The sequence below is a fragment of the Talpa occidentalis genome, unplaced genomic scaffold (assembly GCF_014898055.3).
Source record: "Talpa occidentalis isolate TD23 unplaced genomic scaffold, MPIMG_talOcc4v2.1 talOcc4.2, whole genome shotgun sequence".
Taxonomy (NCBI): domain Eukaryota; kingdom Metazoa; phylum Chordata; class Mammalia; order Eulipotyphla; family Talpidae; genus Talpa; species Talpa occidentalis.
The window spans coordinates 50,674,217-50,735,217 of NW_023602073.1; the positions used below are offsets into that span (position 1 = coordinate 50,674,217).

Consider the following 61,001-nt stretch of genomic DNA (forward strand, 5'->3'; position numbering starts at 1 on the left):
TTTCTTCGGGCAGTTTGCTGGAGTCACCCGTTTATCTTCCCTGTCCCAGTTCTCACTGGGACCTGCCGCTTTTCCTCCCTATTAAACTTTTTTTATGGTAGATTGTACTCGCAGTGTCTCCTCGCCGCCATGTTGCTCCGCCCCCTCGTAGTTTTACTTTTAAATGCGTGTTTGACAATGGTAGAAACTAGCCATAAACAAATAAGGAGAATCTAGCAGGAATCAGCTAAGGAGATACCTGACTTTTCAGGAATCTGCCCTATGTCTGGACCTTTGTCAGACTGTTTGGGGGAAAAGGATGTCCTAAAGCTATTTCCATACAGGCTTGTGGACTCCACCCCCCACTCCAAATCCCATCATCACCAAAGGGAAGGTGGCTGGTACCTGAGGGTGGGGTTAAGCAGCCAGGTTGATATAAAGCCAGACATGTGGGCTTTGGAGGAAATCCCCCATTTTTGGCGCTTGGCCAGCTGGCAGCATCCAGCCAGCTCTGAGAGTACCTTTGGGTTTCCAGGTTGGCGGATCGGGTAGGACACATTAAAGACTTTATTTCCCTATTTTCTCCCTGACTTGTACATTTCCTTATTTCCTTTTCCCTTGTAAATAAACCTTTTATTAACCTTTTGTGTATGCCTGTAGTGGAGTATTAATAAGTCCCTTTTAAGCACGCGGGTGAGGACCCACAGCCAGTTAACCCATTTTATATTGGGGCTGCTCTATAACAAGATGACATGAGTAGCATTGTAACAAGGTGGTCCCCAGGAAAGGGGGAGGTTCCCTGCCCCACCCAAGGGAGGGTGGAGCTGAGCAGGGAGAGAAGAAGCTGCAGAGGAGACTGAGGAAGGAAGGAAGCAGGATGGAGCCAGAAGGAGACCTGGAGGAGGTGCATAGAGCCTAGAGACACGTGAAGAAACTGTGCTTGTCTTTTGGTCATGGACTGGGTGACACAGATGTGGGTGAGACCCGTGGGGAGGTGACAATGGCAGCTTTTATCTTGATGTTGATTTTGCTCTTTTCCTTCTGGGCTTGTCTGGTTGTTTCTGATGCTTTTCTGTGGGTCCCCACTGGAAGATGCTTTAGACTTGTGGCAGGCTTTGGGGCCTTGCTCTGGGTCAATCCCATTTGGATGGAGTTTTACCCACGAGGAGACGGGTAACTTTGGGTGCTTAATTTAGAAACTAGATTCTTTGCCTTTCCTGTATTGTTTCCTAATTGTATTAAACTTCCTTCCCATTAAAGTCTCATGTTTTGTGTTAATGCGGTGGATGGCAGAACCCCATTTAGAGCAGGCAGGTTTTGGGGGGATTTCGGTTGCCCCTCTCCCTCCCCTATAACAGCATGGCTCCCCATAATTCCCCTTTTTTGTTTTTGGCTAGAAGTTGTAACACTTTTAATTCGATGTGGGTTTGTTTGATGGCTCTGCTGAGGAGTCAGACGATGACTGGAAGCAGAAACAAAACAGAAAGAATAATTAGTAGTGATATGCCAAGGTTGATAAGAGATGGGGACTGTTGTGCCCAACGTCGACCAGTGCAGCCCCCAAGGACACAGACAGCCGATGCAAGAACACAAAGGAGTTTATTACTGGCTCAAGTCCGGGCTCACGACACGCACCGATGCAACAGCAGAGGTCAAGAGCCCCGAACAGAGGAAGCAGGGGTCTATTATAGGGTCACGAGTGGCGCAAATTTTGAAAGAAGCTGGCAATTACTCATTGGCTACTACAAAGGCATTTTGGTACACACGGTTATAGTTTCAAACTGATTGGACAGTTAGTGATGCTGTCCCATTTATGGACAGGACTGCCCTCATTGGCGGCTGGGGTGGTCTGCTTTTTTGTCACCAAGTGGAATGAGGGTTGTGACTATTGAAACTATCTCCGGAATGCGGCTGTACAAGGACTAACATATCAAGGTAGAGGATATACAAAATGGCGAAAATTTGGCTAAGCTTGGTTCCACAGAACCAAGTGGCTTTGGTTGTAAAATGTTGTAAAGAGGCCAGAAATGAGTCTGCAACCTCAGAAGGAGTCGAAGAGGGAATGTAAGCTAAACTAATTGCCTTAATTGAATCCTGAAGGGAACCTAAATCAAAAGAAACATTATTATTATCCCAAACACCTAAAAAGTGGTGTTTTACATTATCCCAAGGAATGGAGGAGGAGTTGTAAGGGTGTGGAGTCACACAAATCCATCTATATTCAGAGTGGGACCTAGTGGTTAAGTGAGTTTTGATATGCTGAATTTGATTACCAATATATAGGAGTGTCTCCTCTAAAACATTAAAGTGATCCTCAAATTTTTTATCAATGTGTTCTTGAAGAACAAGGGCATGAGATATATTACGAGATAAATTATCAACATGAGAGGCTGTGTGAACTTGCTGAACTAAAGCAGTAGTGGAGATGGCAAAGGAGCTAATAACAGTGATGAGAGCAGTAATACCTAAAATTAATGCAGCAACAAACCTTTTTGGGTGACTTAAGCCTTGTTTGACCAATTGTATAGCATTCATACCTGAATCATCATACCAGGTCTTAATTAAATTTACAGGAAGGACAACATAAGGACGTTGATGAACAATATCGAAGGTGGAGGGGCCAATGGTAGGGTCAATATAATTAGTTAAAATACAGTACAATTGACATGGAAAGCTTGTCCAGTAGATCAAATATGCAAAACACCCCTGCCCTGAATAAGGAGAGCATGGGGAGGGCTCACACAGGTAGTAATGAGAGAGAGATTGTTGATACCTCTGGGTCTTTGAAAAAATACTTTGGTGGCTGCAAGCAATTTGAATAGCTCAGGATACATATGAATGCCTTTGACCGTCTTAACAAAGAAGGTGGGTGTGATCCAACCTCCTGGATACCATATAGTAATTATTTCAGGAGGAGGAATAAAACTATCAGACCAATTATAGAAGGTTGAGCGGTGAAAAATTGTTCAGTAGGGAATTTACCAGAATCAGGTGTAGCGCCACAAACAGAAAAATCATAAACAGTCATATCGGTAAAAACTGAAGACCTGCAGGAGGAAACATACATTTATGCCAGGGTGGGAATCCCTGGGAACGATCAATTTTTTCCCAGGGAGTATTTTGGGAAGAGATTGAAAAGGAGCATCCAGGTAAGCTGAATGGGGCAGGAGCACTAACAACAGGGTCTTGATAGTCAGTTTGTCCAATAAGCATGATTTTAAGTATCCAAAGATCTCTGCAATGAGTTTCAGGATTCCGAGAGTCAGTCACGAAACTTCGATAGTTGAGGGGAAGACAAACATCTGGGAGATAAGTAACATTAGAACTAAAACACATGGGAGCAGAGGTTAATCTACCATGAAAAGAAAAATTATGATTGGACTTATGAATAATAAATGAATTTGAGTTTCCTCCCAAAAGATCAGTGTAATTAGTGAAAATGCGAAATGAAGGAAAACCCCAAGGTGTGGGCTGCAAAATTGGAGGATCAGTGATAAATGCCCAATATTGGGATGCAGAAGCAGACATCACTTGGCATGAGATAATTTCTATCATAGCCAGGAGCAAGTTTTCAGGGGTCATAGCAAGATGTTGTCTTTCCAGGCTAAGGTGAGCTTGATAGGTGAGAGATTTAAGCTGTCCCCATGTAGGAGGGAGACTGTGACTGGTCGATGAAATTGCAGAAGGAGGCTGGTTGTCTTGGAGTGGAGGTGATGGAGTCGGAGATGGAGACCAGCTATCTCCCTGTTCATTGAGACACAGTTGCCACATAGGAGGCACCAGAACATTAGATGAAGGCTGTGGAGGGGGTTTTCGTTTGGGGTGAGAGGGTGGTGTGGTCGTGTTGGACATGGTGCTGGATGAGTCTGTCAGGAATCCAAATTGGGGCATCAGAGTCCTGTGGAAAGACACCAGCATAGCCTCGCCCGCAAGTTAACAGCACATCGGGTCCCTTCCAGAAACCCGTCAATAAATCCTTCCACATAACCAGTGCCTTTGGGTGAGAATTGTCAGGATTCCAATGTTTAATGGCTGGAGAAACATCTTGAGAATCGCAGTTCAGGTAATTAATAACAAACAGAGCATGGTTTAAAACATGATGTGCTGAGCTATATTTATATTCAGAATGCTGTAATTTGAAAATTTGGGCTTTTAAAGTTTGGTGGGCTCTTTCAACTATAGCTTGTCCTTGAGAATTATAAGGGATCCCCGTAGTATAGAAATTTTAAATGAGGTACAAATTTTTTAAAGACAGCTGAAGTATATGCAGGGGCATTGTCTGTTTTAACAGCCTTAGGTTTCACTGCATAGGCAAAGCAAAGCATTAAATGCTGAGACACATCCTTACAGGCTTCTCCTGTTCTAGCTGTAGCCATAATTAAATGGGAAAAAGTATCCACAGTCACATGAACAAAACTGAGTTTTCCAAAGCTGGGAACATGAGTAACATCCATTTGCCACAAGTCATTTGGCCTGAGGCCCCAGGGGGTTTACTCCCATAGGCAAGGAATTCTGAGTAGTGGGGCAGATGGAACATTTCCGAACAATGTCCCTAGCAGCCTCACGAGTTATATGAAATTGCCACTGTAAAGAGGCTGCATTCTGATGATGTAAGGCATGATCAGCAATAGCTTCTTGTACCGTGAACACAGTGTCTTTAGTCAATGCATCAGCCAAATCATTTCCTGCAGTTAAAGGCCAAGGTAATTTAGAATGTCCTCGAATGTGGCCTACATAAGCCTTGCAAAATCTACTTCTTATCAGGGTTTGTAGCTCTCGTAAACCAGGAGCAATGGTGGTTTTATTATCAGCAATGATAGCAATGATAGCAATATCAGGAAATAGACTGACCACATATTGGGAATCAGTAAAAAGATTAAAAGGCTGTTTATGCAAGATTTTAAAAACCTCTATAACAGCTATGAGTTCAGCGTTTTGCGCTGATGTTTCCGATGTTTGAATGACCTTCTGTTGGTCATTGATAATATAAACAGCCTTTCCATGAGATGACCCATCTGTAAACACAAGGGCAGCTGGCTGTGGTAATGGCGTAGTGCTAACAATTTTTGGAAAAATGAAAGTCTGCTCCCTTAAGAATTGAAGCAATGGGTCAGCAGGTAAATGATATTTTTATTTCTCAGCAAAAGACTGGATAGCAATCTGCCAATCATCACTGAGCTGTAGCAAGGTATCAAGCTGGTCCTTTTTATATGGGATAATGAGAGAATGAAACTCTCACCCAAAGAGCTCCACACTCCGCGTTCTACCCTTAATTATTGAAAGGGCAACGAGAGTAGCATAAGCACTGATAACATTTTTGCAGTCACTGGAAGGTGAATCCATTCCAAAGGACCATTTTGCCATAACACTCCAGTCGTAGTGTGAGAAGTGGGCAAAATTACATATTCCCACTGTTTGGTATAATCCAGTCTCTGTAAATGCTGCTTATTAATAGCTGCTTCAACTTTAGAGAGAGCCTCCTTTGCTTCAGGAGTTAGTTAGGGGTGGGGGGGATTTAGGATCTGAGCTGCCCTGCAAAATATTAAAAAGAGGTTGGAGATCAGCAGTAGTTAATTTCAAATACATACGGTCTGACCCAATTATTGTCTCCAAGGAGCTTTTGAAATTCATTTAAAGTACTTAAGGAATCAGTCCGCAGTTGTAACTGCTGAGGAGAAACAGTCATAGTTCGAATGACCCGTCCCAAATAGTTAAGCGGAGGGTCAGTTTGAATTTTTTCAGGCTCAATAACCAAGCCAAATTTTGCAAGAAGTTAGTTAGAACAGTCAAAGCTTGTTGCAGTAGGGACATTGAGAATGACTAATTAAAATATCATCCATATAATGAACACAATATATTTGAGGAAACATTTCTAAATTGTATTAAGGCAAAATCCACAAATTTTTGACACAAAGTTGGGCTATTTTTCATTCCCTGAGGTAAAACTGTCCATTGAAATCTTTGATAAGGACGTTTGAAATGAGGAGATGGAACACTGAAAGCAAATCTTTTACAGTCCTGGCTGCTAAGGGAATAGTAAAGAAGCAATCCTGCAAATCAATCACAATAACATGATTTCCCTTGGGAATAGCAACGGGGGATGGCAGTCCTTGCTGTAAACCTCCCATATCTTCCGTAGTGACATTTATTGCTCTCAAGTTTTGCAATAATCTCCACTTTCCAGATTTCTTTTTGATAACAAAAATAGGAGTATTCCATGGACTATTGGAGGGCTCTATGTGCCCCTTTGCCAATTGTTCCTCTATGAGGTTTGTTACAGCCTTAATTTTTTCTTCTGGGAGGGGCCATTGCTCAACCCACACTGGTTTGTCATCTTTCCAGGTAATGGGATCAGCTGTAATTTTAGCAATGGCCCTTTTCATAAACTTTGGTCATACCCTAGTCCTTGTCGTGGCTCTCTTGGAGCTACTTCAATGGGAAACACCCTTCCTTCCTGGTTTTTACCGAGACACTGGTCTGGGCTAAAACCCATTTGTAACATAGGACCGGTAACAACCTCGCTAGGACTTAAAAGAAGTACTCCCATTTGTGACAGAATATCTCGTCCCCACAAGGTCATAGGCAGAGATGGGATGATGTGCGGTTGAAAAGTACCTGAGGTTTCTCCATCAGACCAAGTCAGAATCTGAGAGCTTTTTGCCACATTAGAGGCAGAGCCTACACAGACAAGTGTCGAGGGTGTACTCTTAGTTGGCCACGCAGCAGGCCAGTCACGGCTAGCAATACCTGTAACATATGCCCCTGTATCAAGGAGGCCTTCAATGTCGGCTCCCTGAACCTTAATAGTCTTAGCAGGTCTAGTATCTTTGATCCGCTAAACCCAGAAAGCTGCATCGTTAGACCCCAAGCCATGGTTTCCCCACAGCATATTAGAAGCAACTTTATTACCCACGGATATTAAAGGCAAAAGGAGCAGTTGAACTATTCTTTGTCCTGGGTGAATTTGTACAGTTTTTATAGGGGGTTCCAACACGATTTTTATTTCTCCAGTAAAATCAGAATCAATGACCCCAGGTACAATTTTAATGCCCTGCATGGACATAGAGCTACAGCCAATGACAAGCCCAACAGTGTTAGGCGGGAGTGGCCCATACACTCCAGTGGGGATTACAACACATGATTGATCAGAAGTCAATATTGCTGAGGTGGTGGAACGCAAGTCCAGGCTTGCATTGCTTGAGGTGGCGCGGGCGAGATCTGAGATTGTTCGCTGCCTTGCTGAAGGGATTCCCCTGTTATTTGAGGGGCCTGGGTTGGGCCCTGCACCCAGTTTCCCGACTGCCAAGTCTCTTTTGGCGGAGCTGCTGGGGAAGAACCCGCTAATTGCTGGTCATTAGGTGGCAGTAAAGACCCATCCTGGTGAAATTTGGATCTACAATCTCTTCACAAATGAAAGCCCTTATTGCAATGCGGGCATGGAGTCCTTGGAAGCGTAAGTCTTGAAGGGACTCCAGCTAGTGATGAGGGGTTAATTTTGTTAGGGCAATTTTTGCTAAAATGCCTGGGCTCTCTACAGGAAAAACAGGAAGCATTAGAATTTAGACTATTGCCGTAATTTTGAGCCGATTTTAGCTGATTCAATGACGAAAACCATTGTGAGCTAGTCTGGCCTTTAAGTGCAGCTGCTATAGCCACCCCCTGTAGATATGCGTGGATAACATCCCAGCATACCCTAACATATTCATTAAGATCACCTGTCTTTTTTACAGGTCGGATTAGGGCCTGACATGGGGGAGCAGCATTATCAAAGGCTAGCTGTTGAGTTAAAATTTCAGCAGCTTCATTGTTAGAGACAGCCTTGCGGACAGCATCCATCAATCGGGAAGAAAGTCTTCATAGGGTTCCTCCGGCCTCTGCTTAATATTAACAAGGCCTGATGTCTTTAGGTCGGATGTTGGTAATTTATGCCAAGCTTTAGTGACGCATCACGTGTAAGGCGTAGTGCTGCAACAGGTAGGGCCACCTGATCTTGGGGAGTCTCCCACTCGTCTTCTCCCATCAACATCTCAATGTCAACCTGATTTCTTTCTGAACTACTCTTATTATGTTCTTCCACTAATTATCAGCCTCATACTCATAATTTGCTTTCCACAATAAGTACATACCACCAGGGAGAGCGGATTTTACAGTCTGGTTCCAATGAGACGGGGTCAGATAGAATTGAGCATCTGGGAGACATGAGAGGCAGGTTCGTAAGCGGACACGGAATGCTTTAATTCTTTTAAAAGTTTAAAAGGGATGGGCTCCCATTGAGCATTATCATATTTATCACTGGCATACTGGACAGGGTAACATTGGAGAGTGAAGTCTCCCTGCTTCTCTGCCCGCTTTACAGCTCTGGCAAATTTTGCCTCACTTAATCTCTTTTGTCTCATTCTATAAGCGGGAGCGAGTGCTGGAGGCCTCTCAATTGCTCCAGTTAGCTAAGGTTGTTTTGGTCAAGCCTCTTTTTTTGGCCACTTCCTGCATATATTTTTTAACAATATTGGTTAAGTCAAGAGCAATCATAGAGTCCCTACCCTTATGGGACAGGGATTCATAGGGCGGAGCAGTTGCCTTTTCAAATGTAACCTTTTCAGCTTTTTTAGATATTATTTCTTCTTCCTCGGACAAGTCCGAGGCATCTATTTGAACCTCATTAACTAATTTTTCCTGATCCTTGTATTTTAACTTTGGGTCATCTTCCTTTAACGTAATTTTTTCAACTTGGTCGTTCAACTATTTTATTTTAACTTCCTCTGCCTTTTCTGATGTCAAAAATCGTGTTTCTTGTAGCTTAGCACTTATTTTTTGGAGTTCAGACCCTTGATCTAGCATGTCTTTTAGCAGTCCTCATAGAGAAAAGGCATCCACAGGGACCTTTTCAGGCCCAAAGGTCGAATAATATGTGGACATTTCCTCTCCTGCCCTTGCCCATGTCTGCACATCAAGAGTGCCGTCCGTCCCTCGGGAACCACAGACAGCATGTTTCTACGAAGTTTAAAAAGGACGTCAATTGAGCATGGGAGGTTTTTATGCTTCTTTTACTAAATGTATACTTAATAATGTCTATAAAGAGTCTTCTTTCTTTAGACTCAATAAGGCCCATAACTTCTCAAAGTTCTGTATTTCTGCTCGTCCTTACTCCGCTTACCTCTACGGAGGGGTTCCGGTTACCCTTGAGCAGATCCTAGCTGATCCCTGAAAACTGAGCACAAAAATGACTTACCTGTCAAGTCCCTGTTCAGGAACCACCTGCTGCAAGCCCGCCGCAGCAGCCTGGGTGTCAGGGTTCCTTGAAGGACGATGCCTGCACCTGACCGAGTGTCTGCGTCTCCTCACTCCTTTTCCCTTCCCACTTTCCTCTTGATTTTGCCGACGCCGTCCCATCCTTCAAGGAACCCTGACACCCAGGCTGCTGTGGCGGGTTCGCAGCAAGACAGTATATAATAATTAATATTATTAATTAATCAGTGACAGCACTGGTATTATTGCAACATGCTAATAAGAGGATTTTGAGGAATAGATCCTTTATTTCCAGCATGAAAGCAACTTAAAATAAAATATTCTAAGAAAGAACAAAAGTGGTAATATCTATAGATAAAAAAATTATAGTCTTTGGAATTCTCTTTTTTGTTTTACAGACAGCATGTGACTCCACGGCAAACACATCCTTAATTAATGATAAAAACCCAAGTCAAACCTTGTGCATTTTCTAAATAGTTACATAAATTTGAATCTAATTACAAAATCTCTGTAATGTCCCATTAGATCAAAAGACATGACACACACAGCTTACTTATTTATCAGTTTTTAATAGTTTTTCAGAACAATAGAAGGAAAAATTTCATGGATAGTGGCTGAGGGTAATTCCTAAAAGTGACAAATATCCCATCACAGATTCAGAAGAAAAGCAGCTCAACCAGAAGAGATACATGTCCTTGGCTGTGACTGGAGTGTCCCCTCCAGGGCTCATCCTGACACTGTGCAGGGAGCAAAGAGACACGCTCCTGGGGTCCAGCTCCAGGTCACACAGGAGGGCACGTGGGGGGATGTGGGCCAGGAAGCGATATATGGGTGATGGACACAGTATATATCTGTGACTACTCAGCTCCTTACACTGAACAACCACACAGCACAATTGTATGTTTTTAAGTACCAAGAGAAGCTCCCTTTACACGTCTCCGAAACAGGCAACACCAATCTTTGTATCTATATTGCTTATTTCTCAACTTCAGTCACAATTCAATTGTTTATCTGTTACCCCCAAAATACATCATAAACATAAGGTAATCTTCAGCATCTGGATTCCTCAGCACAAGCTCAAGTTGGATAAACTCCAGCTACTTTAGGACCGGAATTCATAGCTCATCCCCTTCCTTGTCCAAACAGTATCTAAACCCCTCGAAATATTTTCTTTATGAAAAGAAAAATGATCTCCCATGGTAACATTCTTCCTACCCCAAACAGGTTCAGGTCAGTCAATTTCACCATCTCTGGCCTCAGCATAAGGCCTGGCCTGACTTTTCTCACAGCCACGGCAGTAAATGGGTGATGGGAGAGTCCATGCATTTGACTCCTCAGCCCCACACTCACAATGTATACATGGCTTATTTTTAAATATGAAGAGAAAGTTTCCTTTACAAGTGAAGAATTGCTCACCTTGTCCCAAAATGAGGGGACAGACAGTCCCAATTTTGTATCTAACATGCCATGTTAGGTTTTTTACAAATTTACTCACAATAACTTTATCTATTCTGGTTTTTTTTTTAAAAGATTTATTTATGTATGCATACAAGAACTGGAATACAGGCCAGAGGTGCAGATTCACCAGAGACAGAGTGGGGAACAGAACAGGCAGATTGACTGAAATACACTGCCTAGGGGAGCAGCAGGCAAAACAGGAGAGGTCTGCTGTGCCATGCAGGTAGCTCCCTGGTTTGGGACAGTAGTTGGCTGCAGTGGCTACACATAGCTTCATAGTGCTGAGCTTAAGTCCTGGCACCACGAGGAGGCCCCTTTATCTATTCTGTTACCCAAAACTATATTATAAACATAAACTACATCAACTTGTATAAAAGCACAAGGGAAGATGACAAATGAAGACAATGGGTAATAAATACAAATTAACACACACAAGAGAAAATTGTTAAAACTGTTACAATCTCTTTACAGTCACACAGGTTTATGACATCTGACTCCCCTACTCCCCCTTCTCTGTCTTCTCCTCCCACCAGAACCATGTCAGTGTCCCCCGAGGGAGGGATCACACCTTCCTCCCTGCAGGTCTGGGGCTCAGGATCCTGCTTCTTCTGGCAGCTGTGGTTCCCGTGACCGAGTCAGCACAGGGGTCTGTAGAACTCAAATTCCAGTTCCCCAAGTCACCCCGAGTCTGAAAGTCTCCTTTTTATTCTCATCTTAATTCAGGGAGCTGTTCTTTTCTTTACAAATGGTTTGACACAAAAGAGGAACCAGATCCTTCTCCTGAGGTCACCAAATTAACACACCCCAAGTTAACCACTGGTCATAGAAATTCATCAGGTTTGATAAAATTAAGTGTATTTCAACCATTCAAGTGTAGGAAGCAGATAACAGAATATTAGGCTCCTCTAAAGTCTATCATCTGCCTTTCCCCCAAATATTTTGGAGGCAGAATTTTCCTGGTCAGATAGTCCAGACCCCTAAAAATAGATCTGGGGACCCTCCATCAGGCTCTAGTTTCCTCCAAACAAAGCCAGGTTGGATTAAGTAAACTCCAGTTAATTTAGGAGAATCATTCAGAGCTCATCCCCTTTCTTGCCCTAACAGCATAAAATCCCTAGTAAATATTTTCTTTACCAAATAAATTTTTCCCATGGAAAAACTAGTTCTACCCTAAACAGGTTCAAAGTTATGTCTCAGCACAAGCCCTGACCTGACTGTTCTCTCAGCCACGGCCCAGGAATCTGCACCCAGAGCAGGAGGACAAGACTCCAGCATCTGGGACTCACTCACAGGTTTGTCCACAGGGAACCTGCAGCCCCAAGAAGAGCCCAGGGCAGGGCTGGGCAGCGAGGGGGCTCATGGGGACACAGTCTTTGGGGTGCAGGGGAAGAGGGGGCCTTCAGGCCCTGGGGGAGCCCCATCCACACCAGAGCCTAAGGGGATCCCCTCCCCTGGGGGACTTACAGGCTCCTTCAGAGAAGGAGGATTGTTCATGGGCACAGAGGGCTTCTGGGGCCCAGCCTCCAGGGGGCAAAAGGTGAGGGACACGTCTCCTAAATGGCAGACAAAATATGGAAAGAGGGTCCCAGAGAAGGACTCAGGAGGGAAGGAGAAGATGTGGGAGCCATCAGTCATGTCATAGAAGGAGACATCCCCATGATCATAGTCCAGGAAAACCCCCACCCTGTGGGGAACCCGCCTAAGGGGTAGTAGAATAGGAAGGTCAGTACTGGCTTTGAAAATATTATGGTTCCGGCCAATAACCCATTTCCTTTTCAGTGGGGACACAGCACCGTTTCTATTTTCCTCATCTTTTGTCCAGACCCCCAGTGCCCACACAGTTCTGTCTGAACTCCTGACCTCTACTTCCCAGTAACAGCGGCCTGATGTGATGCCCTCAATACCCCAAACTCTGTATCCTCCTTCTATTCCTTCATGATAACAGGTCAGACTCTTCTTGTCATGAGAGAGGACAATTCCATGACTGCAAAAACCTGGATCCAGAGTGACAGGCCCTGCAGAGAGAGAACCCATGTGCCAGCCTGACATAACAAGGGCACACACCTCCTCACCCCAGATACTCAGCTTTATGGGGAGAAGGATATGTTCCCTGAAATGAGAGCCTGGTGACCCCAGCCCACAGCCCCCAAGCAAGAGAAGGAGCCACAAGATAATTGGGGGTCAAATATGTCACAGGACCCCTGGGGACCTGCCTGGACCCCAAGGACAAAGGAGCCCCTTCAGCACTCATGAGCAGTCACCCCCTCCCAATACAGCTGTGTGACATCACAGCAGCACCCACCCCACCCCCACGGAGGGTGCAGAGTCTGTGCCCACACAGAGAACAGAAGGAAAGGCCAGAAGCTGAGCAGCCCCAGAGAGAACAGAGTCACTCACAGGCCCGGAACTTCTCCTTCCTCCAATCTGCAAGAGACACACATGTCATGTGAGGGACTCTAGATACTCACACATCAGGGTCAACTCCTAGTTTTCTACAAGACAGTGACACAGTTCACAGGGGAAAATATTTGGAAACATTTAGTTGATATTTCAACTTTTAGATTCATACACACACACACACAATTGTTATGTGGCAAATTCCCCATAATTCAGACATAAAGCTTAATACTCAGGGGTGCAGGCTGACCACCAATGGAACAGAAATGTCTTCACCCAGATATGACCATCAAATTATACTTTTCAGCCACCAGCCACACATGCATCCTGGAAACTAGGTTTTCTTGAACAGGTTCTATGGAGATGAAATGCCCAGGACTGCGTGTGCTTGTGAAGAACTAACAGACCTGGTCTTAGAGCTACAACCAGCCCAGGCCTGTGTGCGGCCTGATGCTCCCGCTTGCTGGGACAGGAAAGGCCTCTGGAGGCCTGGAGACATGGGGGCTGGTGGGCAGAGCTTTTCCCTCTGATTGTGAATAAATCTGTTTGTCCAACAAGGGGAGACAGACAGAGAGAGAGAGAGAATGAAAAAAGGTAATTGAGCTGCACATGGGGGTGACTGTGACATGAATGAGGAGACTCAGGGCACTCAGCAGAGGGTCCTGCCCACTCAGGAGGGGGTCGAGAGGGTTCTAGGAGGAGATAGACGTGCAGAGTAGGGGACATGGACACACACTGAGAGGATCAAACACTAGTGACAATTTTCCACATTTTCATGTGTGGTGGAGACAAAACCATCCCTGTAGACAGAGAAGAACACAAACACATTGGATTGACACACTGTTTCCTTCAAGAGGAGCCCAGAAAGATGGAAGCTTCAAAGTAAAACCTCCCTGTATAAGCAGAATAATGATTTCAAAGATGTCCATGTCCTCATCCCATGACTCTGTAAACATGTGTCCTTTACAGAGGAAAGAGAAACCTTCAGGTGGACAGAGACGGGACCTGGAAACAGGGATGTTACTGTGGATCACCACGTAGAACCAATCACATGAGCCTTAACAGCCATGACCCTGCACCTGTGCACAGAGACAGTCACATGGTGACGGCAGCAGGGCCACAAAGAGGCTGCAGGGCAGGCTGTGTAGACAGAGGATGGGGTTCCCCAGTCAGTGCAGGAGGCCCTAGATCCTGGGAGAGGAAGGGGCTCCTGGAAGGAAGGAGCTGCCAGACCCTGGAGTTAGTCCCAGGACGTATTCTCAGGTGTCTTCCCTGCAGGCGTGTGAGATGATAAACTGCGTGGGTGATGCTGCTCAGGGTGTGGTGACGTGTGTCAGCAGCAGCTGGAGCTTGATGCCCCATGTGGGGGCCCAGGCAGGTGAGCAGGGCCCTGGCAGGGGAGGGTCTGGAGGGAGCACCCGGACCCCATGATGCACGTGAAGAGATGAGGACCCAGGAGTGTCACCTGCTCTGGGGGGAGAAGGAGGGAGAGAGTGAGGCCTGGAGAGCAGGCAGGGAGGGAAGGACAGGTGAGGAAGACAAGGACATGGGACAGGAGGAAGGAGCCAGAAGGTTCATCAATTTGCTGACCAGAGACAGAACCAGACCCTGATTCTGCTGTAGAGGGAGGGTCACCCACAAGCCCTAATGACCAGACAGGATGCGCCCTGCCCCCCTCAGCATGTGCCACACAGGATCATAGACCAGTGGTCCCAGGGGAGCCCCTGAAATGACTGAAAGGGGAGAATAGGCCCCTCCCCCCCAGCACTCCAAGGCCATGTCATCCCCACCCCACACCTGCCTGGGAAGGAGGAAGCAGGTCATTCCCCAACACTCAGGTCAGACACAGTAAGACTCTGAGGCCGTGAGGGGAGAGCGTGAGTTTCCCAACCGTGTGAGGAGAGAGGGGGAGAGAGGAGAATCCGGGATCCACATCTATAGGAATAAGGAACAACATCTTCTTGTGCACATGGTGTATAAATGTGTGACACCAGCCACACCTGCACAAGCTCACATCTGAGAAACTGGCATTTCCATCTTTGCTTGATAAGAAACAAGATCACATGCAATGATTGGGTGGCATATATGTGACCTCTTTGTGAAAAAAGGAGATTTTAAATTGACTTATTTTTGCTAGACACTAGCTGACATCCAGCTCTAACGCTCTACAATATACTTCTTCATAAACAGTGAAAAAGAGGGTGTGGAGGAGAACAGGAACAGGAGCAGAGGAACAAAAAGAGAAAATCAAAGTGACATTTAATGTGAGACACAGCGCACCCAGGACTGTGTGTGCACTGACTGCGCTAGTCAGTTCATTTTTGTAGCAAAACTTTAAGTAAAAATGTTTTTTTTCTAATTTTATAATTAATACTAGATCACACATGTATCTATCTGTGACTCTTTTGATATCAAAATGTTAATTCTAGTGTTTTAATGGTGCTTCATTCAAACACATCATTCTTTTTGCATGCCCAAGGAAAGTTTGTTAAAATGCATGAGACATGAACTCAGCAGACACTGAAATGATGGTAAAGACGATGCTATGATCCTCACTGTGTGGAAATGAGCCCCAGGGGAACCAGGGAGACTCTCAGGAGGGTCCTCACACTCCTGATCCCGAGACCCCTCCCCTACAAACCCTCTCTCTTGGCTCAGGGTCTGTGTCCAGGACCATAAACAAATCCCTGAGCAGGGAAAGGGCGTGTGACTCAGGCTCACAAGGCTCAGATCTTCCTCCACCAGCATCTCTGACTTTCCCTGCAGGACTCTGTGCAGACCCTGCCCTGGGGTTACAGGGGGAGCTCATGTGAGAAGCAACACAATTAGATGGTCACCTCAATAATGGTTTTTAAAGTGTAACTTTATCTGAAGTACTTCAAAAGGCCCACTGTGTTTCATTCCCAAGCCTTGCACAGTGTCTGCACAGCACAGATTCAAACTGGTGACTGTGCCCAAAACTCTAGAAGGCTCTTCTCCCACACACCCCTCTCTTTCCTTCCCCTCTCTATCTCCATCTAGACTTTTCTTTCAAATTTCCCCCCTGTTCTTTGGAAATTGATTATAACCATTTACTTAGTTACCTCTTTAAAAAAAAACCCTACACACTACAGGGGAGGAGGGATTCGGGTCAAAATAAGGGAATAAGAGGGGCGGGAATTGTATGGGGACTATAACCAAGATGAAAATGCATACACTGTGCAAAAATGAAAAATGATGTAAAAATATATAAAATAAATTTAAAGAAGAAAATGAAAAAAAACCACTTAATAGCAACCATGAGAATGTCAGACAGAATTCTCCTTAAAAAGATGATGGTCTTGAAAAATCATACATTGTTTATCTTGTTATAAAGACACAAAAAAATACACACAAACACATACACACACACCACACACACACAGGATTTTACATCAAATTTCAGACCTTTGACAGGCCTCTACCCAAGAGCCATAAACACCCCAGAAGCTCTGACCCAGACTCGGACACCAGCTCTAAACAACTGATTCGTCAGCAACCACAAGGGATTAGAAGAAAAATCCAGCTTGGACATGAATCAGAGCATGCATGAGAAGACAGAGAATCAAGAGGAAGCAGGAAACAAAAACTAGATCCAAAATAGGACTGGAATTTGGGATCCAGAAGGATCCATAACCCAGGACCCCTTAGCAAGACCTGACTAAGAAATAGTAATCTGGAATTTTCGAGTGATCAGCAAATCCTGGACCACACACTTGTCCCTGCTGCAGCCTCTCCTCACACTGACACCCAATGCCCTTACCCACAAGAAAGGACCAGGTGACAAGGGGTCAGAGACTGTCCTGACCCCACATGATATGCAGGGAGGACAAGGCAGGTGGAGGCACGGCCGTGATCACAAGGGTTGGGGGCACTGCAGTTCTCAGATAGAGGCTCCAGAGTGAGGGAAGACCAGGGACCCCAGGTCCTTCCTGGTGGGAGGTCCCTATAGAGAAGGAGTGGAGGACAGGATGGGAGGGGATCCCAGGACTCTCAGGACCACTCACCTGCATACAGCTGGGCCTTCCTCCAGGCTGAAAGGAAACACACAGGTGAGACCTCAGCACAACCAGCTGCTCTTGTGATCCATGGGCCCTGACCATCCCCTGTTCTGCAGGTGAGACTCTCTAGGGGATGGAGGGGAGGCCTGGAGAGGTTATGACCTCCTGCTCCCAGCAGACAGCAGGGGGTGGTGGGGAATCCCCTGGCTCAGGTCAGGAGCCTGCAGGACAGACTGACCCAGCCCTGCCTGATGCTGCTGTGGGGGTTTTGTGCAAGTCACTGAGCAGCTCTGGGCTTCAAAGACTTCAAAGGTCGTGCTTCACTTGCTGCTCAGTGTTGCTACACAGGATCAAAAACAGTATATGGCAAGCTTTTTTTTAAAGATTTATTCAAATCTTTAAAATTTATTTATTTATACAAGCACTGGGTACAGTCAGAAGCGCAGGAGGGTGAGAGAATTAATCAGAGCGAGAGTGGGGAACAGAACAGGCAGACTGACAAAGTACACTGCTGAAGGGAGCAGCGGGTGCAGCAGGAGAGGTCTGCACACCATGTGGGACCCTCCCAGCGACCAGGGATGGAACTGGCGCTGCAGAGGCTGCAGGCAGCTTCGCAGCCTAGTCCTCAACTGCTGCACCACCAGGGGAGGCCCGTGGGAAGATATTTTTTAATGTACATATTACTCCATAATTATTACATTCAGTATTTCCTTGGAAATTAATGGGAAGATGAAATAAAAACACAACATGGACATCACACCAGCTCCAGAGTAGAAATGACCCATCTTCCTCCAATGCAGTATTTCTAGTAATACTGGGAGAGGAAAGTCCCCCCACTCCCACCCATGCAAGGTCACCCCGACCTCTCCCAGCACTACTGATCAGCAACTTCAGGAGTAGAGAGCACAGACTTTCCTCGGGGTTGTCTGGGGAGCAAGGGCAGGAGGAGGTCACACTCCTAAACTTCAAGAGTCCGTTTACTTATAAAATCCCAGAGCAGCTGCTTTACTTCCAGGTGCTGACCAAGAACCAGATGCATTGAGGACTAGAAAGCCAGCACCATGGTGGGAAAGTCAGGGCTGGAATGAGACCAGGATGCAGGAGACTCCAAGGGTCACCACCCCCCAGGATCCCAAGAATGGGGGGAAAACAGCACCCAGATCTGGAGACCCCATGCAACAGAGTCCTGCCTCCTACCAGCTCCCACTTCCACCGCAGGGAATGGTCCACATGTCTGTGCTTAGACAGCCAAGGGGAGGGACCCCTGAGCACAGGGGACAGGGACACAGGACCCCTGGGGCATCACTCACCAGCCAGGTAAGCTGCCTTCCTCTGGCCTGAAAGGCAACACAGGACACAGGTGAGCTAAGAACCAGAATATCTCCTATGAAGGGGGCACAGAGAGTTCAGGAGGGAGAGCAGAGCTTACCTAGAATTGCCTGGAGTTCCTCTGAAAGAGAATGAAAAATATAAGCATAAACTGTTGCTAAGAACAAAATTTGTGCCTAGAGAAGAAACAAAAATGAAACTCTCTGTGTCCTAGAATTTCTACCGTCAGACCAACATGAGCCTCCAAGCTCCACTGTCTCCTCTGGGACTCAGCACCTGCTCTGATCTCCCTGCAGAGGGACCCTGGGCTCTGGCTCTGGTGTCAGCTTGTCCCTCTCAGCACCCACCGCCACACTCACCAGCCTGGCCCCTGTCCTGCCCTACCTGTGTCCGTCAAGGCCTCCTCCTTGGCCTGTCTGTCCTTCTCCTTAGCCCCACACAGATTCATTTGTTCCTGCAGCTCCCGCATCTGTGTGGAATGTTCTCTCTGGGTGTAGCAGGCAGCCCCCAGGAGCAGGAGCAGCAACAAGGGCAGGATCACCAGGAAAGCCGGCTTCCAGGGAGTGGCCCAGGGGAAGAAGGGCTCTGCAGAAAGAGACCCCACAGAGACCCCATCAAGACACAGCCCAAGACATCCCAGCCCAGTACCCCGGGGGGTGCTGGCCCCCCACCCCTGCAGGGAATGGGGAAGAGGGAGATGCGCTGACCTGGGATGACAATGGCCATGACCTTCTCCTGACCCAGGACGGGGTTGAGGATGGAACAGGTCACGCTCCCCGCAGAGCTGTCTCTCACCACCAGAGCGGCCTCCACACTGAACAGGCCCTCAGTGTCCTGTGCCTGGACCTTGGAGAACTCCAGGAACTGCTCCCCACGGGGCTGTCTCCACTGCACCTGAGGCTCTGGGAACCAGCCCGAGGCCGTGCACACCACGCGTACCCCATCCTCCTCTGGCCCCGTGATGTGCACTTGGGGGGCAGAGCCCACAACTGCAGAGAGAAGATGAGAGACAGGTGGGGCAGGCCCACATGTGCACACCTCCAGGTGAGGCTGTCAAGGTGCACTCTGAGAAGTCTGGGAGAGACCTAGACCAAGACAATGACAAGATATGTCCATCTCTACCTTTCTACCTATTATTTTTATAATGATATAAACATGTTTCAAATCTTTATAGAATTCTTTTCTTGTTAAAGAGTACACCTTATAATCCATAAACAACTGTATTTTCTCATTTCTCACCAACATCTCAGCCTCCATAGTGCAACTTATCCTTCTAGTCCATTCTGTTCTGGGTGATTCAACAAGTCTCCCATCTGTCAACCCCAGTCTCCAAAGTCCTCTCACCCAGTCTCCCCTCATTCAGGACACTCCTGACCTCATCTTGAAACCACCTCCATCTTGGGTTGGTCACTTCCCTCTGAGGGTGGCTTGTTGTAACTTGGACCCCTGCTGAGCCCCTTTCCTGACTTTTCTCCCTGCACCTGCTCCCTGAAGGCAGCGCAGTCCCAGGGTCCAGTTCTTAAAGCCCCGTCTTATCTCACACCCTCTCCCAGGGCTTCTTCCCCCTCAGCTCCTGTGTCTCCTCATGCATCACTTTCAGATATCACCTCACCAGCCTCCTCATCTCCCTCCCTGATAGCCCCATCCCTGTGGGTTACATCTGCCAGGATTCCTCACATGCTCTTCACACCCTAAATTCTACACCTGAACTCATGCTGTTGTCTCATCTGAGGTAAATTAGCAAAAAAAAAAAAAAAAAAAGTTCCTAATTCTTCACCCTTTTTCATATCAGGCTCACACTCTGCCATGTATATTTTACTCTCACTCTGACTCTGGGATCAGTCATGTGACTTCATGTGTCTAAGGAGAGATCAGCTCATGCGACTCAGCAGAGGTTTAAAGTGCTGGCCCCTTGGGTCTTCCCTCTGCCATCTCCATAGAAGGACACTGTAGTTCAGGCAGAACAGGGTCTGCCACCAGCCTTTCCCCCTGAAGCTCCTCCCTCAGCCAGGATGGAACAGGTCACTCTCCCCAGCCAGGAGCCCATGACCATTCATGCTACAAGCCCAGCCAAGGTCCACTTGATGACATTTTCATCTGACCAAACAATGTAGGAGGAAGTTCAGTGGAGAGTAGTCAAGTCCATGCCAGGTTAGCTGAAGTCCCCTCCAGCCTATGAATACAAGTCCACTGAGGCCACTGAGAGATTTTGTCTGTGGTTCTTTGTTACACAGCAGCACTGTGGTGACAGGCAACTGATACACATTATTAATGCTCGTGACATTAAATATCACACAGACTCTGCAATCCCTTCTTCCACTTTAAATTCTGTGACCCAATTCTCCCCATTCAGTTGGGTTATTTCTGAACCTCACTGAGGGCACCTCCTGAGCATCCACCGCCACTGTGTGAACCAGCCCCCCTCTCCACCCCGTAACTGCAGCCACAACTCCAGATACTGTCCCCGCCCTTGTCCTCCCCACTGATGCCAGAGTCACATGCTAAGCCCTGCTGTGCTGAAAATCTCCAACAGCTCCACATGCAAATACCACAACATGCGCACCAGGACTCCTCATCTGTGACTCCTCCCCAGCCTCTTCTCTCTGCAGTGCTCACACTTTTATACCTGTGCCCCCAAGGCGCAGCACCCCAAACTAAAGAATCTAACTGCTGTTGCCCACAATCACCAGGCCCTGTGGACTCCACCTTCCCTTCTGCATCTGATCTGAGGGCTTTATAGAACCTATTAGATAAAATGACATCCCAGCTCAAATATCTACATCCTATGGAGGTTTTTACGATTACCTTTGGGAGCATTAATCAGCCACCCTTGACCTCTCTGACATGCGCTCACATTTTTTTATGAGAGTTTGTCACCTCACAACACCCTGCCCCTCACTCTCTCCTACCAGCCATGAGGACTCCATGTGAGCAGATCACACACCAAACACACGCTCCCCCCAGGTCATTCACACGGGCTGTGCCTACAAGTAGAAATTCCCTTCCCTGTGATGTACAACATGCCTGTAGCCAACATTGCTGTGTGACATGTAGGGAAGTTGTTAAAAGACAAACTCCAAAGAATTTTTTTTCACAATGAGGAAATTTTCCCTTTTGCTTCATTTTCTTTCTTTTTATGAAACCTATAATAGCTGACAGATGTGATTTAACCTATTGTGGCCATCACTTCACTGTATATATAAATCAGTCATTATGCTGTATGCCTCACATTACATATAATATATAGTAATTATCTGTCTATATACTGGGGAGAAAGGAACCCCCACACATCTGATATCTACTCAGCTGTATTCCCACTTCCCTGGAGTCTTTGCTCCTACGGCCCCAGCCTGAGCTACTGTTTATTACTGGAACCTCCCCTCAGCCCCAGCCCCACATTTCTCACCCAATTCCCTGCTCCATTTAGCTTCCTGTCCTCATCCCTTCTCACTTTGAAAGTCATTTATGCCCTAGTTATTTATTATGACTGTTCCCTCTCCCACTACAAATATAAACTCACAGAGTAAAGAACTTTATTAGATTTGCTTTTATATTTAAGAGTTTAGAATAGGGCCAGACATGTGGTAGGGACCCTGGATATTTACATTTCATAAAACATGAATGAATAAGCCTTTTCTTACTCATAAATAACATGAAAAACTAAATTGCATTGCCCTTATTTTCTCCCCAATTCCAGAACTCCAGGACTCTGAGATATTTAACATGTCACCAACCTGCCACCTGCAACTCCAAGCTGGCTTGCTCATGGAACACTCCGTTGCTGAAGAAGCAGGTGTACAGCCCATTGTCAGCAGCCTGGACCTCGTGGATGATCACAGCAGCTTTCCCCACACGGAGGAATTCCCCCACCAGTGAGGTCCGTCCTGCGTACTGGGCCATTAGCATCTCATGTCGTTCCTGTCCGTCTTGATAGGTGAACACTGACTCGAAGGTACTGGACCGGAACCACCTCAACTCCATTTTCTCTGCACTCATGACTGGGTCCAGGGAGCAGGGCAGTGTGGCATCTTCACCCAGCTCTGCCACAATGGGGCCTGGGGGGCCGAACACACGGAACCTCTCTGTGAACACAGACATGGGAGTTAGAAAGGCTGAGAGACACAGTCATATCAGGGAACACACACCATCACTGGGGGAGGCCCAGGAAGACTGAGGGAAGGTGTCTGATGAGCAGACAGCTGAAATGAAGGATTAGCAGTGACAATTCTGAATCTGGGAAAGATCTTCCAACCACAACTTGTGGTCCAGAAATAATGTTAAAGATGCTCCCTCACTCACTAGTGTACCTGATAGCAGGACCTTCCATAAAAAATGCTAACTCCCTGGTTCACACCTTGACCATCACTATCACCAGAAGGGCTTGTAATTGTAAAATGCCAGGACCCTACCTCAGGCCTGATGCAGCAGATTGGGATGTACCCAAGAATGTGCATTTCAAAAGAGTTCTTGGGGTACTAAGAAGGTGCCTGAGAAATCTGTTTCATTGCACAGAGGATCATCAATGCGAATGAGTGAACAGGGCAGCCAGAGAACACCAGGCTTGCGACAAAACTGGACACTCTCATACAGCAGTCACCAGGCAGATAGCACCAAAAGGGACACAGAGGAGAGTCATGCTTCACTGAGCAAGAGGTAGGCATAGAGAGACACCTGGAGGCTGTGGTCAGAATGGAGGAGGCTCAGCACATGCTGTGGTGGTCACTCAAACAGGCACGTGACCCTGGGCAGGGAGAGCTGACAGTGAGGGGTTCACAGCTCTGATGGGGGCTCCCAGCTAACAAGGTTCCCAGTGAAGAAACAAGGCACAGAGCTGGATGCACCCCCACTACTCTCTCAGGACTGGCCCTGCCCTCCTGAAGCTCAGGGACAGTGTGCACAGGGAGAGTCTCAGGGCTGAACTGAGAGAGGCTGGTGGCAGGGGAGCCACAAACATGAGCTCACGCGCCCCAGCCAGAGCACCCACCCTAGAGGCTGGATGACTGCAGGCCCCACAGTCTCTGACTCAGCATCTCAAGGATCAGGTCTCTAGTCCTGCATAAATTACAAGTCTTAAAAAAATAACATGGTCACCTGATGGAAAGCACAAGTAGTTGAACTCTCTAAGTTACCACTACAGATGCATTTTTTGAAAAATAGGAAATGTAAAGCAGCAAAATAAGCCTCAGAAACTTGAGATCTCAAGGGAACATGATATCACAAGATGAGACCAACTCTGCAATATGCAACTACAAAGATATGGATGATCGCATCTTACTATCAGGTAGAGTTCAAATTGCCATAATAAAGAGAGTCAAGGATCAAAGGAGCAAAGACTATGCATTGGAGCAAAGAAAGTTTGTTCAATAAATGGTGCTGGGAAAACTGGGTCGCTACATGCAAAAGAATGAAGCTTGACCACTACCTCACACCATACACAAAAATCAACTCAAAATGGATTGAAGAACTAGACATAAGACCTGAAACCATAAAATACATAGAAGGAAATAAAGGCGAAACACTATGTGATATGCACATCAAAGACATCTTTACAGACACATCACCCAAAGCAGTGATAGTGAAGGCAAAGATAAACAGCTGGGACTACATCAAATTAAAGAGCTTCTGCACAGCAAAAGAGACAATAACAAAAACAAAGAGAAACCCCACCAACTGGGAGAACATTTTTGCACATAACACTAATGATAAAGGACTGATGACAAAAATCTGCAAAGAGCTGATGAGACTCAACAACAACAAAGAAAATAACCCTGTCAAAAAATGGACAGAAGTGGGCCTCCCCGGTGGCGCAGCGGTTGAGCGCTGGGTTGCGAAGTTGCCCGCAACCTCTGCAGCACCAGTTCGATCACCGGCTGCTCCTCTGCCACTGGAGGAGGGTCCCACATGGCGCGCAGAACTCTCCTGCCACCCGCTGCTCCCCTCAGCAGTGTACTTCGGTCCTTCTGCCTGCTCTTCTCCCCACTCTGGCTCTGGTGAATTCTCTCACCCTCCCGTGCTTCTGACTGTACCCAGTGCATGTATAAACAAAACAAACAAACAAACAAATAAATAAAAAAATATGCCTCTATAAAAAAAAAAAATTAAAAAAAATGGGCAGAAGAGCTAAAAAGAAACTTCTCTGAAGAGGAAATGCAAATGGCCAACAGGCATATGAAAAAATATTCAAGATCACTTGTAATCAGGGAAATGCAAATCAAAACTACCATGAGATACCATCTTACACCAGTGAGAATGGCACATATTAAAAAAACTAGCAACAACAAATGTTGGCAAGGGTGTGGAGAAAAAGGAACTCTTCTGCACTGTTGGTGGGAGTGCAAACTGGTCCAACCACTATGGAGAGCTGTGTGGAGATTTCTTGACCTACTAAACATAGAGCTTCCATATGATCCAGCAATTCCACTCCTAGGTATTTACCCAAAGGACACAGAAACATCAACTCCAAAGAGCACCTGCACCCCTATGTTTACAGCAGCACTGTTTACAATAGCTAAGCTTTGAAAACAACCCAAATGCCCAAAAATAGATGACTGGATCAAGAAGATGTGGTACATATACACCATGGAATATTACTCAGCATTCAAAAAAGATAAACACATGCAATTTGCAGCAACATGGATGGCGCTGGAAGGGATCATGCTCAGCGAAATAAGCCAGAAAGAAAAAGAAAAATACCGGATGGTCTCACTCATAGCAGGAATCTAGAAAACTTAAATAAGGGACCAGGAAAATGAATAACTATAAGAAAGTGAAAATCAGAATCAACAAACAACTATGAACCAGAGACACTCTATGGGGGGTGGGGGGCGGGGAGGGGAGGGATTGGGGTCAAAATAAGGGGGTTGCAATTGTATGGGGAATATAAAAATAAAATTTATTTAAAAAAGAAAAAAGAAAGTCGGGCCTCCCTGGTGGCGCAGCGGTGGAGCGCTGGGTTGCGAAGCTGCCCGCAGCCCTGCGGCGCAGGTTCGATCCCTGGCTGCTTTCTGCCACCAGAGGAGGGTCCCACATGGCGCGCAGACCTCTCCTGCTGCCCGCTGCTCCCCTCAGCAGTGTACTTCGGTCCTTCTGCCTGCTCTGCTCCCCGCTCTGGCTCTGGTGAATTCTCTCACCCTCTCGTGCTTCTGACTGTCCCCAGTGCTTGTATAAATAAATAAATAAACAAACAAACAAATAAATCTTTAAAAAAAAAAGAAAAAAGAAAGTCAAGGAGATGGAGAAAACACAGAAAAGTGAATCAAAAAAGATAAAACAAAATTCAGAACAATAAATGAATGACTTGGAAAATAAAATCAGTGAAAAGAAAACAGAAATTGAAGCCTTAAATTAACATCATAGAGATGAGGACTATAAAAAGATCAGCAGAGAAGTTACTCACTCCTGGAGAAGCTATTGGAGTGGAATAGACCAAAGAGAAGATCAAATCAGTGACCCCACACTAATAAAGAATAATGGACTGAATTAGAAGAAAAAAGAGAAAAATTAAAAAAAAAACTGGAAGAACTAACCAACTCTATGAGGAAAGCAACAGAAGCATAGTGGATATTCCACCATTTGAAGAGAGAGACAGGAACAGAGATACATTGAAAGAAATAGAGCAAAATTGGGCCTCCCCGGTGGCGCAGCGGTTGAGCGCTGGGTTGCGAAACTGCGCGCGGCCTCTGCGGCGCCGGTTCGATCCCCGGCTGCTCCCCGGCCACCAGAGGAGGGTCCCACATGGCATGCAGACCTCTCCTGCCGCCCGCTGCTCCCCTCAGCAGTGTACTTCGGTCCTTCTGCCTGCTCTGCTCCCCGCTCTGGCTCTGGTGAATTCTCTCACCCTCCCGCGCTTCTGACTGTACCCAGTGCATGTGTAAACAAAACAAACAAACAAACCAGCAAACAAATAAATAAAGCATGCCTCTATAAAAAAAAAAAAAAAAAAAGAAATATTTAAGTAAAAAAAGAAATAGAGCAAAATTACGCAAACACAAACACACATAAAAATATAGTACTCAGATTTTTTTTAAAGATTTATGTTATTTATGTGTACATACAAGAGGTGGGATGTAAGCCCGAGGTGCGGGGGTGGAGGGTGAGAGGATTCACCAGAGACAGAGTGGGGAACAGAACAGGCAGACTGACTGAAATACACTGCTGAGTGGAGCAGCAGGTGATTCAGGAGAAGTCTGCTGAGCCAGGTGTGTAGATCCCTGTTACAGTGGCTGATGATAGCTTGATAATGCTGAGACTTAACCTCTTGCGCCACCAGGGAGGCCCACAGACTTTTTTTAAAAATAAGTTAAATCATGTCATTTAAAAAAATATGGATGGAACTTGAAGACATTTATTGCTAAGTCCAATTGACAAAGACAATTCCTAAAGGAGGAGCTCCCAGAGCCCCTGGGCCCCACCCACCAGAGGAAGACACAGGACAGGGAGGGACACACTCACCTTGGGACCCCCCGGGGGGCAGCTGGAGGAGGAGCAGCAGGGAGGGGAGGAGGCAGAGCACAGAGTTAGGGCAGGAGCAGGTCGCCATTTCCTCAGGGCTGGGGAGAGACAGGGCAGGTGGCAACCAGGCCCACACAGAGGAGCAGGGCAGCCAGGAGCTCTGGACTCAGGGGGGAGCAGAGCCCAGGGTCCTCACCAACAGGAGCGGGACCCTTTATTCCCTGACCAAGGAGGACAGACCTGGCTCTTTTTAGGGCTTCTGAGCCTCTGTGCTTCTAGAGACCATGAGGTTTATTGGAGAAAAACATCCTCCTTTCCCATTTCAACCTGAGAAACCCACACCCCAGACTCACTCCGCTCAGAACACCAGGCCCCTCCATTCCCAGCACCTGGGCCCGTCGTGCAAACTGCCCTCCCCTCCCCAACATCATACCCAGTGACTCCCCAGGACAGAGGCCCTCCCCAAACCCAGGCCCTCATGAAGGACAGGCCAGTGCTTGCTCTTGGTCCCGTCCCCCTCAGTGTGTGCAGGTGTCCTTGAGAAGCCTCAGGACACATGACACTGTCCCCAAGGAGTTGGAGTCCCCCCACAGGCCCCTGTCCTGCTCTGTCTGCTTGTTCAATTCACCTGAAGGTCAGTCCCTCCCCAGCCCTGACCTGCCTGGGCCAAGGACAAGGTCCTGCCCCAAACACAGCAGGAGCTGGGTCATATCCCTACTGAGGCCTTCATCCTTGCACTCTCTAACTCGGGGGGATTTCTGCTTCGAGAGGAGGGACCAGTGGACTAGAGCAGCAGAGAAGGGAAGATGAGTCCTGGTCAGAGAAAAAACCCACAAACCACCCACTGGCTGGGGTTCGGGGGGAGGCAGGCCATGGTGCAGGAGGGCAGATTCTGGAGCTGACTGTGACATCATCTCTGGACTTGGCCACTCTCTGTGTGACCATCTTCATCAAGTCTCTTAACCTTCTTGCCTAACATTCCCCACCAGAAAAATGGGAATAGTATCAGCATCTCCCAACCAAGGTTGGAATGAGAATTACATGGATTATGTTTAAAGAGTCACTACCTGTAACTCTAGAACAGGGTCCTGCCCCAGGAAATATTGCAGACACATTACTAAAATAAGTGAAGGACAACCTTTGATGAGGTTGTGCTGGGTCCTCTTAGAGCTGGACCATTTCCTCTGCCACCTCCCATCCTACCCAGCCCCACCACCTTCTCAACCCCTCCTAATGCCAGCTGCTCCCCGCTTTCTTCTTAAAATAAATGTCTTCAAAACTGACATACCTGCTTTGAAATGGCGGGGCTTCTAGGGCGTCCCTTTGAACTTGAGAAGTTTCAGTGTTACTCCAAATTTTCTTACAGAGTTAGCAACTGCTGTCAGCTGCTTAGGAGCCCTGCTGGGTGCCAAGGGGCCTCATGGCTCAGAGAAGATGGTTCCCAGGAGAGGAGACAGGCAGATTTGGCACTCTTTGAGGGGTCTCTGACTAGGGGTGGGATCCCTGGGATCCTCCTAATTTTCTCTTGAAAACCCAATCACCCTTCTCTGGCTCCTACACTATTTGAAGGTGAAAGCTGAAATGCAGACCCCACCCTGTAGACTCCACCCTGCCATCTGGACAGTGCACCCCCATTATCATCAGGGAAACAGCAGGATCAGAGGAGCCAGCAAAGGGGAGGGGCAGGCACCCTGATACCCCTGCAGGCACAGGGGAGGTGCCCGCTGTTGAGGACCTTCTGTGCTCCAGGCTGCTTGGCTCCCAGACTCAGAACTAGGGGTGAGTGTGGGGCCCTGTCAGTGTTGTAGAAATAAATTATGGCCTTTTACCCAAGCAGAGGGTAAGAAACAAGCAGTACTTCAGGAATGGTGAGGACAGGAGAAGCTTTAATGACTCATGCAAGAGGTCCCAGACCTGGGTAGCCCCGCAAGGTCTGAGCACCCATTTAAAGACCAAGGGTTCCTTTTATGCACCAATGTCTCCATGTCTGTTACAGGGATAGCATCATTTTTCAGCAGGCACAGCCATTTGCTGCAAAGTTCCCAGACAAGGGTGGCAAGGCAAGGCGGGAAAGATGCAGGCATTCGGGGATGGCCTTGGAGAGACAGACCAGCTGGTTGGCTGCCCAACCTGTAGTTAAGAGTGCTGAGGCCTGGCCATGAATCTGGAAAGGGAAAGAGATGTAAGCATACTTGATGATTATGCCTGTGTTGGAGTGTTCATTGCTCCTGGGCTGGCAGTTCTGCTGGAATCTTTATTATATTCATTTGCTCAATAATGTATTTTCTCATCATTCCCCCTTCATGCCCTTCTGAGTTATTTTTCTTATAGGGCATCACCTGTATACCTTTTTTAAGGGAACCCTGATTATTACCCAGCGGCCGTTATGAGGTGAGAGTCCTGGAACCCTGGGGAGGAGGAATCTTACTTGGTTGGCTGCTGCAGGGCCTCTTCTCTGACATACAAATACCTCCTTGGGCAGCAGTGAGCAGGTCTAGTCTTTGCCTGTCCTGGGGCACTACAGCTGTCAAGGAGTCACCTTGGCATGAAGGGCTAGGGTTGATCTAATGAGCACATTCAAATTTGACTTAAGTCAGCCACCAGCCCTTTATGATGGATTTGAGGCTCTCTTACCTCAGCAGCTCTGGATGCAGTCAGCAGGCCCCTGTGAGTGGGATGCTCAGGGTGGGGGACTCTTATTCTGGTGAGGGGATTTTAACCTTGAAAGTGTATCTCTTTAGTTAAAATAACCAAGTTAGGCATCAAATTTACAACACAGCATGATTGTTTGTGTTGGGTAACACAATGATATACTCCCTGAGCACAGGCAAGGTAAGGGCCATCTGTGGCACAGATCTTAGAAGTGGGAGTGAAAGGGTTTGTAGCATTTCCCACAGAGACACAGGACCTAGGATAAGATTTGAGGAGGAGTTAGGTGATACTTTTGGAGGGAACAGACCTGGGTCGAGTATGACTCCCGTATACTGGGCAGGACCTGGCCCTAAGAAAATCCAGCAATCTGAAGCAAGAGCCGCATTAGAGCAGTCGAGAGCCATTTGTGCACACTGATTATGTCTCATAGCTGGGACACAGGCATCTGTGGGGAGCGACCAGAAGAAGCCCAGGGTGTCAGAGACCAGAGATCTCCCTTGCTCTTTGTGGCCCTTCTGTCAGACTGGGTACAAACCCTGACTTCATTGCAGTTACTTGTGGTTTGGGAGGTAAGTCCTCACATACAGAAGGGAGGGCGAGGAGCAGGTGTAGGAAGATTCTGGCAAGCAGGCTCATTTTAGCAAACATTTGAAAACAATTATGTCCATACACAGTATCAGGTAACCTAAGGCAAGAGGAAGACGTGCCTCCCAATCCCAGGGGTCAGGGGCCACCGTGGCTAGGCCGACTGCAAAGGCAGTCACTACAGGAACAGAAAAAACAACAAACAAGAGGTCAAATGTGTAGAAGGTCCTCAAGCTTCTGCTGTGCGTACACCAACCAGCTTCCCGAGTGTGGCCGGAGCAGGGCTTGATGTCTAAGGCTGCCTGGTGGGTTGATCCATTTGTAGCCTCAAGAGAGGGAGATTCTTGGGATCAGGGGCTGTTGTCCATCCGCTGGCTGAAGTGTCCTTCCTCTGGTTTGTAGGCCCCTTTTTTTTAAAAACATAGTTTTTTGGGTTTGTTTTTTGTTTTTTATTTACTTATTCAAGCACTGGGTACAGTAGAAGCGTGGAAGGGTGAGAGAATTCATCAGAGTCAGAGCGGAGAGTAGAACAGGCAAACTGATGAAATACACTGAGAGGGGAGCAGCGGGTGCAGCAGGAGAGGTATACGAGCCATGTGGAACCCTCGCTGGCGTCGGGGGATCGAACCGGCGCTGCAGAGGGTGCAGGCAGCTTCGCAACCCAGAATTCAACAGTTGCGCCACGGGGGAGGCCGTGTAGGCCCCTTTCACTTCGAAGTGATGCACACAAGGGAGTAGAAACTGAGACATCTACTAAGGAAAAAAAAAGGGGAGATGGGCAAGGTCTACAAAGGGGAAGGTTAAGAGATCAGTACAGAGGGCCTCCCTGGTGGTGCAAGGGGTTAAGACGCAAACCTATGAAGCTACCCACAGTCACTGCAGCACAAGTTCAATCCCCCACCAGGGAGATACCCACATGGCACAGCAGACCTCTCCTGGCTCCCCCGCTGCTCCCCTCAGCAGTGTATTTCGTCAGTCTGGCTGTTCTACTCCCCACTCTGTCTCTGGTGAATTGTCTCACCCCCCTCCACACCACTGGCTTGTACCCCAGTTCTTGTATGCATAAATAAACAAATCTTTAAAAAAGAGAGAGAGAGAGATCAGCACAGAGACGGGTAGGCGCCAGCTGGTTCTGCTGTTTAACCCCCTTCTTCTCCTTGGACATCATTTCCCCCTTCGATGCCCTTGTGGATTTCTCACAGGGCAGCACCTGTATCAAACAAGGGGGATTGGGAGAAATACAGGAAAGACAAACTTGTTAAGACAAACAAGTTTGCTTTTTTTTCAAATAAACACATTTAATTGTACAATAGAATTATTAACTGCCAACATTATAAATTTAAAACATGTATGCTTTAATTAAACCATTGCATTTTGAACTAATTTGTTTACCAAAAATTTCAGATCGCGATCTCAAAATTTGTTTTTTTCTATTAGAATTTAATATAGGCGCCATTTGTAATAATTTTAACACAGCAACCTCCAGAGACAAAAGACGCAAAGGCAAAGACACAGACACAGAGATCTCTTCCATTTAGAATTCTGGCCATTTGCACTAATTTTTAGAGAGAGTTATTTTACCAAAATTTCTGACAACACTGACAATTATTAATTTATTTTTAAATATTTTTTAACTCCCTCCTTCAGAGAGGAAAACATTTCTCAAGTTATATTTGTAAGACAGTCCCTTAGGTTTTAAAGAAAGTGGGGCAGAAAATTCCCTATGAGTTTCCTTTTTTTTTTTTTTAAGCACGGTCTCCAGGACCCTCTGTTTGCTCCAATTCCCTCCCATTTATTTGATGTTGCAGCGAGGGAAGGGGGAGCACACAGATGCTTTCCTGGCCGTCCCCCTCTCAGAGATTTTGACAAGTCCAGACATTAGAGGAACATTGAGCTATATGAGTTGTGGACAGAACCACAGGCAAAGCCCAATGTGTCTCCGCAGCTGCAGCTGTGGACATTTCACACACACACACCACTCTCTTTCTCTCACACACACACATCCCGAAGGTTATAACCATCCCATCCCTGCCTTTATGGGAGCTCCAAGTTCCCGACCAAAACGTCATGAGACCCTCGAGGTCTCCCCAAGAGGTGATCAGCCTCTCCTTCCAGCACTCTGGGCAGGCCACATGGGAGCCAAAGTCCAGGGACCTACCTGATCCAACCTCGGGCACAAAGTCCTGCCTCACTCAGTCCTTTGGAAGTCTGGCCAGGAAGGCATCATGGGGGCTGGGCAGGAGCAACCAAGTCAGAGACCAGCCTAAGGTCCTCAGCGGAGTGAGCTTCCCCTCCAGTGGCTCTCCCTCCCCCCGCACACTATGTGTCCTCTTAAGCCAATGGCTCAATAATATATTTTCCCATCATCAGGACTGACACTCTCCCCAAGTAGGGCTCTGCCTGTGCCCAATGTTGATCACCCCAGTGACCTCATGGCAGAGGTCACCTCACATGGCAGGGCCAGTGAGGAGCCCCCAGGGAGGCTGATCTCTTCTCCTCAGAGCAGCTGACCCAGGAGATCCTCACCCTGGACCCCAGGAGTCAGCACTGGGCACCAAGAGCTGCCAGGACCTGGTCCTGCCAACACTGTGTGGACGGGTCCTGCAGCTCGTTCAGATGTTAATGTCACCTGAGACCTGGTCACAGTGACCAGATCCTGTCCCTCCAGGATACAGGGTTACCAGGAAGTCCTAGTTCTATGTCTCCAAGGAAACCGAGGGGGGGCCTGGGCCTCCCCTCACCCCTCACTTCCTGTGGTTTCCCCTCCTCAGTGAAGGTGAGTTTCCCCTCCACAGGTGCCCACCCAGTTATCTCTGCCACAAACTCCAGGGTCATCTTCACGATCCACCCCCCCCACCCAGTCTTCTTCCAATGCACCCAAATGTTCAATTCATGTCCATGACCAGCACCTATTCCACATCACCCTCCTTTCTCACTTGGCCCAAGGGTCACACCACTCCACCTCCAGCCTCACCTCTCCCAGTCCATTTCCTTCCAAGACCATGATCCTGTTCAGTCAGCTCATGTCAACTCCCTGTCTCATCCCTCAGGGGATCCCTCTGCTTAATGGAGGGGCTCCCAGGTCTCCCCATTCCTCTCTGACCCCCTCCCATTGCTCTCCCAGGGGCCCCCTCTGGCTCAGGTGACTCCTCCAATTCAGGGAGCTCTCTCAGCCTCAGGCCTCCTCACAGTCCCTGATGCTCCTGCTGCGTCTGCTCCCCAAGCCCTCACCTTTCTGGCCTCCCCTGAAGTGACCAGCTCAGAGAAGCCTCTGCCAACCTCCTGATCCCACTTGTGCACCCCACACCTGCTTATTGGGCTTGGGGTCCTGTCCTCCACCCCAGCCCGGACGTGTATCATCTGGGAACCATGTGGGATCCCAGGAGTTGGCCCTGTGAGTCCTACTCTGTGTCCAGCAGTGAGGGGCCTCACCAGCCTCAGCTGAGCTTGTCTGCAGAGGAGACACTGTTGCTGACCCTCGGCCCCTCAGCCTTGTCCACTCAGAAAACCCCTTGGTCCACTGAGAACACGAGACGTCACCTCTGACCTGAGCACCATCCTCTGATAGACACAGTGTCCACCATGCTCCCCTGTCTGCTATTCTATCCACCCAAATACAACTGGGTCACTAATCACATCTCACTGAGCTGGAATCATTCAGGGCAGCACCTGTGTCTGCCCCCAGATTCTCCCAAGGCTCAGTCCCCAGAGTCACTACCTGGTTACCGAGGCCCTCACCACACTCCTGCCGGGTTGTGGACTTCACAGCACGTTCTACACACCAGGGACCCGACTCCTCACAGAGCCACAGCCTCACAGCAGCAGGACTGTCCCTGCCAGGGCTCATTCTCCTTCTCTTGAGGGGCCTCCCATGTCTGTCTTCATGGCCAGACTGACTGACCCTGATGCCAGAAATACTTGGTTTCTGCCTGAAGTCTTATCTGACATATTAAAACTCAAGATTTCTGTATATTCTTGAACATATCCCACTTTGCCATCCTTAAAATTTCATTTATGAGGGCTTCCCCGGTGGCGCAGCGGTTGAGCGCTGGGTTGCGAAGCTGCCCGCAGCCTCTGCAGCGCCGGTTCGATCCCCGGCTGCTCCCCAGCCACCGGAGGAGGGTCCCGCATGGCATGCAGACCTCTCCTGCCGCCCGCTGCTCCCCTCTGCAGTGTGCTTCGGTCCTTCTGCCTGCTCTGCACCCTGCTCTGGCTCTGGTGAATTCTCTCACCCTCCCACACTTCTGACTGTACCCAGTGCTTGCGTAATAAATAAATCTTAAAAAAAAAAAAATAAAGATACTATTGAGATAAAAAAAAAAATTTCATTTATGATCATCTTGACTTAGAGTCCATCTTGGAATCTCCAGCTGAATTTGAAAATAAATATAGAGACAAGGAATAATTCTCTCTTCCATATTTAGCCCCTCAAACATCACCAATCCCTCTCCAGTAGGGACAATTCTCAAGGCCTAAAGGCATTAAGAGTATTTGGTGAAGAATCAGATGGGACAAAAGCACTGTACTGAGCACCTAAGTGCCAGGAGCTGGGCTGCACAGACAGAGATGAAGGCGCCTGAGTCCTGCCCTCTGTGTAGGGACATGATCCAGGACCTTCCTGGGGGGAGGGGCTGCAACTACAGGATGTGCCCCACCCCCACCCCAGCTCTCAGCCCAGTCCCCACCTCCACACCCCTCAGGGGGAGGGGAATAGGAAGGGGACCTCCAAATGCCCAGGAGGACACACCCAGAAACCTCATCTCCCCCTGAATGCTGCCCTTGGGTCCATGTTGGGAGGGGAGAGGAGGAGGGACAGAGCACAGGGCATGTGTCCCTGAACAACACTGGGGGACACAGGACACCCTGCAGGAAGGACAAACACCCCCCTCACTGCCTCTCCAGCTCCTCAAGGCCTGTTCCTGCTGCTTTGTCAAAAGTCACTGGGGGTAACTCACTGAACTGTCTTGCTCAAAAATAAATTGTCCCATGGCTGATGGGTTAATAATTTACTCTTTTTTAAGAGACATATGATACCGCTAATCTTTTAATTGCTTCAAGCGCTTTGAAGTTCTTTCTGGTAAATACCTAAATTAGCCAAAAGACAATGGCAAATGTTTAAAGAATAATGATTTTAAAATCAACTTTTGGTTGGAAGGACTAAACCCCCTTTCTTTAACATTAAAGCTTAATTTCTCTGGACATTGTTAAAATTAAAGGTTCACAGGGTTATTTTCTCTTGGAGCAAAAAGTTTACAGTCATTTTTCAGACTTCGTAGTTTCAGGTTGGTTGGAGTAGGGTGCTTCCCCAGAAGGAATTGAAAAGTAAAAGAAAGACACACACATGCACACACACACACAGAGACGGCTATAATTGCTACTTTAAATTTCCCTCCTTGTGCCTCCCTGGTGGTGCAGGGGGTTAAGACACAATCTGTGAAGCTATCCGCAGCCTTTGCATCACGAGTTTGATCCCTGGCCTAGGAATATCCAAATGGCAAAGCAGACCTCTCCTATCTCACCTGCAGCTCCCCTCAGCAGTGTATTTCAGTCAATCTGCCTGTTCTGCTCCCCACTATGTCTCTGGTAAACCCTCTCACACACCACCTGCATCTCTGGCCTGTTCCCAAGTTCTTGTATGCATAAATCAACCTTTGGAAAAAAAAAAAAAATTAAGATCCCAGCTCCAAACCCCCACCCCTGAGGGTCTCTGAAGCAGCAGGTCCCAGAGGGAAGCAGGGCCATCCTGCAGCTCCTGCCTTGGCGCACTGGACAGAGAGGCTACTTGGTGGGGGAGGAACCCAGGGGCCAATAAAAACGCCCCTAGGCTGGTCTCCAGGTTCCATGAGGCTCTGCTGCCCCCTCGTGGCAAGTTCAGGGTGGACACTGAGAGGGAAAGGATGATTCAGATGTCATCCTTGGAAATTTGGACAGAAGAGCAGGAACCACACACACACACACACAGTCCATGCAGAATTCTAGATACAAAGAACAGGCAAAACAAATCTGTGGTGATGGAAATCAATGGTCCCCAGGCAGGCTGGGAGGGTCCTGGGGTGGTGAGAAGTAATTCACCTGCTTATTCACTCACTGGAGACTGAGCTCTTCTTTGTGTTCATTTTCAACAATAAAAACCGAATTCCCACAGGGCAGCAGGGGACACAGTCAGCATCTCTGTCCAGCCAAGCTTCACCTCTGGGTCTGTCCCTCATGAGCCCCAATCTCACAGCTGCATTGAGCCCTGAGGGGGGTGGGGGAGGGCGTCACCCCTTTCATGGAACACAACACACACACACACACACACACACACACCCCTGCACCCTGAAACCAGAAGCATTTCTCCTTAACCTGTCCCTCCCTTTTTACCAGGGATCCCCTACTGGAAGGTTTAGGACTCAATTCTGACACTCACCTGTCAGTGAGTATTTATTGACAACCTGCCATATGCATCTTGAGGAAAGATAAATATGTCTTGCCCAAGTGAGGCTTAGCGCCATAGTCTGTCATCTGACAGGACACAGGGTGAGCTGGAGAACATCACAGAGCAAGTGACCAGAACCTCTGTCACACCCAAGGGGTGTGACACACCCAGGAGGGAGGGAGCAGAGGCTGCTTCTGACAATGACAGAGGTGCAATGACAGAGGTGCTGAGAATTAGCTCCAGCTCCAGCCCTGACTCCCCAGGGGAACCCACACTCCCTGGAACAAGCTGCACCTGCTGCTCAGCTCCTGCCCTGAGAGCCTCTTCCTGCTGAGGAGACCCTGACACAGCAAGGGCCTGGGGCTCAGAGCCCGAGGGGGGTGCTCAAGGCTGAACCCCAGGGAGGGAGGGGAGCCCACAGCTCCCCCAGTGTCTTCTGAGAGAGCCCAGTCCTGAGTGAGGAGAGTGTCCCCCATGGAGACCCTGTCTTGCCCAGCCCAGTGAGGCAGAGGGAGGAGAAGAAGGGGAGAGGGGTGTCAGGGGGAAGCAGGTTCCCCTGAGCTGCTCCCTGCAGCCTTGTGAGGAGGGGCTGTGTCTGTGGGGGGGCAGCTGAGGGGGCACTGGGGCAAAGTCATGGCCCAGCCACTGTGGGGCCTGCAGAACCAGGGATCCCCATCTCCACTGCTGGCTGGGTCTCCAGGGACAGGCAGAGCTCCTTGGCTTGGGGGGTGGGGGCTCCCAGGAGCTGAGGTGTGGGTTCTCTACCAGGGACACCCCTCCAGGGACACCCGCATGCACTTCTGTATCCACCTCCCCAGAGACCACAGGAGAAATGGCCTCCACTGTCCCTCCTGTTCACAGTCAGGAGGTAGAGCATTTTAAAGAACTCATAAGAAATGTCAAGGGGAACAAATGAAATGAGGCTTAACCAAGGTTCCAGAGCATGAGGCTCTGGCTCTGTGTCCACATTACACTGAAAACCAGGGGCAGCTCCCTGGCTGAGCAGCCCCTTAGCTGGGGGACCCAGCCTCAGATCACACTAGCCCCTCCTGTTCCCCACTCTCCCTCCATGTGCCCCCAGGCTCCTCCCAGGGCCCTGGCTCACAGGGCAGTGTCCTGCCCTGCTCCACTTCCCACCCCCTGCCTGCCCAGGGAGACTCACCCCCCTCCCTGACCCTCTCCCCTCACCTTGTCTACCAGCCCCCCTGCACAGCTCTCAGGCATAGCTCCTCCCTCACTGTTCCCCAAGACACCAGCTTCTGTGGGAGAGAAGCAGCCTCTCTTTCCCTTGACCAGCTCCCCCAAGTCTTTTTCCTGCCAGTCAGTTCTCTGGGATCCTCCTCCAGCTGCTCCTGCATCAGGGCTAACACAGGCGACCCAACTGGCTCCAGAACCTTCTGGTTCACACCCACAGGTTCAAGTGGCCCCTGGCCTCCTCACCATCTCCCCTTTATCCCTCCTCCTCTGAGGTGACCCCTCCCTTGACTAAAATGCAGGAGGGCAGAGGAGAGATCCCAATACTGATACAGACTGTTCCTTGCCCCCCCTCAAGGGGACCTGGCCCTGCAAGGTGAGGCCTCCAGCCCTGGGGCTGCTCTCAGCAGGGCACACTCCTCCCCTGGGGCATGGAGACCACTGGCTTCCCAGGTCAGCTGGTCAGAGGCAGGATTCCAAACTTGGGGTTCATGTCTCTGGGGCACCTGAGAGGATGATGTCAGGGGGCACAGGGATCATCTTCCTGATCAACACAAGATATGACAGATCCCTCCAGGTGCATGGGAAAGGCCACATGACTGTCAAAGCTGGAGAATTGGAGAAAGGAAGAGATGAAATGGGGAGGTCAGAAGATGGGCTCCGTGGGAGTATCAGGCAGGAGCACCCCAAGGCTGAGGGAGTCATGTCTGCTCTGCCTGAGATCACAGTGATGGCATGGTTCCCGCAGAGCTGGGAGAGGATTGGGGTCCCCATGAGAGGAATCAGAAACCATATAGGGAGGAGGATCCTGAGGACACTCTGAATCTCATGAATCCCCCCCTGGCATGCCCACTTAGGGGTTCCTCCCCTCTGGATGAAGATCTCACCTCCTCAGATGACTCTCCCTGAGCCCAGAGAGAGAGAGAAGAGAGGAGGGAGATGGGGTGGGAACAGTTTACAGAGGACAAGGGGATAAGCCCCTCCCAGGACTCTAGGGACATGGACTCTGGGGCTCAGCTGGGGGTGGACAAGCTCCTGAGGTGAGAAGGACCATGAGTGTCAGATGAGCAGCTTCAGTCTAGACCTAGGGTCTGCCTTGGCCTGTCTGGGGCCTGGTGTCTCCTCCTCTCCTCAGGCTGCTCCTCAGGTCTGCAGGGGGAGGTGCTGAGCTGTGTGATATCTGAATTTCAGTTTCTCATTTTTGTGTTCAAAGCGGGGCATTTTTAATGCATTTACTTTATAATTACTAGCACAAAAGTTTTCTACTATAATCAATACAAAGTTTCCTGTATAAAAATCTGTCTTAAAATAAGTAATCTTGTGTAATTATTAGGAAATCATAAACATGACTCTCAAACAAATATATAAACAATTAATATTATTATTAATAACAGTACTGGTATTATTGCAACATGCTACAAAGAGGATTTTTTTAAAAAGATTTATGTATTTATTTATTTATTTATTCAAGAACCGCGGTAAAGGCCAGATACACGGGAGGGCGAGAGGATTCACCAGAAACAGAGCAGTTTGCAGAACAGGCAGACTGATGAAATACGCTGCTGAGGGGAGCAGCGGGCGAGACAGAAGTCTGCCTCACCATATGGACCCTCGCCGGCCAGCAGGGATCGAACCACGCTGAAGCAGCTGCAGACAGCTTCACAGCATGGTGGTCAACCGCCTGTACCATCAGGGGAGGCCCTACAAAGAGGATTTTGAGGAATAGATCCTTTATTGTCCAGCGTGAAAGCAACTTAAAATAAAATATTCTAAGAAAGAACAAAACTTGTACTATCTATGGATAAAAAAATTATAGTCTTTGGAATTCTCTTTTTTGCTTTACAGACAGCATGTGACTTCACAGCAAACACATCCTTTACTAATGATAAAAACCCAAATCAAACCTTATACATTTTCAAAATAGTTCCATAAGTATGAATCTAATTACAAAATCTCTGCAAAGCCCCATTATATCAAAAGACATGACACACACCTCACATATTTATCAGTTTTTAACAGTTTTTCAGAACAATAGAAGGAAAAATTTCATGGATAGTAGCTGAGCATACTTCCTAAAAATGACAAATATCCCATCACGGGATCCAGAACAAAAGCAGCTCAACCAGGAGAGATGCATGTCCTCAGCTGTGACTGGAGTGTCCCCGCAAGGGCTCATCCTGACACTGTGCAGGTGGCAAAGGGACACGCTCCTGGATTCCAGCTCCAGGTCACACAGGAGGGTGAATGGGGGATGTGGGCCAGGAAGCAATGAATGGGTGATGGGCACAGTATATATACCTTTGACTACTCAGCTCCCAACACACATGATTCACACACATTTGAACAACCACACAACACAATTGTATGTTTTTTAACTATCAAGAGAAGCTTTCTTTACACATCTCTAAAACAGACATCACTAATCTTTGTACCTATATTACTTATTTCTCAAGTTCAGTCACAAGTCAATTGTTCATGTTATCTAAAACATACATCATAAATGTAAGGTATTCTTCAGCACCTGGATTCCTCAGCCAAGCTCAAGTTGGATAAACTCCAGGTAATTTAAGACGTGAATTCATGGCTCATTCCCTTCCTTGTCCAAACAGTAGAAAAACCCCTTGAAATATTTTCTTTATGAAAAGAAAAGTGATCTCCCATGGTAACACTCTTCCTCCCCCAAACAGGTTCAAGTCAGTCAATTTCACCATCTGTGGCCTCAGCACGAGGCTGACCTGACTGTTCTCACAGCTACAGCAGTAAATGGGTGATGAGAGAGTCCACACATTCAACTCCACACTCACAATGTATACACGGCTTATTTTTAAATATCAAGAGAAAGCATCTTTTACGAGTGAAGAAGTGTTCGCCTTCCCCCAAAATGAGGGCACAGACAGCCCCAATTTTTGTATCTAACATGCCATATTAGGGATTTCTCAAATTTGCTCACAATATCTTTATCTATTCTGTTTTTTTTTTTTTTGAAGATTTATTTATGCAGACAAGAACTGGGGTACAGGCCAGAGGTGCGAGGTGTGAGAGGATTCACCAGAGACAGAGTGGGGAACAGAACAGGTAGATTAACTGATATATACTGCTGAGGGGAGCTGTGGGCAAGACAGGGTAAGTCTGCTGTGCCATGCAGGTAGCTCCCAGGTTTGTGATAGTAGTTGTGCTGCAGTGGCTGCAGATAGCTTCACAGTGCTGTGCGTAAGCCCTTGTGCCACGATGGTGGTCTCTTTATTCTGTTATCCAAAACTATGTTATAAACATAAACTATATCAACTTGTATAAAAGCCCAAGGGAAGAAGACAAATAAAGACAATGGGTAATAAATACAAATTAACATACACAAGAGAAATTGTTAAAACATCGTGTGCCATTTCCCCAAATATTACAATCTCTATATAGTCACGCAGCATTATGACATGTGACTATCCCCCATGTTTCCTTCTCTGTCTTCTCCTCCCACCAGAACCACATCAGTGTCCCCTCGGAGAGGGATCACACCTTCCTTCCTGCATGTCTGGGGCTCAGGATCCTGCTTCCTCTGGCAGCAGTGGTTCCTATGACTGAGTCAGCACAGGGGTCTGCAAGTTCCAGCTCCCCAAGTCAGCCCGAGTCTCAAAGTCTCTTTTTCACTCTCATATTAATTCAGGAAGCTGTTCTCTCCTTCCCAAATGGTGTTGACACAACAGAGGAACAAGATCCTTCTCCTGAGGTCACCAAATTAACACACCACAAGTTTATCACTGGTCATAGAAATTCATCAGGTTTGATAAAATTAACTGTATTTCATCCATTCCAGAGTAGGAAGCAGATAACAGAATATTAGGCTCCACTAAAAGTCCATTGTCTGCCATTTCCCCAAATATTTTGGAGGCAGAAGGCTTCTGGTTAGATAGTCTAGACCCCTAAAAATAGATCTGGGGACTCTCCATCAGGTTCTAGGTTCCTCCAAACAAAGTCAGGTTGGATAAAGTAAACTCCAATTAATGTAGGAGAATCATTCAGAGCGCATCCCCTTTCTTGTCCTAACAGCATAAAATCCCTAGTAAATATTTTCTTCACCAAATAAAAATTTTTTCCTATGGAAAAATTAGTTCTACCCTAAACGGGTTCAAAGTTATGTCTGATCACGAGGCCTGACCTGACTGTTCTCTCAGCCACGGCCCAGGAATCTGCACCCAGAGCAGGAGGACGAGAATCCAGCATCCGGGACTCACTCAGAGATTTGTCCACAGGAACCTGCAGCCCCAAGAAGAGCCCAGGGCAGGGCTGGGCAGGGAGGGGCCTTATGGGAACACAGTCTCAGGGGTACAAGGGAGGAGGGGGCCTTCAGGCCCTGGGGGAGCCCCATCCACACCAGAGCCTGAGGGGATCCCCTCCCCTGGGGCACTCACAGGCTCTCCCAGAGAAGGAGGATTGTTCATGGGCACAGAGGGCTTCTGGGGACGAGCCTCCAGGGGGCAGAGGGTCAGGGACATTTCTCCTAAATAACAGAGTATGGGAGAAGAGTCCCTGAGGACTCAGGAGGGAAGGAGAAGATGTGGGAGCCATCAGTCATGTCATAGAAGGAGACGTCCCCGTGAGCATAGTCCAGGAAAACCCCCACCCTATGGGGAACCTGCCTAAGGGGTAGTGGAGTATCAGGGTCAGTATAGGCTTGGGGAAGGTTATTGTACCGGCCAAAAGCCCATTTCCCGTTCAGTGGGGACGGAACACCATATCTATTTTTCTCATCTTTCCTCCAGACCCCCAGCCCCCACTCAGTTCTGTCTGCATTCCTGACCTCTACCTCCCAGTAACAATGCCCTGATGTGATGCCCTCAAGACCTAAAAAACTGTATCCATTTTCTGTTCCATTGTGATGACAGATCAGACTCTTCTTATCACAAGAGAGGACAATTACACGCTTGCTAGGACCTGGATCCAGAGTGACAGGCCCTGCAGAGAGAGAACCCATACGCCAGCCTGAAATAACAAGGGCACACACCTCCTTACCCCAGATGCTCAGCTTCATGGGGAGAGGGATATGTTCCCTGAAATGAGAGCCTGGTGACCCCAGCCCACAGCCCCCAAGCAAGAGAAGGAGCCACAAGATTATTGGGGGTCAAATATGACACAGGATCCCTGGGGACCCGTCTGGACCCCTAGGACTAAGGAGCCCCTTCAGCACCCATGAGCAGTCACCCCCTCCCAACACAGCTGTGTGTCATCACAGCTGCACCCACCCCACCCCCACGGAGGGTGCAGAGTCTGTGCCCACACAGAGAACAGAAGGAAAGGCCAGAAGCTGAGCAGCCCCAGAGAGAACAGAGTCACTCACAGGCCCCGAACTGCTCCTCCCGCCAATCTGCAAGAGACACACATGTCACGTGAGGGACTCTAGATACTCACACATCAGGGCCCATGCCTAGTTTTCTACAAGACAGTGACACAGAGTTCATGGAGGAAAATATTTGGATATTTGGTTGATGCATTTAACTTTTAGAGTCATACACACACACACACACACACACACATACACACAGTTGTTACGAGGCAAATTTCCCACGGTTTAAGACTCAGGGGTGAGAAAGCTTAATACTCAGGGGTGAGAGGCTGGACACCCACTGAACAGAAAGATCTTTACCCAGATATGAACATCAAATTATACTTTTCAGCCACCAGCCACAGGCCCACCTAAAAACTAGGTTTTCTTGAACAGGTTCTATGGAGATGAAACGCCCAGGATTGCGTGTGCTTATGAAGAACTAACAGACCTGGGCATGCTGCTTCTCTCTGAGCCACAGGGCTTAGAGCTACAACCAGCCCAGGCCTGTGTGTGGCCCGATGCTCCTGCCTCCTGGGGCAGAAAAGGCCTGCGGAAGCCTGGAGACATGGGAGCTGGTGGGCAGAGCTTTTCCCTCTGATTGTGAATAAATCTGTTTGTCAAACAAGGGGAGAGAGACAGACAGAAAGAAAGAATGACACAACGTGACTGAGCTGCGTGTAGAGGTGACTGACATGAGTGAGGAGACTCAGGACACTCAGTAGAGGGCCCTGCCTACTCAGGAGAGGGTGGAGAGGGTTCCAGGGGGAGAGAGATGTGCACAGCAGGGAACATGGACACACACATAGAGGATCAAACACTAGTGACAACTTTCCACAGTTTCATGTGTGGTGGAGACAAAACCATCCCTGTAGACGGAGAAGAACACAAACACATTGGATTGACACACTGTTTCCTTCAAGAGGAGCCCAGAAAGATGGAAGCTTCATTGTAAAACCTCTCTGTATAAGCAGAATAATGATTTCAAAGATGTCCATGTCCTCATCCCATGAACCTGTAAACATGTGTCCTTGACAGAGGAAAGAGAAACCTGCAGGTGGGACAGAGAAGGGAACTGGAAACAGAGATGTTACTGAGGATCATCAGGGGGAACCAATCACATGAGCCTGAACAGCCGTGACCCTGCACCTGTGCTCAGAGACAGTCACATGGTGACGGCAGCAGGGCCATAAAGAGGCTGCACAGCAGGCTGTGTGCACAGAGTATGGGGTTCCCCAGTCAATGCAGGGGGCCCTAAATCCTGGGAGAGGAAGGGGCTCCTGGAAGGAAGGAGCTGCCAGACCCTGGAGCTAGTGCCAGGACGTGGTCTCAGGTGTCTGCCCTGCAGGTGTGTGAGATGATAACCTGTGTGGGTGATGCTGCTCAGGGTGTGGTGATGTGTGTCAGCAGCAGCTGGAGCTCTGATGCCTCATGTGGGGGCCCAGGCAGGGCACTGGCAGGGGACGGTCTGCAGGGAGCACCAGGACCTCATGATGCATGTGGAGAGATGAGAACCCTGAAGTGTCAATGCTCTGGGGGGAGAAGGAGGGAGAGAGAGGGTCCTGGAGAACAGGCAGGGAGGGAAGGACAGGTGAGGAGAGGAGGACAAGAACGTGGGACAGGAGGAAGGACCCAGAAGTTTTATCAATTTGCTGACCAGAGACAGACCCAGACCCTGACTCTGCTGTACAAGGAGTGTCACCCACAAGCCCTAATGACCAGATGGGATGTGCCTGCCCCCCTCAGCATGCACCACACAGGATCATAGACCAGAGACCCCAGGACAACCCCTGAAATGACCAAATGGGAGCACAGGCCCCTTCCCTCCAGGACCCCAAAGCCATGTCATCCCCCACCCCACACCTGCCTGGGAAGGAGGAAGTAGGTCCTTCCCCAACACTCAGGTCAGACACAGCAAGATTCTGAGAGGTTGTCTGGGGAGAGCGTGAGTTTCCCAACTGTGTGAGGAGAGAGGGGGAGAGAGGAGAATCCAGGATCTACATTTATAGAAATAAGGAACAACATGTTTTTTTTTTTAAAGATTTATTTATTTATACAAGCACTGGATACAGTCAGATGCGCGGGAGGGTGAGAGGATTCACCAGAGCCAGAGTGGGGAACAGAACAGGCAGACTGACGAAATACACTGCTGAGGGGAGCAGCGGGCGGCAGGAGAGGTCTGCATGCCATGTGGGACACTCGCCAGCAGCCAGGGATCGAACCAGCACTGCAGAGGCTGCGGGAAGCTTTGCAGGCCAGCGCTCAACCATTGCGCCACTGGGGAGGCCCAGGAACAACATCTTCTTGTGCTCACTGTGTATAAATGTGTGCACCAGCCACACCTGCACAAGCTCACTCAGAGTGTAACAGGGTGGTCCCCAGGAAAAAGGGAGGTTCCAGGTTTCCTGCCTCACCCAAGGGAGGGTGGAGCTGAGCAGGGAGAAGAAGCTGCAGAGGAGACTGGGAAGGAAGGAAGCAGGATGGAGCCAGAAGGAGACCTGGAGGAGGCACATGGAGCAGAGAGACATGTGAAGAAACTGTGCTTGCCTTTTGGTCGTGGACTGGGTGACAGATATGGGTGAGACTCGTGACAATGGCAGTTTTTGTCTTGATTTTGATTTTGCTCTTTTCCTCCCAGACTTGTCTGGTTGTTTCTGATCCTTTTCTGAGAAAAGGATCAAATAAGAAACAAGATCGTGATAATAAACAAGATCTTGATAAGAAACAACATCAGGACCTCCCTGGTGGCCCAAGGGGTTCAGCACCACACTATGAAGCAATCTGCAGCCTCTGCAGCACAAGTTCGATCCCCGGCCAGGGAGCTACCCACATGGCACAGCAGACCTCTCCTGTCTTACCCACTGTTCCCCTCAGCAGTGTATTTCAGTCAAACTGCCTTTTCTGTTCCCCATTCTGTCTCTGGTGAATCCTCTCACCCCCCCAGCATCTCTGGCCTGTACCCCAGCTCTTGTATGCATAAATAAATAAATAAATCTTTAAAAAACAAAAAGAAAAGAAAGAAGATCACATGCAATGATTGGGTGGCATATATGTGACCTCTTTGTAAAAAAGGGAGTTTTAAAATTTACTTGTTTTTGCTGAGACATTAGTTGACATCCAGCTCTAATGCTCTACACCATACTTCTTCATACAACAGTAAAAAAGAGGGAGTAGAAAACAGGAACAGGAGCAGTAGGAAAAATATGAGAAAATCAAAGTGGCATTTCATGTGAGACACAGTGTGCCCAGGACTGTGTATGCCCTGCACTACGCTAGTCAGTTAATTTCTGTAGCAAAACTTAAAGTAAAAAATTTCTGTTAAATTTTACAAATAATACGAGATTACACATGTATCCATCTGTGAATCTGTCAATATCAAAAGGTTGATTCTAGTGTATTAATATGTTTCATTCAAACATATCATTCTTTTTGCATGCCAAAGGGAAGTTTATATTAAAATGCATGAGACATGAACTCAGCAGAGGCAGGAATGATGGTAAAGATGACTCTGTGATCTTCACTGTGTGGAAATGAGCCCCAGAGGAACCAGGGAGACTTTCAGGAGGGTCCTCACACTTCTGGTCCCAGGCCCCTTCCCTATAACCCCCCTCTCTGTGTCTCAGGGTCTGTGTCCAGGACTATAAACAAATCCCTGAGCAGGGAAAGGGCATGTGACTCAGGCTCAGGAGGCTCAGATCTCCCTTCACCAGAATCACTGACCTTCCCTGCAGGACCCTGTGCAGACCCTGCCCTGGGGACACTGGGGTAGGGGGTCATGTGAGAGACACCGCAATTAGATGTTCACCTCAGTAATCGTTTTTAAAGTGTAAGTTTATCTGAAGTACTTCAAAAGGCCCACTGTGTTTCATTCCCAAGCCTTGCAGTGTCTGCACAGCACAGATTCAAACTGGTGACTGTGCCCAAAACCTCTAGAAAGTTCTTCTCCCACACACCCCTCTCCTTCCTTCCCCTCTCTCTCTCCATCCAGACTTTTCTTTCAAATTTCCCCCAATTCTTTGAAAAGGGATTATAACCTTTTTTTGTTTTGTTCTTTTCGAGTCGACATTGTTGCCTCTTTAAAAAAAAACCCTAAATAATAGCAACCAAGAGGAAGACAGACTTCTCCTTAAAAAGATGAATGTTCTGGGCCTCCCCTGGTGATGCAGCAGTTGAGCGCTGGCTGCGAAGCTGCCTGCAGCCTCTGCAGCACCAGTTCGATCCCCAGCAGCCAGCAAGGGTTCCACATGGCGGCGTGACAGACCTCTCCTGCCACGCCTGCTGCTCCCCTTAGCAGTGTATTTCGTCAGTCTGCCTGTTCTATTCCCCACTCTGGCTCTGGTGAATTCTCTCACCCTCCCACGCGTCTGACTATACCCAGTGCTTGTATAAATAAATAAATAAATCTTTTTAAAAAAAATTGTGGGGCCTCCCCAGTGGCACAGTGGTTGAGCGCTGGGTTGCGAAGCTTCCCGCAGCCTCTGCAGCACCGGTTAGATCCCCGGCTGCTCCCCAGCCACCAGAGGAGGGTCCCACATGGCGCGCAGACCTCTCCTGCTGCCCCCTGCTTCCCTCAGCAGTGTACTTCGGTCCTTCTGCCTGCTTTGCTCCCTGCTCTGACTCTGGTGAATTCTCTCACCCTCCCGCACTTCTGACTGTACCCAGTGCTTGCATAAACAAACAAACAAACAAATAAATAAATAAATCTTTAAAAAAAATAAAAATATAAAAAACTAGTGATTTAAAAAAAAAGATGATGGTTCTGAAAATCATACATTGTTCATCTCATTATAAAGACACCTAAAGTACACACACACGCATGCAAACTGGATTTTACAGTAATTTCAGATCTTTCATAGCCCCCTGCTGAAAAGCCATAAACACCCCAGAAGCTCTGACCCAGACTCAGAACAGCTTCACTAAATAACTGATTCCGTAGCACCCACAAGGATTAGAAGAAAAATCCAAGCTGGACATGAATCAGATCATGCATGAGAAGAGAATCGAGAGGAAACACAAAACAAAAAACAGACAGATCCAAAATAGGACTGGGATTTTGGATCCAGAAGCATCCATAACCCAGGGCCCCTTAGCAAGACCTGACTCCGAAGCAGGAATGAGGATGTATGGAATTTTCCAGAGATCAACAAATCCTGAACCACACTCGTGTCCCTGCTGCAGCCTCTCCTCACACTGACTACTGTCCTCACCCACAAGAAAGGACCAGGTAGCAAGGGGTCAGAGGGTGCCTGCAGTTCTCAGGTGGAAGCTCCAGAGTGAAGGAAAACCAGGGGCCCCAGGTCCTTCCTGGTGGGGGTTCCTGACAGAGAAGGGGCAGAGGGGAGGCTGGACGGGGGCTCCAGGACCCTCAGGGTCACTCACCTGCGTATAGCTGGGCCTTCCTCCAGGCTGAAAGGAAACACACAGGTGAGACCTCAGCACAACCAGCTGCTCTTGTGATCCAAGGGCCCTGGGCTCCCCCTGTTCTGCAGGTGAGACTCTCTAGGGGGTGGAGGGGAGAGGCTGGAGTGGTCATGACCTCCTGCCCTGTGCAGACAGCAGGGGGTGATGGGAAAACCCTGGCTCAGGTCAGGAGCCTGCAGGACAGACTGACCCAGCCCTGCCTGCTGCTGGTGTAGGGCTTTGGGCAAGTCACTGAGCGGGTCTGGGCCTCACAGCCTTCAAAGCTCCTGCTTTACCTGCTACTCAGTGTTGCTACACAGGATCAAAGCAGGATAAATGGGAAGATATTTTTAATGGACATATTATTCCATAATTATTACATTCAGTATTTCCTTGGAAATTAATGGGAAGATGAAATAAAAACACAACATGGACATCACACCAGCTCCAAATGCAGTAATTCTGGTGACAAAAAATTTCTGTGAGAGGGAAAGTCCCCTCACAGCTTTCCATGCAAGGTCACCCCCTCCTCTCCCAGTACTACAGATCAACATCTTCAGGAGCAGAGAGAACAAACTTTCCTTGGGGTTGTTTGGGGAGAAAGGGCAGGAGGAGGTCACACTCTTAAACTTCAAGAGTCCATTTACTTATAAAAATCCCAGAGCAGCTGCTTTACTTCCAGGTGCTGACCAAGAATGAGATGCACTGAGGACTAGAAAGCCAGCACCATGGTGGGAAAGTCAGGGCTGGAATGAGACCAGGATGCAAGAGTCTCCATTGGCCACCACCCATCAGAATCCCAAGAATGGGGGGAAACAAGCACCCAGATCTGGAGAGCCCATGGAGCAGGGTCCCGCCTTCTACCAGCTCCCACTTCCACCCCAGGGAAGGGTCCACATGTTTGTGCTTAGAACACCAAGGGGAGGGACCCCTGAGCACAGGGGACAGGGACCCAGAACACCTGGAACATCCCTCACCAGCCAGGTAAGCTGCCTTCCTCTGGTCTGAAAGACAACACAGGACACAGGTGAGCTAAGAACCAGGATGTCACCAATAAAGGGGTCACAGAGATTTCAGGAGGGAGAGCAGAGCTTATCTAGAGTTTCCTGGAGAACCTGTGTGGAATGTTCTCTCCAGGTGTAGCACGCAGCCCCCATGAGCAGGAGCAGCAACAAGGGCAGGCTCACCAGGAAAGCCGGCTTCCAGGGAGAGGCCCAGGGGAAGAAGGGCTCTGCAGACAGAGACCCCACAGAGAACCCATCAAGATACAGTCCAGCCCAGCACACCTGGGGGGTGCCGTCCCGCCATCTGATACTGCAGAAAGCATGGAGTGGGGAGCAGCACTGACCTGGGATGACAATGGCCATGGCCTTCTCCTGGCGCAGGACAGGGTTGAAGATGGAGCAGGTCACGTTCCCCGCAGAGCTGTCTCTCACCACCAGAGTGGCCTCCACACTGAACAGGCCCTCAATGTCCTGGGCCTGAACCTTGGAGACCTCCAGGAATTGCTCCCCATGGGGGTGTCTCCACTACACCTGGGGCTCCGGGAACCAGCCCGAGGCCATGCACACCACGGGAACCCCATCCTCCTCTGGCCCCGTGATGTGCACTTGGGGGACAGAGCCCACACCCGCGGAGGGAGATGAGAGCCAGGTGGGGCAGGGCCCCCCTGTGCACACTTCCAGGGGAGGCGGAGAGGAAGTAAGGATTTGCCTTAAGGATCCCTCTTCTTTTCCCTCTCGCCCCCAGTTTCCAATCTCCCTCATTCACCCTCAGGGTCTCAAACCCATCATCCAATGACTCCTGGGAAAGGGACTCCTTACTCCTATCAACTCGTCCTGTAATACTCCACCCAGCACTCTTTCAGTGTGTTGCTGACTCCTCCTCTGCAGTCCTTCTCTGCCACTATCTCAGAAACACACTGCACAACTCCTCACCTTCCTGTGCTCAAAAGGATACCGTGTCTCCCCATCCAAAGCCCAACTTTCAGTTCCCACAGTCGTCTATCTGGGTCTCTGACTAACTCCTTCCTGCAAACAGCTGAGGGTGGACCACAAACAGGCCATGCAGGACCTTCCCTCCCCTGAATCGGCAGAACAAATCCTTTCCTTCCTAGGTTTGTTCGGATTCTTCTGACACTGGATCCCTAATTTTGCTTTCCTAGCCAAGCCACTGTACAACACAGCAATAGCCTCCCCAGAAGGCCCTCTCCAATCCCCCGGGGAGGTCCGTAGGGCCTTCCTTTTACTCAGAAATACCCTTCTTAAGGCACCTGCCCTTGCCCTTCCTGATCCAGAAAAGCCTTTGTTCCTGTGCACAGCCGAACATCGGGGTATTGCAGCAGGTGTCCTTTCCTAGCCTCTGGGCCCAGCCCTGCGTCCTGTCGCTTATCTCTCCAAGCAGATGGATCCCACCTTCAGGGGCTGGCAACCCTGCCTTAGAGCCCTGGCGGCGGCGGCAGCTCTACTCACCGGGGAACCCCTCAAACTTACTCTGGGAAGACCTGTCCAAGCACATTCCTCGCACCGCCTCAGGACCTCCTGTCTCAGGGCTCACTCTCCACTCGCACTCCTTCCCATTTACAGGATTTCCATGTGCTCTTTATTGAAAACCCCCTGGTGAGTCTCACTCAGCCTAATTCTCTCAACCCAGCCACTCTCCTGCCTGTCTCTGGCCCCCTTCTGCCGCTCATTTGGGTCCTAAAATCCTGGAAGAAATGCAAACCTCCAGACTGACTCTCCTTTGTCAGATGCCTCCTGTGTTTGTAGACTGGCAGCTCTTGCGAAGATGCACGTGGTCAGTGTGTTATTTGGGTGCCAAACTGTTATAGGGCAACCCCGATATAAAATAAAACGGGTTACCTGGCTGTGGGTCCTCACCCGCGTGCTTAAAAGGGACTTGTTAATACTCCACTACAGGCACACACAAAAGGTTAATAAAAGGTTTATTTACAAGGGAAAGGGAATTAAGGAAATGTACAACTCAGGGAGAAAATAGGGAAATAAAGTCTTTAATGCATCCTACCTGATCCGCCGACCTGGAAACCCAAAGGCACTCTTAGAGCTGGCCAAATGCTGCGAGCTGGTGGGGAGCCAAAATGGGGGATCCCCTCCAAAGCCCACATGTCTGGCTTTATACCACACCTGGCTGCTTAACCCCACCCTCAGGTCCCAGCCACCTTCCCTTTGGTGGTGATGGGATTTGTAGTTCCCAGTGTCTTTTGGCTTTGGCCTGGAGTGGGCAGTGGGGTCTACAAAGCCTGTATGGAATTAGCTTTAGGACATCCTTTTCCCCCTAACAAGCGGAGGGCTGCCTAGGCCACTGTTACCAGCGATCAGGTCATCGACACAGGAAAACTGCCCGGAAGAACCACCTCCCAAAAGGCAAAATTCATAGGACTTAACCAGGGACTTTACCCTCAGCAACATAATAACATCTATACGGATTCAAAATATGCCTTCCTTATTGCTCACAGTCATGCTGTGATTTGGCAGGAAAGGGGTTTCTTTCCACCAAGGGGTCCCCCATCATGAAAGCTAAACTTATCCTTAAGCTTTTAGCAGCCTTGCAGCTTCCAACTGAAGTCGCCATCATCCACTGTAAAGGACACCAACTGACAATTCTGTGTTACCACAGGGAATAACAAGGCGGATGCAAGGGCTTTCGCTCTCACAACTGATTCTGCTGCAGACCCTGCCCCTATTCTCTATCTATCTGTCCTCCTTCAGTCCCACCCACTTCCCTGTGGGGAGGGAGAGAGGATCAGCAGGTAGTGGGTGTGGCAGTGGGAGGTGAAAAGAAAGGGGGGAGGGGCTGGATTGGGGAGCTGGAGGAGGTGAAGACTCTGATCTAGAGGATCAGAGAATTTTGAAAAGGGGTCCGGAGAGGGCGAAGAGTGAGAGGAGTCTTGAGACTTAGACAGTGAGGCAGGTTTTCAGGAGGGAGGGAAGGGGTGGAGCGCAAGAGAAAGACAGCCTGGCCCTAAAGGATCTCTGACCATGTTCCATTGCGGGGACAGAATTGTTTAGGTCTGTAAGGACCGAGAAGTCTAAAGTGCCATGCTTGGGCCAGTGGGAGCTGTTGTCCAATCGATACTGAGGCCGTGCAGTGTTGCAGTAAAAGACGAGACGCTTAGGGTTTTATGTGGCCTAAGTCCCAACTGACCGAGGTTTGAGAGAAGGCATCCTGGTAGGGTGGCCGGGCTAGGCTTGGAATTTGTGGACCCCATGACTAAGTCGGCTCCTTTCCCAACTAACGGGGGCACAGAGTCAGGATGCAGCGTCCCACGAACCTGATCTGGCCGTCGAGGGCGCAGGCCCCGAATTGCTGCGTCCCCCGATTTGGTCCTGGCCTTCGGAACAGGGGCAAACAAGCGAGGGGGACGTCTTCCTAGGGTTCGGGCACCTAGTCTGGACAGCGTCCCCAGACCCAGGGTCTAGGTGTAACGGGAGTTGGCTGACGTGGGTTCACGGTTTACGGAACAGCCAACCGAGGGAGGGGGTCAGGTGAGGAGCCGAATAGCCAGAGGCGAGGGCCTCCCGGAAAGGAGGGTCAGGCAGGTGACTTACCCCAAGGATTAAGGCCGGTGGTGGGTGTGAGGTGTCTGCAATGGAGAGGAGAGGTCCCAGGGACGAGAAGGCAGCCCCGGCACCAGGGGACACGGCCTTCCTGGGTTTGCGGCACCAAGATGAAAGGTTCGGCGCGGTAAAGAACAGCCAGGCCAAGCTTCCTCTGGGGGAGGGAAAGTTTATTGCTCCTGGGCGGACCTCCCAGACCCAAGGCAGGGGTCAGTGGAGTCAAGAACGATGTTAGGGGGAAGCAGGGTTTTATAGGGTAAGGAGGGGTCAGGTGGGAAGTTGGGTACGTATGGCGGGAAAAGTTTGTAGGGCAGAGCAGACATGACTCCCTCAGCCTTGGGGTGCTCCTGCCTGATACTCCCACGGAGCCCATCTTCTGACCTCCCCATTTCATCTCTTCCTTTCTCCAATTCTCCAGCTTTGACAGTCATGTGGCCTTTCCCATGCACCTGGAGGGATCTGTCATATCTTGTGTTGATCAGGTGGGCTTCCTGGTGGGCTTTTGCATTCCAGCCTCCTGCATGCACCTTTCACTTTTCTTTTCTGCCTTAAGGGATTTGCTTTCAAGAAACATTTGCTCAAGTTAAAATATAATGTATCTTGGAGCTACTGAAGTGCCAACTTAGAGTTAATGGGACCTAGAATGGATGTTAGCATCAAGAACAAACTGAGGCTTTATTTTCATCAGTTTGCTACAACTGTATCACAACAAGCACTCCTTATTAATTAGAAAGTGGATGCTATAAAATGTGACCTTTAAAAGTGGACTGTAGTAATGGAGATGGATGTGTTTGTTGGAAGCTCTAGAGAACTACACAGGCTGTGGTTAATTTTTTGTATTGGGATAAAATATACATAATGTTTTAATTTAAATTTTCATTTGGACAGCTGTCTCTATGAATATTTTATTTATATTTGTGCTTTACTTATTTTATTACAGTTATCGTATGTATTTTACCTTATATATGTTTCTATATTTTATCGTAGATATTTATCTTCATCTTTTATCTTACATAATACTGTGTTCTATGTTGAAAATACTTCATGGGGAAGGACAGTATTTAAGTAAACAACACACAGTAGCTGAATCTTTTGTACAAGTTAATAACTTTTCAGTCTATATATGCTTTAATCATAAACCATTTACTCTCCTAACCATAGGCAAATAAAATAGTGTAGAGGGCAGGAACGGACACAGTGCAGGTTTTCTAAGATCCCATGCAGACCAGGTAAAGGAGAAGTCAGAGTCCTCAGTGGTTTTTGCAGGTCTTTTATTGGGGTTCACCAGGCATATGGCAGGCAGGGGTGCTGGGGGGGCCAGAAGGCTGGCAGGCCTCCCAGCCCCCAGCAAGTCTTTACTCTATCTGGGCTCTCCAGTGATCTCAGCTTCTGCTTCTTTGCTTCTCTCTCGGCTTCTCTTTTTGCTTCTACTGGTGTCCCCGTGACTCCGTCCTTAAAAAGCACAGTCTTAGCGCAGGTGTACCCACTTCAGGTGCCCGCCATCAGGCATGCATTCAGGATCACAGGGTTCCCTCATCTATCCTGATGGTGGGAGGGCAGTAAAGCCTGATACCTTTTACCTTACCCTACAAATAGCCAATGTATATTTTTTCTAAAAAAATTGAAATATACATTGATGTTAAGAATTTTTATTTTGGGGGCCTCCCTGGTGGTACAGGGGGTTGAGCACCATACTGTGAGTCAGTCTGCAGCCTCTGCAGCACAAGTTTGATCTGGGGCTGAAAGGTCCATGCAGGAGGCCGGAATGCAAAGGAAGCCCATCTGGGAAGCCCAGGAAGCCCACCTGGGAACAGGAATTTGGAAGCCTGCCTAGAGGATTCAGACAATGAGCCTACCCCCGCCCTACAAACTTTTTCCCCGCCTTAGGAACCCAGTCTCCCACCTGACCTCTCCTGACCCTATAAAAGCCTGCCTCCCCCTGACAACGTGGGTGGCTTCAATGACCCCTGCCTTGGGTCCGTGAGGTCCGCCCGGGGCGCAATAAATTTTCCCTTCCTTGAAGAAATTTAGCCTGGCTCTCCTTTTCTTTATGGCACCGAACCTTTCACCGGCCAGCCAGGGAGCTACCTACATGGCGCAGCAGACCTCTCCTGTCTCCCCGCTGCTCCCCTCAGCAGTGTACTTCGGTCAGTCTGCCTGTTCTGCTCCCTGCTCTGTCTCTGGTTGATCCTTTCACATGCCCCCCCCCCCCATCTCTGGCCTGTGCCCCAGCTCTTGTATGTATAAATGGATAAGTCTTTTAAAAAAAAAAAATTGTTATTTTGAATCTTTGAAAACAATGGCATGTAAAACCTGTCCCCTAATCAAAAGTGATTTAATTACTCAACAAATGCCAAAGGTGATACTAGAAATATCATCCAACGGTTCTGAGACTGTACACAAACACCGATACTGAGTTTTAGATGGGGATTCAATCTGTAGAATATAATGAGAAGACTTTGGATTGAGGGTCAATTTCATTTTCAGTGTAACTGAAATGTTTCAATATGCACTTATACATAATAATGGATTTCTTAATTTCCAAGTATTTCTTACTGTGAAAGACTTTAAATATGTAAATTATAGTCAAATATAATTCAGCAGTTCAATCAAATGAATAAATAATTGATAAATTAACAAGTTCAGTTTCAAGGATGAGTGTGAAATCTCTGTAACTCCTCTCATTTAAACTGTCTGATTCTCCCCTCCACCTCCAGAATCCCAATTTATTCTGGCGGCATTCTTTATTTTGAAGAGCTGCTTGACCAATCCAAATCAAATCACATAGTTTCAACCTAAGTATCTACCGCATTCTGCACCTAAAATTATAATCCAGAAATCAAAGGTAATTTCTAAAAGAGCTGTTGAAAAATGTTGTACCCTTGTGCAATAACCACGGCAGAAAATCAAGCAAAATTTGTTAGCTAAGTGAAGGAAGGAAGGAATCTGAACTAGAACAGAAATAATTTTAGGTTTATGAATTATATTTAATTGCTAACAAAAATAATCGTATTTATAATGATATCTGTGATTAAAAATTAATCACATTTTATTTCCTGTTTTTTTTTTTTTTCTTTTGTATTAAGGTTTGAAGCCTGGAGAGAGTAAATGATCTGTCCCGATCCCACTGAGAGTAAGGATTTAGGTTTTCAAAAATAAAATGCATGGTCTTTCGATCCATATGTAAATCTGCAGCCAAGGATAGGCCGCTGCTTCCCCACGCCCCAGTTCCACGCTTCTGAAATCACACTTGTGCGCCCAGGTGGGGGACTCAGAACCGGCCTTCTCCCCGACTCAGCGCGCGAGAGCCTTGTCACCCCAACACCGCTGCGTGGGGAGCTCCGGGGCTTGCAGCTGCGGCTCCCCTGGTCTGGCAGGGCCGCTCGGCGTAACGCGGGCGAGGACTGCCCTGCCGGGGTCAGCAGAGCCGACGCCCGACAGTCCAAGGTCATCCAGGGTCCACGGCGCGCCCGGCTGGCGGCTGGACCGCGGGGGCCCCTCGGGAGAAGGGGGTGTCCAGCGCCCACCCTGCAGAGCCGTGCAGGGATTCCCCCAGCGGGAGAGGCTGGTGGGCAGCACGCGGGCGCCCACGGTCTGAGGAGATGGACGTCCTGAGGGGCCACACTGGGGCCGGGGAGCGTGGGGGGGGCAGTGCAGAAATTCACTGGAGACCCCAGGGCCAGGCGCGGAGGCCTCCTGGGGTCTAGTCGCGCTGAGTTGGGGAGTTCTGTGTGTGCACAAGCCGAAAACCCCCAGGGTCACCCCAACAAGGGCAGGGGAGACGTCAAAGCATCCCCCGCCCCGACTTGGAGCAGAAAGCTCCCTGGCACAAAGGGCTTAAGCAAAACCTCAGACCAAACCCGGGCGCGTGAGCTGCGCTGATCCGAGCGCGTCTTCTGCAAAGCCAGGCTCGAAAACAAACCCGTCCGCCTCGGGCTGCCGGAGGGCCGTGGGCAGCCCAGGAGAGGCTCGCTCGGAAGCCACGGTGGGAGGGACTGCAGGACGCAGGGCCAGGCCGGCACCGCGACCGGCTCTGCCAGCCCAGCCAGCACCAGGGAGGCCGAGGTGGAGCCATCCTGGAGAGAGAAAACCCGCTTCCGACACCAGATCTCGGACCCGCATTGTCCCTTGCAAATAGTCGCCTTATAAGCACATCTATCTATGTGACGGGCACTGATTTGGAAGAAGATTTGAGAATTTAATAGCATAAACAGGCTGATAATCAGTATATTCCATACACTTCTGTGTAATATGCTTATATTATGTACATACATATACTTAGTAATAAATATGCATGAAATACACACACACACACACACACACAATTTCCCATCACGTGAAATCCCCAGGGCTCACCTGGGTGTGCACCTCTGCCCATGTGCTGTCCCTGCTATGGCGTCTGCACATGGCTCTTCCCAGCAAGACATCCCTCACCACTGGGAGCACATTACAGAAGCCCTAAAAATCTAACATTTTAAAATTGCAAATAAAAGAGAAAAACTTCAAAATCACATAAAAATAAATTCTTCCATGCTCATTACTAGACTCTTAACAAATTCCTAACGTTATCGTGTGTGTGAGCTAGCAACCTCCCACCTCTCCTTGCAGACGAAGGAGCCTCTGTGAGCCTTTGATGAGATTTTAGTAGCTAAAACAAAGCACATCACCATCCTGTGACTTTGGTTCAAGCCTCAGCCCTCTCCGCTACTAGCAATGCAAACTTGGGCAAGTTAGATGTTCCAAGTTGTGTGAGCACATTCTGTCTCTGCACCAGTGAAACTGAGAAATGAGTCGGCCCTGTTAGACTTTTGCAAAAAATGACATAACCTCTGAGAAGCACTTAATAGACTACTTGGCACATACTAAAAACTCAATATATATGAGCTTTCACTAAAAGTAAAAATGCGTTAGTACTTTATAAGCTGACAGAAGGCTATGAAATAATAATTACACTCACTCTAACCCTGATGCCAAACCTTGGCAAAGAAGTGTGACTAGAAGGCTGACATATTTCTACAAGATTTACTGAACTCAAGATTTAAATATAAGGTTTTAATTCATTGTATTGCTGAAAGTGAGTAGCTGAACATTTGAAAGGTGCTCACTGTAAGAAAAGGAAGTGAAGGTTTAATACATAGGCTCATAGTCCATAATTCATCATCCCAAACATATACCTCTTTTACCAATTGCTCTTTAAATGACGTTTGATTATTTTTGCTCTTGAATACTTGATCTGCTAAATAAATGCACAGATCTGTAAAAGAATCCAACGTGATGCAGACCAATAATTCAGATTGTCTGCTGTGATTTCAGGCATTCATTCCAGTTGCCTGCATGCATTTCCCTTTCTTCATGAGCATATCTATTGGAATATGAATTCACTCTGAAAATTAACACATTAGGAGTCTACATCAATCATAATGAAAAGTTAGTGAAAATGAAATATAACACTCATTTCACATCCGTTTATGAAGTACAGCTTGCTCTTAGAACAAAAAAAAAAGAAAAACTTTTAGTTTTGCATAAATAAATTCTGAATTCAGTTAGTACATTGTCACACAGCGGTGTTGCCTACAGGTTCTGAAACCCGGTACCTTTAACGTGTCACCGAGGTGCTTCTAAAATGAGATCTTCTGAAGTGGGGTACATAATACTTTCTTTTTGTAAATTAAATTTATTTATTTATTTTCTCAAGACTTTGTTCATTTTTCTACAGTATTTGATTTCTCCCCCAGGTGCAGTCCCCATAGCTCTACCTTGTTGGCATCTTACGGTTATGTTAAAATGCTAAGGGAAAATGGCTCTCGGTGGAATGGAAATCTGGGGTGACCCACCCCACACATACTTTGTGAGTGCAAAGGATGTGCTATGATTGGAGTAGCGGGAAAATGTACCATCCACTTTTTTCTGGATGCTTCCTTTCCTAGACAGTAAGTAATAACACACATGCATCTACAATGAATGGGAAGCCAGTTCCCAGTAAAGGCTCTGAGGAAAGAAAAGATAGAATGCTTGAGTGGGCCCATTTTTAAAAATAATGTCATCACAGAAGGCTTGCCTTTTAAAGATAGCATCTGAGCAGTGATCTGGAGGAGGAGATGGGTGAATAAACACGGAAACACATTTGCAGCAAAAGAAGACCAAGGACAGATGGTTCGCAAAGGTCTGGCCTTATTTGAGGACCAGCGATGAGTCCATTACTGCTGCAGTGAAGGGCAGAAGCAGAGTGGCGAGGAGCATCCCTGCAGCACTTCAGGTGACGGTAAAGGCTTCGAGGATACAGGACAGGATATTTCTCATGACCCTGGAATACAAGCTGGAGAAAAGGAGAAGTGAGGTTGTGTTGGATTTTAAAATAAACAACTTGTATTGCAGATGTGGTATTTCAGTATGCAGTAGAATGATATCTACACACACACACACACACACACACACACACACACACACAGACAATTCTCAATCCAAGGAGAAGCTATAGTGAAATAAGAAAAGAAGGGCCGTCCTGGTGGTACAGCGTTTAAAGTCTCTGCACTATCCAGCTATAGCCTGCCACATGGCGCAGCAGACCTCTCCTGTCACCCCGCTGCTCCCCAGCAGTGGATTTCAGTAGATCTGCCTGTTCTGCTCCCCACTCTGTCTCTGGTGAATCCTCTCACCCCCCACACCTCTGGCCTACACCCCAGCTCTTTTATGCGTAAATAAATACAATAAATCTTTAAAAAAAGAAGATCTCGAGAAAAGTATTTAAAAAAATCTCTTCTACTAAACAAATTAGGGCCTCTGTAAATTTATAGTCACCAGTAAACCAGAGCTTTTTTAAAAACAGATGTGATCATAGCAGGTTGGGTTTACAAGGCTATATCAAAATGATTCTATCTTAGTGAGGAACACTCAGAATAATGAAGCCTCTGCTCTCAACTCTCAAAATCCCTGCTGCTGGACATAAACCCTTGAGTGGTCAAAAGTCAGATGAAAACCTTCAATTGTGATTGAGTGGATAACAGAGGCAAACATTACTCAAGGAACGATGCACATGAAGAGGGAGTTATATCAAGTTAGTACATTGTCTAAGAGAGAACAAAATATTTTCTAGCCGGGCCTCCCCTGCTGGCGCAGCAGTTGAGCACTGGGTTGCGAGGCTGCCCACAGCCTCTGAAGTGCCAGTTTGATCCCCTGCCACCGGCGAGGGTCCCACAAAATATTTTCTAGCCTGGAGATTGATTTTCATGTAAATTCTTAGACTACCCCTAGCAGTGGGATTGTATGTTGCCATTGAATTACTGCAAGGTGTTTTTGTTTCAATGTCAAAAATACCAAGTCAACTTTTCAGGAGCCTTAAATGATCGAAACTGAGCATGTGTTTAGGGAAGTCTGATGGAAGCTGTAGATGGTAAGTTTCATGTTACTTCATGCCTGGAAGAAATTAAGGCAGATTCTTCTACTTGGATGACATATTTGATCTGATTGTGAATTTTCTTCATTGATTGAATAAATCTGAGTTTTAAAAATTATAAGAGAATTTACTTTTTCCAATATGTATATGATTTTGCTTTGCTAATAAAAGAAACTGTCATTAATTAACATTTTAATCACTGTATGTATTTCTGGTAATTGCATGTTTCCAGTGCTGTCATATTCTCTTCCAAACCATTCCAATTCATAAATATTGCAATCACTAGGGTTCATTTTCATCATAAAAGCATCAATCTCTATGTTATTCATAGGAAAAGTAATATAATTACAGTTACTGCCTTGAAACCTAAATGCCTTCAATTGCTATTATTAGTGCAAGGATGTGTGACTAGATAGTTAATATAGAAAAAAGGACGAAAGAGCAAAGAAACAGGACAAAGGAATAATTCATTCTATCAGGCTCACAGGAAATTTCCACTTAAATTCTGTAATTACTGGCCTCCGGTGGCGCAGCGGTTGAGCACTGGGTTGCGAAGCTGCCGCAGCCTCTGCAGCGCCGGTTCGATCCC

General features: G+C 48.0%; 2 protein-coding genes and 1 long non-coding RNA gene across 4 annotated transcripts; all 3 read right to left on the reverse strand.

Annotated features, from left to right (window-relative positions):
* Positions 1 to 12,039: 12,039 nt before the first annotated feature.
* LOC129146281 (butyrophilin-like protein 1) lies at positions 12,040 to 19,685 on the reverse strand. Its single transcript, XM_054698130.1, has 9 exons — positions 19,668 to 19,685; positions 19,136 to 19,478; positions 18,813 to 19,013; positions 18,529 to 18,549; positions 18,410 to 18,436; positions 17,106 to 17,132; positions 13,081 to 13,107; positions 12,148 to 12,698; positions 12,040 to 12,054 (listed from the first exon to the last, which is right to left on the reverse strand). Exons 1-9 carry the CDS (start codon positions 19,683 to 19,685, stop codon positions 12,040 to 12,042), a joined length of 1,230 nt encoding a protein of 409 aa, XP_054554105.1.
* A 2,469-nt stretch (positions 19,686 to 22,154) lies between these two features.
* LOC119252283 (butyrophilin subfamily 3 member A2-like) lies at positions 22,155 to 26,968 on the reverse strand. Its single transcript, XM_037519470.2, has 2 exons — positions 26,880 to 26,968; positions 22,155 to 22,510 (listed from the first exon to the last, which is right to left on the reverse strand). Exons 1-2 carry the CDS (start codon positions 26,965 to 26,967, stop codon positions 22,155 to 22,157), a joined length of 444 nt encoding a protein of 147 aa, XP_037375367.2. The 5' UTR covers position 26,968.
* Positions 26,969 to 28,746: 1,778 nt separating this feature from the next.
* LOC119253252 (uncharacterized) lies at positions 28,747 to 32,815 on the reverse strand. Of its 2 annotated transcripts, none has more exons than XR_008553191.1 (4): positions 32,643 to 32,815; positions 32,275 to 32,348; positions 29,839 to 30,522; positions 28,747 to 29,043 (listed from the first exon to the last, which is right to left on the reverse strand). It is a non-coding gene; the product is annotated as an uncharacterized LOC119253252 (long non-coding RNA). The 2 variants fall into 2 exon arrangements; XR_005127019.2 differs by having other exon boundaries at positions 30,367 to 30,522; positions 32,643 to 32,814.
* Positions 32,816 to 61,001: the final 28,186 nt, after the last annotated feature.

Coding starts and splice junctions, on each gene's coding strand:
- LOC129146281 (XM_054698130.1), bottom strand. Junction 19,014..19,135: donor CATGGCCATTGTCATCCCAG/GTCAGCGCATCT, acceptor CTCTTTCTGCAG/AGCCCTTCTTCCCCTGGGCC. Junction 13,108..17,105: donor GAAGGCCCAGCTGTATGCAG/GTGAGTGGTCCT, acceptor TGTCTCTTGCAG/ATTGGAGGAAGGAGAAGTTC.
- LOC119252283 (XM_037519470.2), bottom strand. CDS start 26,967: ATGGCGACCTGCTCCTGCCCTAACTCTGTGCTCTGCCTCCTCCCCTCC. Junction 22,511..26,879: donor GCCCCCCGGGGGGTCCCAAG/GTGAGTGTGTCC, acceptor CTGTGTTCACAG/AGAGGTTCCGTGTGTTCGGC.